This window comes from Carettochelys insculpta, chromosome 12, assembly GCF_033958435.1.
Source record: "Carettochelys insculpta isolate YL-2023 chromosome 12, ASM3395843v1, whole genome shotgun sequence".
NCBI classification, from domain to species: domain Eukaryota; kingdom Metazoa; phylum Chordata; order Testudines; family Carettochelyidae; genus Carettochelys; species Carettochelys insculpta.
This window is the reverse complement of record NC_134148.1, coordinates 26,430,244-26,501,411: the sequence shown is the minus strand read 5'-3', so window position 1 is coordinate 26,501,411 and position 71,168 is coordinate 26,430,244. Positions and strand designations below refer to the sequence as shown.

The 71,168-nt window shown below is 46.5% G+C and overlaps 2 protein-coding genes across 5 annotated transcripts; one reads left to right on the top strand and one right to left on the bottom strand.

Annotated features, from left to right (window-relative positions):
* The first annotated feature begins 16,669 nt into the window (after positions 1-16,669).
* On the top strand, positions 16,670-49,130 carry SLC27A2 (solute carrier family 27 member 2). 3 transcript variants are annotated; one of them, XM_075007078.1, is made up of 10 exons: positions 16,670-16,805; positions 27,542-27,751; positions 30,256-30,414; positions 32,821-32,945; positions 36,263-36,457; positions 37,426-37,516; positions 39,538-39,736; positions 41,262-41,359; positions 46,899-47,029; positions 48,329-49,127. In XM_075007078.1, the coding sequence occupies exons 1-10, from the start codon at positions 16,685-16,687 to the stop codon at positions 48,503-48,505; spliced, it is 1,506 nt and encodes a 501-aa protein (XP_074863179.1). In that variant the 5' UTR covers positions 16,670-16,684; the 3' UTR covers positions 48,506-49,127. The 3 variants fall into 3 exon arrangements, with proteins under 3 accessions (XP_074863179.1, XP_074863177.1, XP_074863180.1); XM_075007076.1 differs by lacking the exon at positions 16,670-16,805 and adding an exon at positions 21,401-22,010 and having other exon boundaries at positions 48,329-49,130; XM_075007079.1 differs by lacking the exon at positions 16,670-16,805 and adding an exon at positions 22,753-22,772 and having other exon boundaries at positions 48,329-49,125.
* Positions 49,131-50,985: 1,855 nt separating this feature from the next.
* Positions 50,986-66,412, bottom strand: HDC (histidine decarboxylase). 2 transcript variants are annotated; one of them, XM_075006417.1, is made up of 12 exons: positions 66,385-66,412; positions 62,181-62,353; positions 61,539-61,652; positions 59,886-60,008; positions 58,575-58,709; positions 57,596-57,739; positions 57,272-57,338; positions 56,392-56,554; positions 56,183-56,273; positions 53,723-53,821; positions 52,713-52,814; positions 50,986-52,462 (listed from the first exon to the last, which is right to left on the bottom strand). In XM_075006417.1, the coding sequence occupies exons 1-12, from the start codon at positions 66,410-66,412 to the stop codon at positions 51,713-51,715; spliced, it is 1,989 nt and encodes a 662-aa protein (XP_074862518.1). In that variant the 3' UTR covers positions 50,986-51,712. The 2 variants fall into 2 exon arrangements, with proteins under 2 accessions (XP_074862518.1, XP_074862519.1); XM_075006418.1 differs by lacking the exon at positions 53,723-53,821.
* Between the last annotated feature and the right edge of the window lie 4,756 nt (positions 66,413-71,168).

Sequence of the window (71,168 nt, the reverse complement as noted above, 5' to 3'; positions counted from 1 at the left end):
AAATCTAGCCTACCTTGTAACATTTTCTAATCTAAATCAGCTCAGGGCTCATGCTGTTTCAGTAGAACTATAACTTTGAGTAAGGTCTTTCATTTTCCAACCTGGAATAGGAGGACCTCAGCCTTACCTACACTTAGTGGCACCATCAACTTACTTCAGCCATGCCAATAACGTGGAAGTCGACATATTTGCTGTAGCATCTTGCATGCAGTAAGGTCAATGGGGACTACTCTCCTGTCAACACAGGCTACTTTTCTTGTCTTAATGGAGTACCAGCATCAACAAAAGCATGCTCAGAGATTGATTTATCATGCCTACAGCAGACAAAAAAAATCAATGACTGGTAGATTGATTGTTTCAGCATCAATCCACCACGTAGAGTAGAAAAGACCCTCCTGTCTGAATTACTGATATCTACCACACAGAGACCCAGATACATGTAGCTTTTCTCTGACTGAGCTCTCTGGAATTTTATGTAAAGTTCCATTCGCCTATTATGAATGGCATGCACAATTTGTTTATGGATAGAACCAAGTGTCTTCAGTAACTGAGCAACGGCCCTGAAGTTCTAGGAGAGTAAATGAGGACATAGTATGGCCCCATGGCATGCATATAAAAATATGTTTAAATGTGTCCATCAAACTTATGTATTAATGTCAATATTAATAGGTGTGTGCACACATAAACATTAGTTCTAAAACATATAAAGGTTTGTTTAGCTTTGGTGGCCTTGCTTCTACAACAAGGTGATGGAGAAGGAGTGGAGTGATTAGAATACGACATTTTACACTCTATGGTGCTCACTGCTAAAACATTCAGGCAGGTCAGACAGCATAAGGCAAGTCACTCAGGGGATATATTTCATCCATACCAACATTCTCATACTCCCTGTAACATGAACTGCTTACACTTTCCAGGAGCTAGTGCGGTATTAGCCATATTTTCTGTTAGGATTGCCAAGAGAACCTTGTAGCTGCAGGGACATTGGAAATCCCATAAAATCTCATCTATGTCCTCTTTCTGACATACTCTGAAGCATGTTTGGGTTTAAAAGTCACAAACTGCTCTTTTTTTCCCCCCTCTCTCTGCTGAGCATTCATGGAAATCATTAGCATTTCCACAATGTGCCCATTAAAGTGGACTCCCAAACTGTGCCATGTGTATTCCTGGTGGTAAAGGAGCTTGATATTCGATCCAGTCCCTGCACAAGTTTTTCAGAATGTCAGACGTAAACCAGTAAGGTTGTGGGGCTGCTCAGTAAAAAATATATGGCAGTAGGCTAAATTCTGTTCTGGCTCATACTTAAGTAAATACAGAACATCAGTGCGGCTAGTCCAGAATTACAGCAGCATCTCTGAGAGCGACCGTTCTTTAACCAGGGAGCTGGAAGCAGCTCACCATCCTTGCTATTGGAAGAGTTTTTGTCAGAGTTTGCAGCTCTGGGAACACGACCTCTGTAGGAAACAGAGCAATGAGTGCCACTGTTCCCCACGCAGCCTGAGACCTGCTGCTGGGAGGAGACAGCACAGAGCACCAGAAGTATTTCCACTGTGTAGTGTGCTTTAAAGAGCAGCTTCGTCTCTTCCTCCGCCCATCCTGATGCCCCTCCCTTATACTGAGCCTCAGAATATGTCTACACAACAATGTAAACCCAGAATTAGCGGACCCCCAGATGTACTTAAGTCACACCAGTGTCCCTTTGGAAAAATACTTCAGTAAAAGTAGGTACACGCATACACACCTTTATTGTACTCAAGTACCCAGAAGTTTTTGGGTATTCTTCCACCTCTGGGCTCCAGTATCTATACTGTACTGCATGGGCCCAGGTCCAACAATTATATCTCAGACTTCCTAGTGCCCGCACAAGATGTGGCCTTTCCAGCCCTTTGTACACAATGCAGTGTGGGTAAACTCAACTGTCCACCAAACTTGACTCTGTTGAGAACAAAAAGGGACAGGAGCTGCTTCTAGCTGCAGGAGGATGGGGAGGGAGAAGGAATGACTTTGCCTGTGTCTCTGCAAAACTCCCCAGCTACAGTGCGGGCAGGAAGGGGCTAAATCATGAGATGGTAGAATACTTTTGGCAGATTCCTGGAGCACGAGTCCAGTGGAGTTGTGTCTACACTATAAACTAATAGGACTTGAAATTTGGGTCCCAAATGGACTGAGGCTCAGACCTTTCACTCCCATGGAGACTTGGGAACCTGGGTGCAAGCCCTGGATCAACATGAGTTGTGTGTAGCAGATGGGGGAGTTGGGCTTGAGCCTGAGTGTGCCCCCTGTGCTTACACTGCAGGTAGGCATACCCTTGGAGTACTGAGCACACCAACCAGCCTTAAAGGGACCACTGCAGGCTTCTGGGCTGGCAGAGCTAGCTGCAGAGCCACCACCATTCTTTCCACTACTCCTCCTCTCTTCATCTCGTCTCTCGTCTGCACTCCATGGTGGATGGGAACATAGGGCCCCAAGAAGGAGCTGAGCCAGCAACACACGCTAATTGAAGTAATCCTTCCTTTCATAGGCTAGGGGATTGTACTTTGCATGGGAGCCTATGCACTATTCTAGGGTGATGCACAGGAACTATATGCATATTAGCCCCCATAGAGCCACCACAGAACATGCATCTTGTGTGACCAAATCAGGATTGTAACAAGCCATCTCCATAGGGTTTGGCACAGCTGAGTAAATCTGGGTGTGAGATTTAAGCCTCCTCTCTCCCTCCCCTTTTCTTTTTCTTAGCAAATCTTGAACTTTGGTAAGTCAGTTCCATCATTTGACCATCTGCTGGCAGCATCTGGGAGTAGGGTTAACACAGGTTGAACTGCTGTAATCGGGAACTCTCATCTGGCAACATCCGTAGTCCAGTATAATGTTAGTTAGCGAGATGACCACTTCCCATGGGTGTGGCCAAGTCTCCCGTGGTCCCATAAAGTTTGTTTACAGCCACCAGTCCTGGCTGTCAGTGTTCTGTGCTGTTATTCAGTGGTAATTGACCCCTAAATGTCTTCTAAGAGCCCAGTAATCAGTTGAAGTGTTGGTAATGCTACTAGACAATATTGACCTCCTGTGGTCCAGCAAATTCTCTTGTTTGGCACCAAGGGTGCCCAATAAGAAAGGTTCAACTTGTATTACTATTCCTTGCAAAAGTTACCCATGGTAAAACACAAGCCTGCTAATAACAAATTATATACATGGTTTGACCTGATACTTAGTTGGTCACAAGTCTCATTAGCTTCATAGAATCACAGAATTCTCGGGCTGGAAGGGGTCTCAGGAGGTCATCAAGTCCAGCCCCCTGCCTAAAGCAGGATCAAACCCAACTAAATCATCCCAGCCATGACTATGTCAAAATGGGACTTAAAAATCTCTAGTGATGGAGATTCTACCACCTCTCTCAGTAACGCATTCCAGTGCTTCATCACCCTCTTGTTGAAATAGTTTTCCCTAATATCATGAGATGGTAGAATACTTTTGGCAGACTCCTGGAGCACGAGTCCAGTGGAGTTGTGTCTACACTATAAACTAATAGGACTTGAAATCTGGGTCCCAAATGGACTGAGGCTCAGACCTTTCACTCCCATGGAGACTTGGGAACCTGGGTGCAAGCCCTGGATCAACATGAGTTGTGTGTAGCAGATGGGGGAGTTGGGCTTGAGCCTGAGTGTGCCCCCTGGAGCTTGCAAACAGGGTGGTTGCAAACAGGAGGGAGTTTTGAGAGGAGCTCTCCTGGTGAAGGAGGGACTATTTCCAGCACCTTGAGGTAAGTAGCTGTCTGGAGTGTGTGGGTTTTTGTGCTTGGGGGTTCTGGGCTTGTTTGTCTGTTTGTTTGGAGGTTTTTGAGTGCTAAGCTGTGTCTGTCTGTCTGTCTGTCTATCTGTCTGTCTGGAGGTTTTTGAGCGTTGAGCTGTGTCTGTCTGTGTTTGTTTGTAAGGCCGTGTGCTCAGAGTGGCAGTTGGAAGCTGAGTCATAGTTGGGATTGAGATCTAAAACTGTGCGCTCATTGGTCGAGCTGTAGCCAGAGGGTGGGGCTATCAGGAAGGCCAGAGCTTTATAAACCCTGCTAGATAGCAATCAGAGAGCTTGCGAACAGGGCAGTTGCAAACAGGAGGGAGTTTTAAGAGGGGAGGTTAGAGGGCATCATTTCCTTCTGACATATAACATATATCCCAAGCCTTTAAATAAAAACCCCATTTATATTCAGATTATTCTATAGAGAAAATGCAGGCAGAAGCCCAACAACAGAGTGGGGGCTATCCTGTTTATTGCATAGAGTGTAACATGTACGACCACCTACCCTGTGGGCAGGTGGCGTATGTGTGCGCTCGTTGCAAGAAGCTCCTGACCCTCAGAGACCAAGTTTGGGCTTTGGAGGCCAGGGTGGCTGAAATAGAGGAGCTCAGGGAGGCAGAGAGGTATGTAGACGAGGCTTTCTGAGACACTGTAGTACTGTCCCACCTCCAATCTGAGAGCCCCAGTGTTCTTAAGGACGAGGAAAGACTCAAGGGGAAGACAGCAGCCATTGGAAGCTCAGGGAAACCATCCCATAGTTGGGACCCTCCATCCAAAGGATGTTATGGTATCCTCTCTTACTGAGGATACCTCTCTGTGGGAGGGAACACCAGTTGTTAGGAAAAGGCAGGTGTTAGTCGTGCGTGAGTAGACTGTTGGAAATATAGATAGCTGGGTTTGGGATGACCGGGAGAACCATATGGTGACTTGCCTGCCTGGTGCGAAGGTTGCAGATCTCTCGAGGCATCTAGATAGACTAATGTGTAGTCCTGGGGAGCAGCCGGTGGTCGTGGTACATATTGGTACCAACGACATAGGAAAGGGTAAGAGAGACGTCCGGGAGGCCAAATTTAGGTTGCTAGGAAAGAGACTGAAATCCAGAACCTCTAAGGACCTGCACCATTTTTTTTGGGAAATGAAACTAAGGAACTGTCCCGGATTGAAGTGTCATTAGACAGGTTTTGGAACAAATAGATAAACTTAATGTTAACAAATCACCGGGACTGGATGGCATTCATCCAAGGGTTCTGAAAGAACTCAAATGGGAAATTGCAGAACTATTAACACTAGTTTATAACCTGTCCTTTGGATCAGCTTCCATACCTAATGACTGGAAGATAGCTAATGTGACATCAATATTTAAAAAGGACCCTAGAGCTGACTCTGGCAATTACAGACCGGTAAATTTAACTTCATTTCTGGGCAAATTAGTTGAAACAATAGTAAATAATTAAATTGTCAGGCACATAAAATAACATAATTTGATGGGCAAAAGTCAACATGGTTTCTGCAGAGGGAAATCATGTCTTACTAATCTGTTAAGAGTTCTTTGAAGGGGTTAACAAACATGCAGACAGGGGAGATCCAGGGGATATAGTATACTTAGATTTCCAGAAAGCCTTTGACAAGGTACCTCATCAAAGGCTCTTATGTAAATTAAGTTGTCATGGGATAAGAGGGAAGGTCCTTTCATGGACTGAGAACTGGTTAAAAGACAGGAAACAAAGGGTAGACATAAAGGGTAAATTTTCCAAATGGAGAGGGGTAACTATTGGTGTCCCCCCAAGGGTCAGTCCTAGGACCAGTCCTGTTCAATTTATTCATAAATGATCTGGAAAAGGGAGTGAGCAGTGAGGTGGCAAAGTTTGCACATGACACTAAACTGTTCAAGATAGTCAAAACAAAGGCAGACTGTGAAGAACTTCAAAAAAATCTCATCAAACTGAGTGACTGGGCAATAAAATGGCAAATGAAATTTAATGTGGGTAAGTGTAAGGTAATGCACATTGGAAAAAATAACCTCAGCTACACTTACAGTATGATGGGGGCTAATTTAGCTATAACTAATCAGGAAAGAGATCTTGGAGTTATTATGGATAGTTCCTTGAAAACATCCACGCAGTGTGCAGAGGCTGTCCAAAAGGCAAATAGGATGTTAGGTATTATAAAATAAAGGATAGAAAATAAGACAAGGAGTATCTTACTGCCCTATATAAATCTATGGTACACCCACATCTTGAATACTGTGTACAGATGTGGTCTCCTCACCTACGAAAACATATCCTGGCACTAGAAAAGGTTCAGAAAAGGGCAACTAAAATGATTAGGGCTTGGAACAGGTCCCATATGAGGAGAGGCTAAAAAGATTGGGACTTTTGAGTTTAGAAAAGAGGAGACTGAAGGGGGACACGATAGAGGTATATAAATTTATGACAGGGGTGGAGAGGGTGAATAAGGAGAAGTTATTTACTCGCGCCCATACTACAAGAACTAGAAGACACCAAATGAAATTAATGGGTAGCAGGTTTAAAACTAATAAAATAAAGTTCTTCACTCAGCACATAGTTAACCTGTGGAACTCCTTGCCAGAGGAGACTGTGAAGGCTAGGACTACAACAGAATTTAAGAAAGAGCTAGATAAATTCATGGAGGTTAAGTCCATAAAAGGCTGTTAGCCAAGGGTAGGAATGGTGTCCCTGGCCTCTGATTTTCAGAGGCTGGAGATGGATGGCAGGAGACAAATTGCTTGATCATTGTCTTTGGTCCACCCCCCCCGGGGCACCTGGCACTGGCCACTGTTGGCAGGCAGGTTACTGGGCTGGATGGACCTTTGGTCTGACCCAGTATGGCCGTTCTTATGTTAATAGCCAACCTACACCTCACCCTCTGTAACTTCAGACCATTGCTCCTTCAGGGGAGTTGTACCTGAGTAAGGAACTTAGACTTGTCTCAGTTCAAAAATAACATTGTACTGGACACAACGATGGAAAAAGTCTCGAGGATGACTTTTGCTGGAGAAGGGCAGCTTTAATTTCTGCAGCATGGAGGGCCCCAATGTATGCATCGTCAGCTGCCCTGGACTTCCCCAATCTATTACACATGGGCTCTCCAGCCACGTCAGGGATCCTGAGAAGTTTGCAGGTGTCTTGTATTACTACACTCTCTGCTGGGATTTTTTAACACTGGGGTTCCTGCATTAGCATCTACCCTAGCTCCTGGTGGCACAGTCCTGGGGTAACTCTGCCTCTATAATAAAATTCTAGTTTCAAAACCTAATTTCAGAATGGAAACATTTTTATAAGAAAAATACTGCTAGGCCTGCCTACCTAGATTTTTTTAACACAGTCAGAAGGGTTACTATAGTTGAACTTTCAAAAAAGAGGACACCCTTGATAGGGAGTGTATCTATATCAGTGTCTACCAACTTACATTGTATTAATGTACTAGAGAAGGGGTCAGCAACCCCCAGCACAGGTGCCAAGACTGGCACATGAGCTGACTTCCATCTGCCGCACCTCCCCCATGCAACTGGGAGGTTGCTCAAAGCCATGATGCCTGTGGATTAACAAAAGACCAGATAATGCGAGCAACCACCACCTAAATGATAGAGCTCTGCATCTTAATTTATTTATTAAGGAAGCTGTTGTAAGTAGGACTATTAGGCTATGTCTACCTGGCACCCTAAACTTGAAATAAGATACACAGATATAAGAAATAAAATACAGAGCCAAATGTTGAAAGAATGTGCTATTTCCAAGCATCCCTTACTCCTCCTGCAATTAAGAGCACAGGGATGCTGAAACAGCGCGCGCATTATTTCAAAAAATATTTTGAGTTAACAGGCATGTCGCAAAGGCACAAAGTAGTGTTTCAGGATACCAAGGGGTTCTGAACTAGCTCTGCCATGTAGACATAACCTTAGGCTGTGGCCACACTTGGCCAAAACTTTGAAATGGCCATTTTGAGGATTATTAATGAGGCTCTGAATATTCAATTCAGTGCTTCATTAGCATTAGGACACTTCTGGTTGCGGCGCTTCGAAAGAGCCACTTTTGAATGCTTGCAGCTCGGCACGGCTACATGGAGGTCCTTTTCGAAAGGACCCCGCACCTTTCAAAATCCTCTTATTCCTCTCAGCGGAGGGGAATAAGGGGATTTTGAAAGGCGAGGGGTCCTTTTGAAAAGGACCCCTGTGTAGCCACACCAACCCCGAGTGTTCAAAAGTGGCGCTTTCGAAGCGCTGTGGCCAGAAGAGTCCTAATGTGAATGAGGCGCTGAATATTCAATTCTGCGCCTCATGAGTAATCTTCGAAATGGCTATTTGCATGGTCATTTCGAAGTTTTGGCCAAGTACGGCCACAGCCTTAGTGACTTTAAAAAGTATCACCAGCAGTCGGACCATACAGAGAGATGAAGAGGTCAAATTTCAGCACTCTACCTCAGAAAGGTTGCTGACCCCTGTACTACAGCACAGTATAATGTCATATATAGTAAATTAATACATTGTGAGTTGGTAGATACTGATTCAGATACACTCTGTCTCAGTGGTGTCCTCTGTTTTGAAAGCTCAAATATGGTAATGTCAACAGTCAAGCAAGAATTGCTACTAAGATTCTGGGTAATACATATTCACTAAAGCAATGAAAAGCAAACTATCTTAATGATATATTTTATACACCACACGTCATGAGGCCTCATTTTGTGTGCTCACAACTGGGGACAGCTGGGCAGAAGTGTTCAACATGCAGTGCCTCGGATTGTGACATTTGCGGACAGATTTTCAAACAACTCAGTAACTGGCACACTGAGCTCTCTTGAATATAGACCCTTGTTTTGGTACCTAAACAAGCTGAGCTGATTTTAAAAGTCTGGCCCCCATCAATTTAAATAGCTATTTCAAATGGTCATACTACAGTGAATCAGACATGGACCAAAGCAAGACCATCATTTTGAAACAATAAAGGGAGTTCTGCTGTAACAGTCACAAGCAGAGCTGCACCAAATTTGCAGTTACTTATACCACAAAGAGAAATCCGCCACAAAGAGAAATCCAATACCAGTATTATACTTTCTCCCTGACTGTCCTGTGGCTCCAAACAAGGTTTTCACAGTTTATCACCTTGTATTGTGACCATACCCTTTTGGGGAAGGAAATTCCTCTCCTCTTTCAAGAGGTGCCCACTATTAGGGCTGAAAGCTAGTACAGTATCTCCCACATGGCAGTGCGGACATCACTAGGCTGCTACGGTTTCGTATCAGTTACCTCTAGGGTTTCTGTGATCAGCTTCCCTATGGCTAACACAGTTTCTTCTATGAAAAGCTACACACAGTCAAATTATCTGTAACTCGATTCCAAACTGGACATTAAAAATAACTTGAAATTTATTTGACCTTGGCTTCACCTACAGGCAAATGTAATACTGTAAGGACCGCAATCAGGCCCATTAAGGGCAGGACAGAGAGGAGGCTGACAGCAGAGCTTATTTCTACTTAGAGGCTTCCACAGAGAAAGTTCCAGCCAAGAGCTTCATGTGGTAGGCAGGCATAGGGAATTTATAGCCTCCCTGGGCTCCCTGCCATCCCCTTAATTGTACGTGTCCCGAATTCTACTTGACCAGAAATTGTCCAGCATGAGTTGCCCTCTAACGCCCCCCGTGGACCATTATTACATTAAATAACAATACTCGTGCCAAGGCAAGTGGTGGGCAACTTGTGGCCCGAGGGCTCCATGCGGCCCAGCAGGGGTCTGTGAGAGGCCACAGACGTTTTGTTTACCGGGGGTAGCCAGAGTCTGTGGGTTTTTGTCTGCATAGGTTTTTTTTTCCTACCAGCATTACAAAAGTGACACGCACTTAAAGCCACAGCACGTGAAGTGAGGGGCATACAGGTACCATATGCCATTCTGAGAGTTTTGCATGCTCTCTGCATCCAATGGAAGCGTTGCTACAGTCCAGTTGGCACACCCACAAATTCTCGGTATGCAAGTGCAGTTAGCAAAACCACCTTCACACGAGGGACCGTCTTGGTTTAAGACAATCTTGCAGCTCACTGAGATGGAGGGCCACTCAATAGCCTAGGTTGCTCCTCACTGGTCTAGGCTATCTGAGCTGCTCAGCTGGCAGCATTTCCACTTCTGGGCCAGTAGGATTTGGGTTTCATTCCCACCAAGGCTCTAACACAGGAGAGCAATAGGAAGGGGCAGCTTCACTGCTAGAAGCAGAGCCCTTCAAATGCAATATTAAAGCTCTACTTGCTCCACTCTGAAGTTAAATATTACATGAACCTTTCTGCAAAGAACAGTGGTTTTGTTGGTGATAAAACAGTGAGCAGGTCACCAGGACATAAATCTAACAAACTTTGGGGCATGATGCAAGTGGTAAACCATTGGCTTAGCTTTTCATTTTTCCTGCCCCCATCTCAATTATATGTGGAGGTGCTACAGCATTCAGAACTCCACAGGTCACTGAAATTATCAAGAAAAAAGGGCAGTGAATGAACTACCTAGACAATGTCAACAAAGCACGTTCTAAAGTCCATGGCTGAGCATTAACAAGGTAAGCGTTCTTGCCACCTAATCCCCCTCCCACTGAAGTCAGTGAGACTCTGCCGTATAATCAACAGATTTGGATCAGGTGGGCCGGCCCATAAACACTGTCACATACCCCTAATACTGTACTTAGCACTCTGCCTCTTCCAAGTTTGTGCAAATATTATTAAATAATCCTTGCCCTACCCTGCGGTTTTAAATTAGTCTAACTAAGCTCATATGCAGATGAGGAAACTGAAAGCTCAGTCCTGCTTCCATTAAAATCAATAGCTAAACTCAAGGGCAGCAGGACTGGGCTTAAGGATATACCTACACTGCAGTAAAAGTCCTACAGCCTGACTGCCCCTGGGGCTCTAGCTGCGAGGCTATAAAACTGCAGTGCAGTTCTTCAAGCTCAGGCTGGATGGAGACCCTGCACTGTGAGATGGAGTCACAGCCTCATGGGGCTGATGCTCCGGAACATCGTGGAAAGGCCAGTCAGGACTCTGTGGGAGTGTGTTTCCTCTCTCTCACCAGGACAAGAAGTTCAGGCAGCTTTCGCCTTCCTGGACCTGACCGCCAAGCACTCAGTGTTCCCTTCCACACCACGTGCTGCCCACAGTGAGTTTGCCCGGACTGATCTCCTGGCCAGGCTGCAGCAGTGGCTCTTCACGAGCACATAGAACAGACAGGTTTTTACAGGGATGCAGCATAAAACAGATCTTGTCAGCATAGAAAACAGGAATATTCAACAAAATCTATCTTGGGAGGAAGGGGGCGTAGAGCCAGAGCTCTGACCCTCTCCCGGCGCCCTAAGCCAGCCGAGACCAGCGCCATCCCTTTACACACACAAAGTACACAGCTGTGTAGGACCCCACTACATTGGAAACAGCAGGCAGCTGTTGAAGGGAGAGCAGGTAGGTGAGTGCGGGGCAGAGACAAATGTGCCCAACCATGCATGCTGGTGGGGAAGGGGCTCAAATTCAGTTGGTTCCCCTAAACCAGGGGCTGTGGGCTCCCAGCACTGGGCTCAGCAGCCTGCTACACAGTGGCTGGCCAGCACACAGTGGGGGAAAGAGGGTTTGCAGGTGCTCTGCTCAGAGCTGGCTCATTGAATTCCCCACCAGCCAGCCCGAACCACCTCTGCTCCGCTCCAAGAGCGCACACACAGAGCTGGGGTGGGGGGTCAGGAGGGAGGGCAGAGCCACCACTCCTCCCCACCCCAGGTCCAGGCAACAGGAAGTCCCCCCTACCCCCGGGCAGGGGGCAGCTTTGCTGAGCTCGTGCTGGTCCTGCAGGTGAGGTGCTGGTGGCTCAGCTGGGACACAGGAGCCTGGCTGCGGCTGGCTGCCTGCGGAGCTGGGGAAATGAGTAACTCGCGCTTCCTGGGCAGCCAGCCCCAGCCATGCGTTCCAAGTGCTGAGTAGGTCAATGTCCACTGCTGCCCACCCAGTGCTGTGTCTCCCTGCCCGCTCCACTGCTCCTCCCCTGGGCCCCCTCATTCCCCTGTTCCCTTGTCTGTCCCTCACTCACTGCCTTCCCTGCACCTACAATTCCCCCTGTTCCCTCACTGCCTCCCTTCCCCTATGGTCCCTCTACCCCCCACCCTTCAAAGTATCCTCCTGTTTCCCTGGCACCCCTCACTGCCTCCCCACTGCGCCCGATCCTCACTGACTGCGTGGGCAGGAGGAGTGGCCACGGCCCCCATGTTCCCATCCTGCAGATGTCACTGTGGTGCTGGCGGCAGTGCCTGGTGGTGTGACCTGACCTGAGGTTTTCTGCAGCCCAAGAGGTGAATTTTGGGGTTCCACACATCTGCTCTACCGCAGACGAGTCACCAGGCCAGGAGTGAGCCAGGCATGAAAGCAGTTCACAATGTTGCCATTGAGCAGAGTTTAGCATTAATATGTTGTTAGCAATAAAACACTATTATCAGATTAGGGCTATTAGTGCAGCAACATTTCCAATATTGAACATAAGAACATAAGAATGGCCATACTGGGTCAGACCAAAGGTCCATCCAGCCCAGTATCCCGTCTGCCGACAGTGGCCAATGCCAGGTGCCCCAGAGAAGGAGAACAGAAGACAATGATCAAGTGATTTATCTCCTGCCATCCATCTCCTGCCCTTGTACTGAAGGCTAGGGCACCATACTTAACCCCTGGCTAATAGCCATTTATGGACCTAACCTGCAAAAATTTATCGAGCTCTTTTTTAAACCCTAATAGAGTCCTGGCCTTCACAGCCTCCTCCGGCAAGGAGTTCCACAGGTTGACTGTGCGCTGTGTGAAGAAAAATTTCCTTTTATTAGTTTTGAACCTACTACCCATCAATTTCATTTGGTGTCCCCTAGTTCTTGTATTATGGAAAAAGGTAAATAATTTTTCTATATTCACTTTCTCCACACCATTCATGATTTTATATACCTCTATCATATCACCCCTCAATCGCCTCTTTTCCAGACTGAAAAGTCCCAGTCTCTCTAGACTCTTCCCATATGGGACCCGTTCCAAACCCCTAATCATCTTAGTCGCCCTTTTCTGAACCTTTTCTAATGCCAATATATCTTTTTTGAGGTGAGGAGACCACATCTGCACACAGTACTCAAGATGTGGGCGTACCATAGTTTTATATAGGGGAAGTATGATATCTTTTGTCTTATCTATCCCTTTTTTTAATAATTCCTAACATCCTATTTGCTTTACTAACTGCCGTTGCACACTGCGTGGTGTCTTCAGAGAACTATCCACTATAACTCCAAGATCCCTTTCCTGATCTGTCGCAGCTAAATTTGACCCCATCATGTTGTACATGTAATTTGGGTTATTTTTTCCAATGTGCATTACCTTACACTTACCCACATTAAATTTCATTTGCCATTTCGCTGCCCAATCACTCAGTATGCTGAGATCTTTTTGTAGTTCTTCACAATCCCTTTTGGTTTTGACTGTCCTGAACAACTTGGTGTCATCTGCAAACTTTGCCACCTCACTGCTTACCTCATTTTCTAGATCATTGATGAACAAGTTGAACAGGATCGGTCCCAGGACTGACCCCTGGGGAACACCACTAGTTACCCGCCTCCATTGTGAAAATTTACCATTTATTCCAACCCTTTGTTTTCTGTCTTTTAACCAATTCCCGATCCATGAAAGGATCTTTCCTCCTATCCCATGACCGCCTAATTTACATAAAAGCCTTTGGTGTGGGACTGTGTCAAAGGCTTTCTGGAAATCTAGGTATATTATGTCCACTGGGTGCCCCTTGTCCGCATGTTTATTAACCCCTTCAAAGAATTCTAATAGATTAGTTAGACACGACTTCCCTCTGCAGAAACCATGCTGACTTTTGCCCAACAATTCGTGCTCTTCTACGTGCCTTGCAATTTTATTCTTTACTAGTGTTTCTACTAATTTGCCTGGTACTGATGTTAGACTTATTGGTCTATAATTGCCAGGGTCTCCTCTAGAGCCTTTTTTAAATTTTGGCGTTATATTGGCCGTCTTCCAGTCATTGCGTACCGAAGCGGATTTAAAGGATAGGTTACAAACCACTGCTAATAACTCCGCAATTTCACATTTGAGTTCTTTCAGAACCCTTGGGTGAATACCGTCTGGTCCTGGAGACTTGTTACTATTCAGCTTATCAATTAACTCCAAAACCTCCTCTAATGTCACTTCAATCTGGGAGAGTTCCTCAGATTTGTCACCTAAAAAGGCTGGCTCAGATTTAGGAACCTCTGTAACATCCTCAGCTGTGAAGACTGAAGCAAAGAAATCATTTAATCGCTCCGCAATGGCACTGTCTTCCTTGATTACTCCTTTTATATCTTTATCGTCCAAGAGCCCCACTGCTTTTTTAGCGGGCTTCCTGCTTCTAATGTATTTAAAAAACATTTTACTATAATTTTTTGAATTTTTGGCTAGCTGTTCCTCAAAATCTTTTTTGGCTTTTTTTACTACATTATGACACTTAATTTGGGAGTGTTTATGTTCCTTTCTATTTTCCTCACTAGGATTTGACTTCCACTTTTTAAAAGCTGCCCTTTTCTCTCTCACTGCCTTTTTAACATGGCTGTTAAGCCATGGTGGTTCTTTGTTAGGTCTCTTACTGTGTTTTTTTATTTGGGGTATACATTTAAGTTGGGCCTCTAGTATGGTGTCTTTAAACAGTTTCCATGCAGCTTCCAGGGAATTTAGTTATTTACTCTACCTTTTAGTTTCTGTTTAACTAGCTTCCTCATTTTAGTGTAATTCCCCTTTTTGAAATTAAATGCCGGAGTGTTTGACCGCTGCGGTGTTCTTCCCAACACAGGAATATTAAAAGTTATTATATTGTGGTCACTATTTCCAAGCGGTCCAGTAAAGTTACCTCTTGGACCAGATCCTGCGTTCCAGTCAGGACTAGATCAAGAATTGACTCTCCCCTTGTGGGTTCCTGTACTAGCTGCTCCAAGAAGCAGTCATTTAAGGCATCAAGAAATTTAATCTCTGAATCCCGTCCTGAGGTGACATGTACCCAATCAATATGGGGATGTGTGTGTGTTGCTAAGAGCACATTGGGCATAGGGGCACCAGCTTAACAATACCACATAGGGCACCATAAATCCTAAGGACGGTCCTGCCTGAGACCGGTCTCAGCCCTGGCCAATGCTTCTCCTGAAGCCCTTGTCCTGCTTCCTGGGCAAAAGGCATCCCCTAGTCACATCCCCCAACTGGGACCCACAAAAGGCATCAGCCAATGAGCTAGGCAACCTCACCTGCTCTGAGGGCCTCAGCAAATGTCACATACCCAATTCCCATCACCACCTAGGCACTGGAGCAGTCCCCAGGGAAATGGAGGCACTCAGTAGTAGTACAGGACAGGCAGTAAAACTCACATGCCCCTCAGCCCAAGCCCCAGTTAGCTGACCCAGGCCCTGAGACTTGGTGCTGGAGGGTTTTATCACAATGGACATGGTTCCCTCAAAGACCAATAGGCCAGGGATCATATTTTCAAAAATGCCCACTAATTTTGCAGATATCCATTTCTGGGGTGCCCATCTTGAGACACCTATGTGTTCTTGCAAGACAAATGAGACAAAAATCTCTTTTTTACTGTCTTTCTGGAAGGAAAAAAATACATAAGATACATAGGCATGTGATTTTCATTACAGGTTGAACCTCTCTAATCTGGCACTCTCTCGTCTGGCAACATCTGTAATTTGTCAAGATCTTAATTAGCCGGGTGACCACTTATCATGGGTGTGACCAAGTGTCCCGTGGTCCCATAAAGTTTGTTTACAGCCACCAGTCCTGGCTCTGAGTGTTCTGTGCTGCTATTTAGCTGTAATTTACCACAAAATGTCATCTAAGAGCCCAGTAAGCAATGGACGTCTTGGTAACGCTGCTAGACAATACTGACCTCCCACGGTCTGACAAATTCTCTTGCTTGGCACGGGTCAAGTCACAAGGGTGTCAGACTAAAGAGTTCTGACCTGTACGTTCTTCTGCAGACACGAGAGCTTGGGATGAACTTGAGAACGCACTGTCTTTACCCTCCGGAGTCCTTACATAGAATTCTATTTTAGCATACTTAGTGTTAATATTTCCTCTGCATTATGTTGTCACTTCTTTGCCCAGAGCAGTAAGCCAAGTTGTTTCCTTCAAAAGGAAAAAGAGATGACTTGGATCAAGTATTTCCTTAGTGTGATACTCATTATTTACAGAGAACGTACACGGTTGTGTTTCCCTGAACACAGTAGTAACAGCATCACACTCACAGTTCCGTACCTGCCTCCTTGGTGAGTCCTGAGCCTGAGGAAGTTCTGCCTCTTCGCACGCTCTCAGATCCACACTCACAACTGCTTGTCTCGCACTCTGATGGCTTTCTGCTTCGAATATGCACACCTTTGCCAAACAATTCCCTGCGCCCTGCTTTGCAATCAGTCCTCAAACCACGACCTACCTCTGCTCATGCTTTGCCCTGTGCCCGATTATCTGGAACCGGTGTTCCCCTAAGCTGTGCACTTGTGCAGCAATTCAGGAGAGATGGAAATGCTGAGCAGAGCACTCCATGGTAGGTTTTTTTTGTTTCCACAGGGGGTGCACATTCACACCTGCTTTGGTGCACATCAAAAGTATTCCACACATGGGTGGAAGAAAAGCTGCACATCGATAGAAAAGATTAGAGGGAACCCCACTGGAATGGAACCCTTCTCCCCTGACTCCGGCTGCCTTTCCCAAAATCACGCGTGGACTAGATACTGCCTCATTTCCCATTTTCCAGTGAAAAACAACTGGCGACCGAATTCAGTTTTTGCAACAGAAAGTAAGTTTTAAAAGAACAGAGAAGGCCTCAAAACTGCTTCCCACGCACCACCTGGGCTCCATGACGAAGGTGTCAGTTTTCATAGTATTAGCTCAATCTTATGCTTTAACCACCACTGATTTCATATCTACAGAGCCTCTAGGATTTACTGGGAATCAGACAGTCAACTCAACGGCCTCAGGTACAGGTTATTATTTACCAGTACAGTAAGGTCTCAAAGTATGCAAATTCAGAGTACAGGACCCCGCTCTTAGCAACTGACCCCGATTCCCATTGTAAGCTCTGTTGCGTGATTTCCAGTTGCGCTTAACTCCCTCCCCCCAACCGGCTCTGCACAGCCCAGGCTCAGCACCACCCACACCCCCCCACCAGCTCCACTCACCACCCACACATAGCTCCTGCTCACTCCCCACCCCTGCCTCTGGCTCTAGCTCACCACCACTCAGGCGCGACTCCGACAATTTCCCTGGTCCCTGTTCAACACCCCCTGCCAGCTCACCGCCCACACGTGGCTCTGGCTCACCTGCCACCCACACCTCTGCCTCTGGGCCACCCCCCTGCCCCAGTTTAAATCCCCCACGCGTGGATCCAATTCAAACCCCTCGCATGCGGCCCTCTTTCCATACTCCTGCCCTGGTTTAAATCCCCCGCGCACGGCTCTGGTTCAACCCCTCCCAGCCCCAGTTCCACCCCTGCCGGCTCACCCCCCACGTGGCTCTAGCTCACCTGCCACGTCCACCTCTGGCTCTGGCTCCCCACCTGTCACGTGTGGCTCCGGTTCACCCTCCAATCCCCGCCCCGGCTTAAACCCCCCATGTGCAGCTCCAATTCAAACCTCTCGCACGTGGCCCCGTTTCCATCCTCCCACCCCAGTTTAAACTCCCACACGCAGCTCCAATACAAACACCCACCCCACCCCCAGTTCACCCCCCCTGCCCTCTCACCACCCACACCTGGCTCTGGCTCCGGTTCGACCTCCGACCGCGACCTGGCTCACCACCTGAGAAGGGTTCTGACTCACCACCCCGCACAGAGCTCCAGTTTAACTCCACACCCTCCCTCCTGCAGCCCTCACCCACCCCAGCCTTATCCCCCCACCTCCCACAGCCCCAACCCACTGCCAGGCTTAACCCTCCCCAACTGCCCCCCAACCCCAGAATTCTACCTTTCCGCTGTTTCCCCAGCTGCAGAACGTGTGCTCTGCCGGGCAAAAAGCCAGACCCCAACTGGTGCAAAATCCGCATTACACGAGGCTGCATGAGACGGAACCCTCCCATACCCCGAGACCCTACTGTATTCCTCACCAAAATCTGACCTGAAGTAAGCGCTGGAATTTCCTTCACACACACGCAGCTCCAGAAATTGTAGCCTGTGCCAGTATGGTCATGCACTCCTGTAACTATTCATTAGGGTGACCATATCCCCCTGTCCCAAATACGCGACAGGGAGATACGGGGAGAGGTGCAGCTGCTCCCAGCTCTGTCAAGCCCCAGGGAGCCAGGAAGGAGGCGACAGCTGCTGACACTCCCTGGGAGCCCCAGGAAAGTGGCAGAAGCTGGCCCTGCCCCTGAGGGAGCTGCCACTACCAGCGCTCTCCCAAGGCTGGGGGAAGCGCAGCTGCTGGCGGGAAAGGTGGAGGGCCAGGGGGCAGGGCCCAAATACGGGACAATTTGTCTCTTAAAAAATAAATCAAGACGCCTTTTTGGTGTTCCAAATATGGGACCGTCCCACCTAATATGGGACTGGATGGTCACCTCACTATTCATACAGTTATCTGGGAGCTTCTTGGTGGATATACCAATGAATTAGCTGGAAGACACATTCTGCTTTCCACCAGCTGGTTACTACTCTCTGTAAAGAACAGAGCTAACTTCAGGTTGCCTGTGCATGGGAGTGGCCCTTCCTATATACCTGTGCACAGCTGACAGGCTGAATGAATTGACTTAGCACTTTTCCTTTGGGGTTGTGGGAGCTCCTGCATTGTACACACTTTAGACAGTGCTCCAAAAGCAAGAGCTTAATTATGGAGTTGGAGCAATTCAGAATATCCATTCACATCCCAGAATCCTGTACTCTGTAAGTACACCGAAAAACACAATGCCTTCTCCAGTCCTTCACTTTGCCCCCTCCTGCGGCCTCACACTATCATGCTTATCAATGTTCTGATAACCATTGTGAACCGGATCTCGTCACGCTAAACAAATCAGCAGCAAGGCCTGAAATGAATCAAGTAACATGGCTGGAGCTCTAGCCCTGATTCTGACATGAGCGCAAATCAGGAGTAACGCTAATGAAGGCTGTGGGGTGGCACAATTATCTCAGACTCTGTGGGCATATCTATACTGCCAGGAAGATCGACCTGGTCAGGGTTGATTTTCCGGAGCTTGACTTTCTGAACCTGGTAAAGATACACAAAATCGATCTTTCTGGGGTCAGCAGTTGACCCCTCTACTCCACCGTATTGTGTGGAGTAAGGGAGGTCAGCAGAAGAAATGTGCCCATTGACCCTTCCTTAGTTAGAACTGTCAGGTAAGTTGATCTCCCATACCTTGATTCTAGCTACGCAATTGCCACAGCTAGAATTGCATAACTGAAATGGACTTACTTCCCTAGCATAGACTAGCCTTCTGTCTCTACTACATATATTGCATAGCAAGAAAAATTCCAGAATGCACACAGTTCAGCACTCAAACAAGGAACCAGGGGACAGTCACCCAGAAAGGCATGTACACCAATCCCCCATCACATCTACACAATAATGTGAACTGAGAGAGGGCACAGCTGTCTTGTGCGTACACTATTGCTGCGGCTGATGTCCTGTAGTCTAGCTAGTGGGCTTCCACTCAGTGCCTAGTGAATTCCCCTTATCGACAAGTCATCATTGTCTTTATAGACTTTCCCACAGGCCTTATCTCATTGTCTTTTGTGTGATGGTCAGTACTCAAGCTTTGCCTTCACAATGAAATACGAAGAACCCTAGGTGGGTTATTCCAGTGTTTAAACACTCTGACAGCTAAGACGTTTTTCCTAAGGTCAAACTTAAACCTCCCACGCTGTAATTTAAGCCCCTTGCTTCTTGTCGTATCCCCACAGGCCAAGCAGAACAATTTTTGTTCCTTCTCCTTGTAGGTATTTGTAAACTGCTGTCATGTCCCCTCTCAGTCTTCTCTTTTCTAAAATAACAAGCCCAGTTCTTGCAGTCTTCCCTCACAGCTTGTCTTCTCTAGACCTTTAATCGTTCTTGTTGCTCTTCTCCGGACCTTCTCCCGTTTCTCCACATCTTTCTTGAAATGCGGTGCCCACGATTGGACACAATACTCCATTTGAGGCCTAATCAGCACAGAGTAGAGCAGAAGAACGACCTCTCGTGTCTTGCTTACAACACTCCTGTTAATGCACCCCAGAATCATGTTTGCTTTTTTTTGCCACAGCATCACACTATTGACTCATACTTATGCTGTGCCATTGCTGCTATTGAAATCAGACAGATACGGAAATCCTTCACACAAATCACTGTTTCCATCAGCTGTAACAAGCTTTACCATCCTGTCTGCATTGGAGCCAGAGAACCTGTGGGTGAGACATAAATGCTGGAACCAGGGCTGGAGGGGTGTCTGTGCAACAGAATCGCCTGAACTGAAGTGGTTTCCATTATACACAGCAGGGCTGGGGAACCTTTGGGGGCCATGGACCCACAAAAAAATCAGTCTGGGGCCACACACGTGAGAAGCAAACCCCCCCCTCCCCAAGCAAACAAAAAAACTCATGGACATGGCCCCCGACTGAAAAACACACAAAATGAGAGAGAGACACTTACTTCAGCCCTCTCACATGCCAACCCCAGAGCCTGGCAGGGGCAGAGCTAGTACATTCTGTGGGCCCCTCTATGATCTGGGGTGGGGCCAAATATGTTCAATGTGGGGGAGGCTGCCAGGAAGTGGGCTTGGGGTGTGGGGCCTGGGCAAGAAGGAGAGGGCAGAAGCAGGCTGGGGACTGGAGGGGTCTAGGTGGGATGGGGTTCAGGAGCAGGCTGCAGGTGGGCAATCTGGGCAGGAGTGGGGTGTAAGTGTGAGTGGAAGGTGAGTGGTCTGGGCAGGAGGGGGTGCAGGAGTAGGCTGGGTTGGGCTTGTGAGCAGCAGGAGGTGGAGGAGCAGGCGGGGGTGCGGGGTTTGGGTGGGAAGAAGGGTGCAGGAGGCAAAATCACCATCTGGGGGTGCAGGGGGCAGATACCCTCAGGCCTGGCATTCCAAAGGGGCCCAGAACTCCAGCTGCCACCGTTGCTGCTTTGGATGATGGGGACCATGAGCCTGAATCCAGGCAAGCCACGTTCCAGACCCAGACCCTGGGCCGGGGGTTCCCCTCCCTGACACAGGCTCTGCAGTGCAGTGCAATGGCCCCCAGCACCCCACCATCCAAACTGTTCCAGCGGCCCTGGTGGGAAACGCCCCTGCCCCGGGAGGGGAACCCCAAAGACACGGGGCGAGATCCGCCGGGCTTCCCACACCCCTCACCTGCCCTTGGGCTGCCGGGCCGCGGCTGGGGCCTCGAGGCGCCTGGGCAGGAGGCCACCCGGGGCCCGGCGCACTGGGGTTAAGGGAGGAGGGAGACGGCGCTTGTCCAGCTGATCCCGAGCGCTCCCAGCCCAGCCCAGCCCAGCCCCGCCCCGTCTCCACAGCCACCCGGCCGCAGGGGGCTGGTACCTGGCCCTGACTCCTCCCGGAGGCGATTCCTGCCCCCGCCCCTGCTGCCTCTAGGCCCATCCCCGCTCGGGCGCCGCGGGCCAAGGCGGAGGCAGCGGCAGAGCCCGCCGGTGCAGTGCCAGCAGCCGAGCCGCAGCGCCGCGTCCCGCCACCCAGCGCGCTCCGTGCGCCCCCGCGGCCCCTGCGCTAGGCCCTGCCCGGCCCGCTCATGCTCTCCAGCTTGTACACCGCGCTCGGTGCGCTGCTGCTCCTGCCGCTGCTGCTCCGCGTCGCCTGCCCCTACTTCCTGCGCGACCTGCGCTTCTTCCTCCGCCTGGCGCGGGCGGCGCGGCAGACGCGGTGGTACGCGACGCGGACGCCCCCGCACACCATCCTGGAGGTGTTTCTGCAGCGGGCGCGCCGGGCGCCGCGCAAGCCCCTGCTGCTCTTCGGGGAGGAGGTGCACACCTACGAGCAGGTGGACAAGCGGAGCAGCCAGGTGGCCCGGGCGCTGCGTGAACACCTCGGGCTGCAGCCAGGGACCTGCGTAGCCCTCTTCATGGGCAACCAGCCGGCCTACATCTGGGTCTGGCTGGGCTTGGCCAAGCTGGGCTGTGCCATGGCCTGCCTCAACTGTAACATCAGGGCCAAGTCCCTGCTGCACTGCTTCCGCTGCAGCAGGGCCAAGGTGCTGCTGGCAGCCCCAGGTGAGACCCTCCGGTGGTCAGGCTGCTCCGCCCCGAGCTGCCCGGGATGGGGGACAGGGAAGGTGGCCTGGAATGGGGACAGTCCCCTGGGTTGAGGGCACCCAGGAATGTGGGACAGTCTCCGGGGAGCAGGTTGAGGAGGAGGGTTAACACCTCCAGTCATCTCCGTTACAACTTCTTCCTCAAGACTTGGTCTCCCCAGGGTCAGTTACTTGGAACCAGAAACAGGGACGAAAGAGGAGGTTGATGCTGGACAAAGGTCACCAACTCAAAAAACAGTGCACATAGTCAGCTGAGTCTTGTGCAAGGTTTTTTGTATGCCTTGTGTGAACGCTGCTCCCACAGCTTTGGGGAGGCATGGCCAGGGAGATGCCTTGGCCAGAAGTTTCTGAGAAATGGGCTATGCCAATAGTCAGCAAGTGCAGATGTACAAGATGCAGTCAGTAAGGTCTTAGTCCTACCCATGCACACAGTTAACTTTACACTTTGTGAGTAGCCCCATTAACAGCAAACTTAGGGCCTTAAACCTTCTTCCTGAACTTGACTGTCTAGGTGGTCCCCCACTGTCATTAGTTGGAGTTCAGGTGGGCAGAGGCAGAGGTCTGCCTACAGGTTGTAGGATCTGTGCCATACAGCTGAAGGTTTTTGTCAAAGAGCCAGGCGTGGGATATAAACATACAGTTGATTTAATTTGCAGACAAAGATGGAACACACCAGGTAAGGGCTGGAAGTTGAAGCTACAGGAATGCAGACTGAAAATGAGTAAGTTTTTGATGGTGAGGGTAGTTAATCAGTGGAACTGTTTATCAAAGGTCACGGGGCAGTCTCTGCGTAGACCAATTTTAAATTAAGACTGGATGTTTTTCTGAAAGACCTGCTCTAGGAATTATTCTGGGATCATTCCATGGTCTGTGTGACCAGTGCTTTGGGGAAAGGGATCCTAGAGTGGCCAGGACAGGGTAGTCTTCCGTGTTAGCCGCAGGGTCCAGTGCAGCCTGGGAGATTACATAATGGGGAAACCTAGCCTGGGGTGGCAGCAGGAGTTGTCTCCCCGACCCCTGTGCTCACCATGGCAATGGGAGCCGGATCAACCTCCTTGCCGGCTCTGCTCCACTCCACCACCTATGTCTGAACCCTCTGTGCTTAGCTTCGTTGAAATAGAGCATACAGAAATAGGACTTACAGGGGAAAATCAGAAATAAATCAACGTTAGGGATACCTGGATAGTTTAGATAATGAGAAGATAGTGTGGTTTTATTGCAGATGGACTGAAACTAGTCTGAGATTTTTTTTGAGCTGCATTACAAGGTCCTGATCCTGTCAAGACTTCAGTGCATGTTTACATGTAAAAATAAAGAAAAAACAAAATGGAAAAACTGAGACAAGGTAATTAGCGAATGGGCATTTTGCTAACTGGTGCCTGTTAACTACCAATAATACTGAACACTTACGGAGAACGTTGTGTCAGTAGATCTTGGTGCAATTTACCTTGGAAGTAATAGTCATCCATTGTTTTAACCAATGGGGAAACTGAGGCACAGAGCAGTGAAATGGCTTCCCATGGTTACCTAACAGGACAGAAGCAGCACCAGGAATAGATACCAGGTCTGAGTCACAAGACCAGTGCTTCGTCCATGAGGTCAAACTGCAGCTCCTTATTCTAGCCCCAGTTTTGCCAACTTTTGCATACATGATTAATTTTATAAATGGGATTTCAATGAGACTACTCACATGTATGAAGATACAGCATGTGCATTAATATTTGCAAGGAGACGCCTTTTCTGTGCAGATGTTTAAATGCTCCTAACTTTTATGAACTCAAACCCAAATCTTTCTCAGAACAGCATAAGAACTACACCTCAGGGGGAACACATTCCATGCTGTGTTTGAACTTGCATAACTAATCAATTTTAACTTATCGGGGGTAGGGGTGAGGAAGCTAGTGTTTAGGATAGGAAAAAGTACTTTTCCAAAAAACTATTCAGCTCTGGGGAAAAACCAAACACAGGAAATTTCAACCCAAAATGAGAAAAAATTGTGAAGTTGAATGGTTGAAAATAGTGTGTCAGTAACGAAATAATTTCCAACCTTATCTATACTAGTCACTAATCATTAAATTAAACAAGGAAAGGACAAAAAAGGACAGCTTTCCCCGCTACTAAACATTATTTTTTCTTCCCTGGTTTGAGTTTTGATCTTCACTCTACATTTTTGTGCTACCCTAAGTCAAAAGTAAATCTCAGAAGATCGCATACGGTTTCATGTGATCGTTGTTATTTACTTGTATGGCTAGTGTTAACAGGTTTCTGCTGATTCAGTTATAAACACGAATAGAGTGCATTGTATTTAAATGCACCAGACTATGGCTCCTTAAATCTACATGGGGGCGTGGGTTCTTATATTAGACCCTCCATGGAGAAAGGGGGTTCAGATAGCTCTGCAGAACATTCCCCTCCCCATCACCAAACTCAGTTCCCCAGGCAGTCCAGGGTCAGTGGATAAGGAGGGGATAGAGTGAGGGTAGGCAGGAACAGAAGTCACAGGCCACCTGAATACACATGGTTCTCACATCCAGTCTTGCAGAAAACATCCAATAAAGTTAATACAGCCTGAAGCCACACTAATCATTTTCAGTTTAAATGGGACAGGGAGGCCTAGGGTCATTCTTGGGGGTGTGTCCACATAGCAAAGTCATTTCGTAATAATGGCCGCTGTTCTGAAATAACTTTGCAAGTGTCTACACAACACACGTGGTATTTTGAAATAATTTCCAAACAGTGATTGGCTTATTTCACCTTTGGTAAACTTTATTCCACGAGGAATAGTGCCTATTCTGAATTGGATATTTGAGAATAGGGACTATTTGAAATAAGAGGTTGTGCATCCGAGGGCTCTAATCTGAAATAGGCTCTATTGTGTCTGGATGCTCTATTCTGAAATATGTATTTTGTGTGTGGATGCACTATTTTGAAATAATGCTGATGTGTAGAGATAGCCTGACAGTCTAGCTCCAGTGGAGTCTTGCTGGCAGAGAACCATACTTGCAACAGAGGTATTGGGGCACCACACAGATGGCCCTGCAACTTTCTGTATTTGGGAGTAGCTTTTCTGCTAGTGGGGCGAACTTAACCAGAGGAGACAGTCTATTTATAAATACCATTCACAAGAATATCAACAAGCAACCACACAAGAACTATTGGTTTCAGTAATAGCAATTTTTCATCCCAAATTCTAAATTCAAAATGAGCGGTAGATCTGTTTGTTTTGGGCTGCAGCAGGTCGGGTTGCTGAATCCAACAGTAGGTTGCATATTGGGAACAGTTCCAACTCTTTTGAGGACATTTCTACACAAGAAAAATGCACCCAGCCAGCTTATGCAACACGTGGCTTAAACTGCAGCAAGGGAGGTGTAAGCTGGACACTAGGAAAAACTTCTTAACCATCAGGGTGGTTAAACATTGGAAGAAATTGCCTACAGAGGTTGTCAGGAGGTTATCGGGAATGGTCTAGAGACTATAAACGGTGCTTGGACTTGATGACCTCTCGAGGTCCCTTCCAGTTATAGTGTTCCATGATTCTACAATAGCATGAAGAGGGGAAGGACTCTTGCAAATAACATGAACCTCTGGGAAATGGCTTGTGTCTAAATTAGGTCCTTTAAGTGGAGAGTGCAGTCCCTGGGATATTGAGTCAGCCTCCTACAGAGAATATTGACTCATTTATATTGACACACTCTCATAGAAGTAATCTCTCATGTTTTTGTTCTAGTAATACAAAAGTTGAAGCATTACATCAGTTACCTTTAAACATTGAACTGGATAGCGTGTCAGGGTGTTGTTCAGACATTTAAAAATATATTTTGTGCTGTAAAACATGCTAGCTGGTGTAAGTTAATGTAGTTTCATCAAAATTATTTGTTTCAGCCCCCCTCATCCTGGAGCTGGCTTGACCCTCCAGTGCAGCCCTCAAGATATCCATTGAAGTCAATGGAGCTAAGACAGTTTACAACAGCTGAGAATCTGGTTCATGTCTCTCTGCACATCAGCCAGTTTGATAGCATGTACCTAGACCCAACCTTCCTCCCCCTTACTCACACGAAACTCCCATTGAATAGACTTCAGTGGGAGTGGTTATGCAAGTAAATCAAGCCCAAGTTGTCTATGGCTGTGAGTTTCACCTGCTGTGATTTGTATGTGAGCTTTACAGTTTGATATCCATCAATTATTCTTTCTACAATGTGGATCTGGGCTTCCTGCTCCTCTCCCCACTGCTTCAAGCTGATTGAGAATGGAAACCTGAAGCAGTAGCTGTGTGAGTAAAATTGGTGATGAGGGTCCAATGTAAAGTTATCTGAATTTGCTAAATGACGGGGGAATTACCACACCCCTCATTTGAAAGGTCTTTTTGTTGGCTTTGCAGTGCGCTTATCAGATTCCACAAAACGTTATGGAAAAGTAGGCGCTCTTTTCTGGTTTTCCTTCACTGTTTCAAGGAGGACTTTCAGTTTCAAGAAGCCAACCAAGCCACTGGTGACTTTACCAGCAAAAGCAGATACTCTTATTTTTCTAATAGAGCAAGTGAGAAATTGCAAATGCCCTGCTGTACACAGAGAGCTCATGTTCTGTCATTTCTTGTACAGGATCTCTTTTATTATAAACTTCCCCTTTTTCTTTTTTTGCATTCATACTCACCATGCATGAAATTCAACCTTGTACACAGGATGGGTAGCATGTAAGTGGAACAATAGGCCTGGCGCAGGAACTCTGCCCTGGTGAAATGTTTCCCTTAGAGAAGGAAATTCACCATCCTGCAGTGGCCATTTTGTTCATCCTTTATCTTGCACAAAGCTGTCACAGAGAGGCTGCAAAGTTCCCTCTGGAACACTTTCAGCAGACACAGAGCTGCCTAGACTGGCTGCAAGTTCCTCCGCTACCTTGGGGATCGTGTTCCTGAAGGCAACGGACAGGAGGAAGCATGTCTGGGTGTGTTTTTACTCCCTGGTTCTTGCAAGGCCTGTGCCTCTCAGTGGTGAGCTAACTTCTGCTGCTGGTTGAGTCACACCCAGGAGGAGGGAAGTAAAAAGTGATTTTTCTCAAACTTAGTCTGTGCCTAAATTTGCAGGCAGTCCAAGCTATATTGGTCAGGGCTGTGAAAAGTGGTGTGCCTTGCACAATGTCATTAGGTTGATTTAACGACATTGCGCAGGGAACGGGACGGATCTCGTATGATCTAAGCATCACTGTAGTAGCAGCTAGGCCTCTCGAACAGCTGGAGTTTTTATCTCAAGGGAAAACCACTTTGTTGGTGTAGAAAGCATCTGTGTTATGGCATCACTGCAGCACAACTGCAGCCTTGCAGCTGTGTTGCTGTAGCCACTGCAGTATAGCCACGGCCTCAGTACTGAACTGACGCAGGCATGAATCAGTCCTGGGGGCAATTAAATACAAAATCTCCCAAGGCAAAACTTAGGATGCAAATTTGGCAGTGCAAAACTTTATTTGAATTATTTTATATTTTCTTTGCTCCATAAGAACTGAAAGCAGCTGTTGAAGAAATATTGCCAGCCCTGAAAGAAGAAAATGTGAGAGTCTTCTACCTCAGTAAGACATCTGATACAGAAGGAGTTGACAGCTTCATTGACAACTTGGAAGCGGTTTCAGATGAGCCTGTTCCACAGTCGTGGAGATCAAATGTCACTTGTAAAATTCCTGCTATGTATATTTATACATCTGGGACTACAGGTGAAGTAAATGGGGTTATGTGACAAACATTGCATCTCTGGGTTGGGAAGAAGTGGTTAGAATGAGATTTTAATTTTCTTTCTTTCCTGCTAAGTAATTCTTACAAATCATCTTCAACTTTGTCTTTTTTTTAACCTGTATGGGTACAAGGAAACATAAGATTTCTGGAAATGAAAGAGCTTATAGAAAAATATGTTTTCTCAAGTTCTTTTACCCTTTGAGTATTTGAAAGCACTCTTTTGCAGTTAGTTTCCCTTTGTTGTGAGGATCAATTGAGACATCAATGTGGTGCAGAAGAACTTCTAGAAAAAATTTGCAGAGGTGACTGCAAAATCTCCAAAATTCGCATAGGGATTCAAAGAAAAAAGTAACATGTAGGACTATATCGGACTACTTTTTAGCTGATTCAAGGTTATGGTGCCCATCAACAATTGTGAGCACTTTTAGATGTAAATGTTTTGCAAGTTTCATGTGAATCAAACTGTATCTTAAATAAGCCTAACTATGCTATATTTTACTCTCAAAACAAAAAAGCAGTCAAGTAGCACTTTAAAGACTAACAAAATAAGTGCAAAAGTACTACTTGATTCCTTTTGTTTTGATAGAATACAGACTAACATGGCTATCTCTCTGTCACTATATTTTACTCTGTTTGACTTTAAGCTTTCTTTCACGCAGGCCACGTCTAAATGGACTCTGAGCACAGCACAGCTGCCAGCAGTGCTATTCTAATGAGGTTTCTAGAAAATGTAAATAGTTGCCCACTTGCAAACTCACGTGGCTAATTACCATAGCCGTGTTAGATTTCACTGTCAGCGGGGGGGAGGTGCTGGAGTGAACCACACGCAAGTGTGGGGATTACACCAACAGTATAGGGCACGTCATACGAATGGAGGAGTTTAAGAATCCCTAAGCAACTCCTCTACGGTAAACTCTACCAGGGCAAAAGGAACCAAGGTAGGCCTCGCAAGAGGTATAAAGACTGCGTGAAGGCCAACATGGCTCATGCTGGTTTAAAACCAAATCAGCTAGAGCAGCATGCAAAAGACCGAACAGGCTGGCGTACTCTCGTACGACACAGGTATGACAACTTTGAAGAGCAGCAACGTGTACACTTCATTGATGCTCGTGAGAGGAAGAAAGCAACAGCAGCAGCCACACTAAAGCCGCATCTACACGAGCCGGCTACTTCAAAGTAGCCGTGCCAACTTCGAAATAGCGTCCGCCATGTCTACACGTGGCGAGAGCTATTTCGAAGTTGAAATTGACGTAAGGCGGCGAGACATCGAAGTCGCTATCCCCAACAGGAGATGGCAATAGTGCCCTCCTTAGACATTCAACATCGAAGTAGGGCACGTGTAGACGATCCGCCTCCTGCAACATCGAAATAGCGGGGTCCATCGTGGTGGCCATCAGCTGAGGGGTTGAGAGACGCTCTCTCCAGCCCCTGCGGGGCTCTATGGTCACCATGTGCAGCAGCCCTTAGCCCAGGGCTTCTGGCTGCTGCTGCTGCAGCTGGGGATCCATGCTGCATGCACAGGGTCTGCAACCAGTTGTCGGCTCTGTGTATCTTGTGCTGTTTAGTGCAAGTGTGTCTGGGAGGGGCCCTTTAAGGGAGCGGCTTGCTGTTGCCCCGGAAGTGCTAGTCCACCCTGTGACCTTGTCTGCAGCTGTTCCTGGCACCCTTATTTCGATGTGGGCTGCTTTGGTGTGTAGACGCTCCCCTGCAGCGCCTACTTCGATGTAGTGCTGCCCAACGTCGATGTTGAACGTCGACGGCACCAGCCCTGGAGGACGTGTAAATGCTATTCATCGAAATAGCTTATTTCGATTTCGCTACATCGAAATAAGCTATTTTGATGTAGCATCCCCGTGTAGACGTAGCTTAACAGAGCCAGAACAATTTCCTTGCCCCCTCTGTGAACACCCATGCCGTTCAAAGCTTCGACTCCTCAGCCACATGCGAGTCCACAACCGATGAGCTTGTGCAAGCTCAAGACGTCATCATCGGACACAACAGACTACCTACCGCTCCCCCCCTCACAGGCCATGTGGACATGCCTCTGCTGGCTAAAGCCCCCTGTTGCCAGTCCGTTATGCCTGAACTGTGTATTGCTGGCACCCCTCTCTGCCCACAGCAAAATTGCCATGTGAGTTTGCAAATGGGCAACTATTTGCAGTTTCTAGAAACCTCATTAGCATAGTACTGCCGACAGCAGCGCTGGGCGAAGCGCCTGTTTAGACATGCCATACAGTGCAACTCTACCTAGTGCAATGCCAGCCTACTGTGGCATTTCACATCCTGGTATTACCATGTCCCACTGATGGTTGTTTCAAGTTTCTGTGATATCTTTTAGAGTAATATCTTCATTTCATAATAGACATTCAAGTTCAGGCATTTTAGTATTTGGACTTAGAGCAATTGTAAACAAACTCTTACGAAACTTGCTCCCTAGGTGTACAATCATACGGGACAGAACGTCTTTTCTCCTGTCTTTACATAGGTCTTCCAAAGGCTGCAGTGATTAACCATGAACGCATACTGTTAGCTTGTGGTTTGTTCCTTGCCAGTGGCGTGACCTCTGAGGACATTGTGTATAATGCCCTGCCACTGTATCACAGTGCTGCCCTCCTGGTGGGATTTCATGGATGCATCATACAAGGTACAATGCACCTTACAAGGTAAATGAGTTACTCTGTTCATGGAACGAAACAGCAGAATTTATCCCTGGAGCCGTCTCTATAGCCTCCATGGCGGTGTCACAGTTTCAGGGTTAACTGCACCTTTAACTCCACTCCTGTTCTCCCCTGAAGGCTTCTTAGCCATCGCCTCTCTTGGACAGAGACCTGCATCATTCTTCCTTCAAACTGAAGGGTTCACACTTGCATTACAGCTCTCTGTCAACAGAAGTCACTGTTGGAAGGGTTTTCCCAACAAAACTTCTGTTGACAGAGTGCAGCCACACATAAAAGCCAATTGGGAGACCGCTCTGCTCTGTCGACAGCAGCCGGACTGGCTGGCTGCTCTCGCAACAAAACAGGGACCCAGCAGCAGAGCAGAAAGGGCTGCCTGTTGTTGCAGATACCCTGACACTTGAGAGGGGCCCCCTGGGGGCGTTTACACATCTTTTTTGTCAAGAGAATCTGTCGACAGCAGCATTCTGACTCAAAGCTTTGAGGCAGAACGCTGCCGGCGAACGTGCTGTGTTTTCTTGAGACACTGGTGACAAAATGCATTTTGTGTGTGCACACTCCACAAGTTTTGTAGACAAAACCGGGGTTTTGCTGGCAAAACTTGCAAGTATAACCGTAGCCTTGCAGTCTCTGTGTTCCAGTGTTGCCTGTACGCTGGGTGCTCGTGCAGCCACTCAGGAAAGATTCCAGTGCCACCCAGCTGATTAGCAGAGCCCCCCCACAGCTAGGTTTGTTGTTTCTACTGAGGGTGCACATTTGTATGTGCCTCAGTATACAAAAAGATTATTCCACACGCAGAGGGAAAAATATGCAAATGGATAGAAAAGATTCAAGGGAACATTGCTCTGCACTTCAATGAGATTTTCCCAAAACAACCAGGATCCAGCCTTTGTGTTAACTTTTTTCCAGGGGTTACAAGTGTGCGTAGCCATTACTGACCAGCCCTCACAAAGCAACATGCATTTATTCTACGGGCAAAAGCATTACAGAGAGAGCATAAAAAATAATAAAAGCTCCTCTATACAGGCCTAAAGCTTGTCTAATGAGGCCCTTGTAAGCCAAAGTGCACAAGGATCACGGCTTCTGTTGGGCAGAGGTGATAGGTTTGTATAGTTTTTGATGGTGCCCAGAGCAGATCCAAATCCTGCCTTTTAAGGTTGGGGGGCATGAGGACTCTGTCTCTGGGGTGTGACAGTGGATGAGGGGTTTGAGGTGTGGGAGGGGCTCAAGGGCAGAGGGTTGGGGTGTAAGCTCTCGGGGTAGATGAGAGGTTTGAGGTATGGCAAGAGATGGGGCTAAGCCCCCCCAGTCTCACCTCTCTCCTCCTTTTTCTCTTTTCCCCACTCCTGGAACCACACACACTCACGCAAGTCCTAGGCAGGAAGGACTCCATTCAAGGTGGGTGGGGGAATGCTGTGTGCCTTCTCCACTCCTCCCTCAGCAAACGCAGCCAACAACCTGCTGCTGTCGCTGCTTGCTAAAGCCACGCTGCAGTACAGGGGCCAGCAAGGGAGAGCACTCCAAACAGAGCTGCCTGCTGCAGGAAGGGTAGGGTGTGAGTCAGGTCTCCGAGGAGAGGCAGCCAGCAGGGATGCTTGAGGGGTGGCACCAGCAGGCGAGGCCGGGAGAGAGACCCAGCCCTGACATCAGTGGAGCTCAGCTCCCAGGACCCTCACGTTGGTGGAGCTTGGGCACCACAACCCGATACAACTCACCACCTCGGAGCTGGAGATAAGGTCTGGTCTGTTTGCTTTATCAAAAAGCAAGTCCTTCAGACTCAGCCTTTCTATACCAAAATCCCAGTCTTTTTCCTCTGGTCTTTGGAACACCCTGATGGAAACAGTCGAGGCAAACCTCCCTAGGATAGTACCTCTAAGGAGGTGTTTACGGTGAGAACAAGTTGCCATCATCATCCTGCACACCTAGAGGCCTTGTTTAGTTTCTGGTACATCAGGAAGAGCTCAGGTAACCCTCTCCCTCAAGTTACATACAGTCCCTGGCCCACAGTGAGGCAGAAAACATTGATGAACAATAGTGAAACCCCAATGACCAACGATACTGCATGCACCTGTACTATCTACCACTTGCCGTTCCTCCTGTGCAGAACTACTACAGAGGTGAAATGGTACAGAATGTCACAGAGTTCATCCACTATAAAACTATAAAATATTTTCCGGTGGACAGAATTAGTGGATAATGTTACTTCCTGACCACAGCTTGCACCTGCATTTATTTTAGGAAAGGGTTGCACACTTTTAAAATGAACTTACGTAACCTGTCATCCTCCCATGTTTCCTGCATTCATCGAAACAACGGAGGAAATTGTACCCTGGTTACAGCCCAATTCTATTATTCCCTTTTGCTTTTTTATTTAGGTGCAACCTTTGTTCTACGCTCCAAATTTTCAGCCAGCCAATTTTGGGATGACTGCAGGAAATACAAAGTGACAGTCATCCAGTATATCGGGGAGGTGCTTCGGTACCTCTGCAATGTGCCACAGGTAATGGCGGCTTCTGTGCACCAGAAATTTTTGCAAACGGATTATAAATATTGTCTGGATTTCCTATGTAATGCTCCTAATATTTTAGCAGACTCCAATGAGCCTCAAATGTTCTGCAGGTTAACCCAGGGACCAGATTCTCTGTCCCCACATTCATTTTTCACTATCTAATGGCACATCAGCACTGGAAGGTAAATTAGAACCCTGTGGCAGCGAATCAGAGGCCACGTGCACTTTGGTCAGTATAACTGATGTTGCTCAAAGGTATGAAAATACACCCCTCTGAATGACATAGATGGCACTGTCAGATGTGCCTGTGTGGGCAGTGCTGACAGAGGGAGGTGTTCTAGTACCACTCAAAGGTGGTTTAATAATGTGCATCGGTGAGCTCTCACCCATTGGCACAGAGCGGCTACACAAGTGATTGGACAGTGGGGCAGCTGCATTGGTACAGCTGTGCCAACAGCCTTGCTAGGCTTCTGGGAAAGGCAGGAGAGGGACCTGCTCCATGCTTGTCGAAGGGGCGGGGCTGGGCAGCCAACCTACAGCACCATGCAGACTGCAGCGTGCTGGCCGCCATCCATCAACACTTCCTGTTGTGCAGCACTCTGGCAGCTGTTGAAGAGGAATGGAGCTCTAGACGCTACTGCAGTAGCAGCAGTGGCAGCTGGGAGCTCCAGGCCCTTTTATATCACTGGGCCACGGGGCAACTGCCCCCATTGCCCTCCCCTGTTGGTGGGCCTGGCTGCACCCTAAGGGTAGATACAGCCTTTGAGTCCAAGTCAGCTGAGTTGGGCTTATGCTATAGGGTTAAAAATAAGTAATATAAACATTTGGGATCAAGCGGTAACCCAGGCTCTGAAACCTGGCGGTGGGATATCAAAAACTGAACTCCAGCCATTCAAATGGGAACGTCCACACTGCTGGTTTGAGTCCTGTAGCATGAGCTCTGTGAGCCTGCAGTAGTTGACCCAGGTGTTTTTCAGGGTTTTTTAAAATGGTTCATTACTTTGTTGCTGAAGATTATAAAATCACATCTCTAAAAATCCTCTCAGATTTTTAGATGCATAACCTAGGTATTCATCTTTTGCCTAATTGCTTGGATCTTCAGACATGGTTTCTTCAAATAAATTCTTCAGAAGACCAACTGTATCTAAAATACACCATTTAATTTTATTGTACAAAATACTTGCTTCCAAAGTCATCCTGTCCTTTCTGTCTATCCTTGCTGCTGTAATCTTTCTGTCTTCATTCTGCAGTTGGAGAGACCTTAAAGGGACAGCACCCGCTTTTTCCAGATAACTAGACAAATGAGTTTTCCTTTCTTCACATCTGTTTCATGAACTAGTTATAAGAGAACGCTTCACCAAAATTAAGTACCTTAGTAAGATATAAAAACCTTTGTTATATCTAAAATATTTGGAAATATATATTTTAACAAGCACGTGAAATTTCACAAACATGCCCATTGTTATGGAGATCACACAAAATAAATTAATGTTCCCTTTTACTAAAAGCAATGAACTTTATCGTGAACACACTGAACCACACTGACTGATTAATTTAAAATAGTGTTTTTGCTTCAGTGCGTTAAATATGTAGTAATCTGGAACGATTACTTTATGAAGGCTTAAGCGTACAATTCAAATATAAAATCAGCTTAGAAATACTAATTAAGAACATGTAAAATAGAGAAGGGCTGCATCATTTACTCTATAATATTTAATATTGTATTCAGCAGGACAGCTGACTTGCCCTTACTACATTTTTGCAGATAAATCACTGACAAATTTCAGGGTACATTGAAAAACCTGTGACTGACATTTATTTATTACAAAATGTAATGCTTTTAATTAAATATGTTCTACATGCCCAGTCTTCACAGTCTGGCAGGCAGTGGACAACATGCTCCATTTGCGTTAGAAATAAAATGTTAAAAAGTAAGGCTGGTTTGTTTGTTTTTCCAAATATCATCTGCTGTATTTGGGGTCAGAGATTTGTCTGGAAAGGAATGGTGGAAAGGAAGAGAGGAAGGAGACAGCCAGGAGGGGGCGTGGCCTCGGCTGAGGTAGATTTTGGACAGTGCCACAGGCTGGAAGTTTGCCTCCCAAAGCAGCAGCTTCCCGTGTGGCCCATCTGTGAAGGCAGTTCAGGTTAATAAGGCAACATGTATCATTTTTAAAAAGCTCTCTCATAGGGCCCTGAAATGCTGTTGAATATTAAGGTACATAACTATGAGGAGCAAATTCTCCTCAGACATTCGGGAGATCTGGAAGAGCAAATCCCCAGAGTACTGTTGCTCCCATTCACTGTTTCCTCAAGCCCATTCGAATTGATGGCATATTGCAGACAATACGTACAGTCAGATTCGGTTCTCTTCTTTCAATGGATGGAAGTAAATAAATAAGAACAACTCCTCATCTAAGCAACCAGCTGCACTTACTGTCACCTTCAACCTTGTCATCTCTGTATTTATTTGCTTTGTGAAGAGCATATTTATGGCAGCATATTAAAAATTGAAATGATAATACTCGAATTTTAATGGGCTTGGTCCTGCACTCCTCGCACAAGCTTGCATATTGCCTAAGTAAAGACTTCAGTATCAAGGCAGCTTCCCCTCCTGTCTTTTTAAATATAGTGCATTTGAAGATCTGTCCATTTTTACCTCTGAGGCTAAGTCTACACCAGCCCAGAAGATCAACCTGCTTAGGGTCTTCCAGGGTTCAATTTCGTGCATCTGGTAGGGATGCACGAAATCAACCTCTCAGGGATTGCAGTCAACCCCTGTACTCCTCGCAAGACATGAGGAGTCAGCTTTCTTCAGTTAGGGGTGGCCAAGTAAGCTGTGTGAAGGTACATTGATTCTAGCTTTGCAATTGCCGTAGCTAGAATTGAGTATCTGCAGTCAACTTACTTTGCCTAGTACAGAGGTAACCTAAATCGCAGACTTCACTAAGGTTGAAATTCAACCCAAGCAGATGGTCATTTCAAGTCTTGTATGCAAAACAGGCTGAAGTGGAACATGGTGACCCTCTGCAGGTTGTGAATTTCATTCTCCTGGTTCAGCCCCCATTTTTGCGAGTGATTTCAGCTGAAGACAGATATTCAGCCTAAGGCTGGCTGTAACATTCCTTCTCCTGTCTCCAGTATTACACAGGGTAAGTATCAGACCATTTCTGTGTAACATAACTGCACATGTAGGTGGAACAATGTCTGCACATATTCTGTTGCAATAAGTGTTTTATGTTTGCAGACAAATGTTTTCTTTAAGCTTATTTGTCTATTCAAGCTGTGTTTGTTGGGTTTTTCGTTTCCAGAAAGACAACGATCGTGATCACACAGTAAGGATGGCCATAGGCAACGGGTTAAGGGCTGATGTTTGGAGGGAATTGATCAGAAGATTTGGAGACATCCATATATTTGAATTCTATGCTGCAACTGAAGGAAACATTGGCTTTCTTAACTACACTGAAAAAATTGGTGCAGTGGGGAGAATGAACTACTTCCATAAGGTAAAGTGAAATAACATCAGTGCTGGCCTTCTGTCCTTCAAGCGGGAGCAATCAACTCATTGCCAATGGCTCACATGGGCCCCCAGTGGCAAATGCATAGCCCTATGCTCAGCTGAAGCTTGCGCTGCTGTACCCAGGGTAGAGATCCTTGCCCACCCCATCTTTATTTTACATCTCTCCCACACTAGACACCACCATAACTGCCACCATCTCAGTAGGTGTGCCTACATTGCAATAAAACACCTGCAGCTGGACCACGTCAGCTGATGTGGGTGTGAAGGGCTCAGGCTGCCAGTCTATAAGACAATGTCTACACTAGACTAAGAAAGTTGACCACAGATAAGCAGGTGCATAACTAAAATCAGCACATCTGCACTTGGCTAACTTGTCTGTCTATACAGGAGAAGGTCAACGGGAGTTTCTCCCTTCGACCTCCCTTACCCCTCGCATCTTACAAGGAGTACATGCATCACCTCTGACCCCTGAGAGGTCGATTTTTGCATGTCGATGCTAGACATGTGAAATCAAACCCCGAAAGATCAACTCTGAGGGTATCTTCCAGGCTAGAGTAGATGTAGCCTTAAATTACAGTGTAAACGCTTTGGTTTGGGTTGGACTCTGGGCTCTCAGCCCCCCCCAAAGGTGTGTGGATCTTAGAGGCTGGGCTCTAGCCTACATCTGAACCCTGACACTTTTCACTGTAGTTTTACAGCCCCATAGATGGAGCCCTGCATACCCAATCAGCTCACCTGATCCAGCCACCGATATTTTATTGCAATGTAAACGTGCCCTGGGAGCCCTGTACTGTTGCCAGCGCTTCGGACAAAAGAGCATTTGGACATGGAGCATATGTCTGAAATATTTTGAAGTTAGCCTAGCAGCTGTTAAAGCAATACTTTAATATGTAGACTACATTGAACATTCAATTCAGATATTCATGTGTATGTATATTTTGTAAATTTCACTAGAAAATTATGCGCTATGAGCTGATTAAATACGACGTAGAGAAAGATGAGCCAGTCCGAGATGAAAATGGACATTGCATAAGAGTTCCCAAAGGTACCAATGTTTACTCCTTTAAAAAAATCACAAGGAAATTTAATTCATTAAAGTTACTAGGCCTGTCTTCTGGGAAAGATCATTTAGGATAGCTTTTGGATGATCTCTAACTTTTAAACTCAAGTTAGAAAAATTTTTGCTGTGGGGATGGGATCTGGTTTGCAGCTTCAAGGAATGACAAGGGATAATGCCAGATCAAATAAATGTGTATGTTCCGGGTTGTTTTAATAATTCCATCTGCCTTCAATGTGTTTGCAATCTTTTTTCGGTGTGGGTGCTATAACATTTTTATCTTCAAGTTAGCAATCTTTAGAGAGCACAAAGCTTGACTTTCAACCTGAGCCATCTTGTTTTTGTCTGATAAATTTACTTAACCTTCCTCCAAAGAAGCATTTGCAAAATTACTTGTCAATAAAATCTATGCCCCTGTGGATTAAACACTTCATCGTTACTAAAGAAAAATGCAGCTATAAAAGTGAGGCAACTGCTTGGATACTTGACATGTATTAAGCATGTTCATGTGGAGGCTGATCTTAGAACTGGAATGCAATGCTGAGTTCAAACTGAACACTCCATACACCCATTGATTTTATGTATGGGATTCATGTAGTTGTATTTTTTTTCCTAGTTTCGTCTCCCTGTCTGTGCTTTTCAGCCTCACACATGGAGCTGCTCAAAACCTCAACGCTGAGGCCCCTTGCATTTACATGAATGCGACACCACTGAAGTCAGCGGAATTGCATTAGTGTATCTGAGAGCAGGATTTGGCCTCTGGACTGCAAAAAGCCAGATCCATATTTGTGTGAGGGAGGGATGTGAAGGGGCTGGGAGGTGGAGCAGAAGTGAATACTCCCACTATACATATGGGGTGGATCCTTTACCAGCGTAAAATGACACATGCTACTAAAATCAGTGGCGCAGTGACAATTTACACGAGCTGAGGATCTGCCTGATGGTGCATCTCCCGCTTCAACACCAACCCCACGTCATGGGCTGGCAAGAAGGAGAGAGCACACATTGTGTGTCAATGTCGGTATCAGAGGAGGTTTCAGTTTTAGCCATTGGGTCAGGGGCAGTTTCTAGTATTTGGTTATGAACGATCATCAGGCACCAGAGAAACAAACTCTGTAACCTACAGGTGCTGAAGCCATAAAATGGATAAACTGGAAATCTACCCTGAATCCCAAGACAGAGAGCAGGCTGGAGAAGCCTGTGTGCAGCTGAAATTGATTTTGTTCACAGTATGGATAAAATACACCCCTGAGCATGGCACCCACACAGGGCCCTACCTTCCTGCTGAAAGTAGAGGGCATACCGACCCCTTCCAAATGTCACACTGCCACCACCTGGCACAAGTCACCCATAACTGCAGCTACTCCTGGTCTAGAGAGCAATGCTCTGAAGCTCTCAATGTGCTAAGCAGGGTTTGGTGCATTCTGCATTTGAAGCCAGTAGGCTGAGTCCTTACATCCACTCTCCCCTCACAGGCCTTTGTGCTGATTTTGGGGTGGCTGAGTGAGCAAGCCCGGAGTGCACCCAGAATAGTCTGTGAGTAGCCTGGCGTGTCAGGAAGTGTAATACAAGTGCTCTGCTTCACGGAGTCACCCTGCTTATCCCCAGGTAGGATCAAGCCCTATATAGGCTGAGATATTTCAAAGCAGGGAATCTCTACACTCAATTTCAATTAATTTTAATGGAAATTGGGCATCCAAATACTTAAGAGGCTTTGCAAATCTCAGCCTAAATCAAGGACTTTGTGTTCCTACCCAATAGCATTCAGCTTGGTAGTGGTATGTAACTTGTAATATCCGCTGTATTCCTGAAAGCCCTTGGTATTGAAAGCGCAGAGTTACACCACTAATTTTAAGGGCAGGTGATTATGAAAGAAGACTAAAATGATTCTGTAACACCTACAATCACCACCACTACTATCATATCATTTAAAATCACTTATATAGTGTCATCAGTTGAGGTGGTGGCTTGCAACTATATGACAGACCTTTTCTTCCCCTCTTACACAGGTGAAGCGGGGCTGTTGATCTGCAAAATCACACAATTTTCTCCATTTAGTGGCTACGCAGGAGCAAAGAGCCAGACAGAGAAGAAAAAACTAACAGATGTCTTTGAGAAAGGGGATTTATATTATAATAGTGGTGACCTTTTAATGGTTGACCAGGAGAATTTCATCTACTTTCATGACAGAGTTGGAGACACATTCCGGTGAGTTTATTAAGTTGCTTAAGACAGAAGAAGGTGTTAATTCTGTCTCAGTTCTTTCCTGCAGGGGGTCTCAATGATTGAGGAAGAGCAGTCACTTGTCTCACTTCAAAGGTGAGAAAAATTAGGACCCTACAAGACTTAATTCCTTTTCCTGGGGCTCAAGTGACTGAGGATTTGGAAGGCTGCAGACACTCCCAGAGTTTGTCTCAAAAACCTACCTCCAGGAAGGGAGAGTTAGATGCAATCTTCTGATTTGCCAAAAGGTTTTCTGAGCTATAGAACAGCTTCAGTATGGAAAACTGGTACCTTGCCTTCTCAGAGGTCAGTGTCGGGAGTCTCCAGTGACAGTAAGCCTAGTGGGTTGTAAGTGCCTTCACTATGTGGAAAGGACTAGGGTCCGGCTCTGAAATTGTGGCCAGACCTCTCCCCACCTTGTTCAGCAACCCCGTCAATGATTCAAGAGGTTTTATCCTCGAAGGAACATTGCAAAATTTGACAGTGACACTCATCCATGCTGTCAGGTGGAGGAAGCACAGCTTCACCATGCTGTCTACCCCCAGCAGCAGGTGTGGTTTTACAGCATGATGTTACCCAGCAACATTCCCGGTAATCCGGGTGTTTGTCCAGCCACTCAGGAAAGATTGAATGCTGCCCAGTTGATTAACAGCATGCCCACAGCTGCATTTTCTTTCTGCTGGTGGTGCACATTCACACATGCCTTGGTGCATATTAAAAATTATTCCACACATGTCGGAACAGAAAAGAGGGACCATCGCTGCCCAGGTGCTCTGGAGGAGGTAAAATCCCTTTCCTTCACCACCTGCGTAACCAGAGAACAAGACTTCAAAATACGTTTCTCTCAAGCTGTTGGTGTCAGCCTGGGACTCCCCTCTCTTGTTGTAAGCCACTAAGACCCAAAATAAAAGAGCTGGGCAGAGGGTGTTTAGGGATCCCAGTAATGTGTTGATGGTCAGCAGGACCAACAGCCGCCTCAGGCCCTGGGGCATGTGGGAGGGAGCTCAGCTCCACCAAGGCTAAAAGGGGTGAGGCCTAGAGCTGTCAGCCTTTCGCACCGCCTAGAGTGTGGCACTGTGCGCCATCCCCCCTCCAGCCATGAGGAACAGCACTGCTGTGGCACTTCAAAGGGACCTGGAGCTCCAGACACCACTGCTGGCAAAGCAGCGGTGGCAGCAGATGGAGCTTCGTGCCTGTTTGAAACACCAGCCCTAGGGCAGTTGCCCATTTTGCTTCCCCCCTGCCCTCCTTGGCAGGCCTGTTGGTGGTTGGCAAAATAAAATCAGAGGGCAATACATTGGGTTACTGATAGAACAAGAACCCTTCCTTGAACTCTCTGGCACTCTCCACAGGTTCCATGTACCTCAACAGGTGGGTCATCAAACCAAGTCCCACATGCCAAAGGGAACGTGCACTTTGACCCCAAAGTGAAAGAGCAATGGCAAAGCCCATGACAAAGCTATTGTTGATCCGCAAGGATGATACTTGTTTGCTACTGTATGTTTTCCAGATGGAAAGGGGAAAACGTGGCTACGACTGAAGTTGCAGATATTTTAGGATTGATCAGCTTTGTCCAAGAAGTGATGGTGTATGGAGTGCCAGTTCCAGGTATAAAAGAAACATTTGGAAATCGGGTAACCCAAGACTTATCTAACACAAATCACCATAATTTCATCATATACTAAGTGAACATTACACAGAGGCTCACTCTTTTGGCTTCTTTATTCTTTATGAGCTGCCTCTGGTAAATTCAAGTCATATTTGCATATGCAATGTCTATTAGCTGCACAGCCTTAGCAAAAACATCCTGTTTTGATCTAATGTTTGACAAGGGATGTTTACAAGAAAGAAGAAGAGGGTTTGAGATTTGGACACCATGTTAAAAGATAACAAGCCATGATGTTTCAGAGCTACCAGATATGCACTTACTATAGAGTGAGAGAGGAAAGATTCTGGGAAAAGGAAGAAGGTAATTGGGGAAATTGAGTTTTCTCCCACCTGTCTTCAATGACCCGAACCCCCAAAAGCAGTTCTAACCACATACATGGTCTCTTTTGTGCCACATGTACAGGTTTCTACTCCCCAGATAATCATGTGGTCTTTAGAACATGAAATAAAGTCCCTCGCCCCCATTTCATATGTATCATGGCAATTATCATTATGTAACCAAAAGAGCATTGACACCGGGTTAGATATTCAAGTGTGTCAGATTAACTCTTGTTGACCCAAAGAGTCAGAGTATGTACCTTTATACCGCCTTTCTATTTCCTTTATCATGGAGGCTGCCTGGAGTCGAAATATCCCCCGATCAAGTTAGAGCAGCCCCAAGGCTGCTCTAGTTTATTTCTGTCGATGACAGATCCTAAGCAGCCACTCCATGGGCCAGGATCACTGGCGAACACAGCATTCGATCTCTGCGTACCCTCTCACCCTGACAAAGCCCAGCCTACCGTCAAATGCCCCCATGCCTCAGCAGGTGAGGTGTGGCTGTCTTGAAATGATCTGTGCTGAAGATCTGGCCCAGTTTGCTTGGTGCTATACACGGCAGAGCTGAAGATGCTGTCCCTACACCTGTAAGCTTGTGGATTTCTAGTCTAATAATTGACTAAAATAGAAGCTTTTCAGATACCCTTGTATGTGGAGCAACGTCACTTACCTGATTTGCACACCTCTCCCTGTATGCTGCATCTTGCTGCAGAGGACATGGGAGGGTGAATCCCAGCATGATCCATGTTGGGGAGATCCCAGTGAACCTTTGTGGAACCCTAAGGCAAACAAACAGAAGGTCAGTTTAGAATAAGTCATGTGGAAAACGTTCTCTGATTTGTCTTCTATTGGCTGTTTGGAGTTTTTGTGGCTCCTGTAGAAGTGGGTGGGAAGGAGAGGATAGTCGTGCCCTTTGGTGGAGATTGCTTTTGGTGATATATAAAGAAAGCACAAAAAGTTTTTTCAGAGAGAACGTTTTTCCCCTTGTTTTGAAATTCATGCCCTGTCTAGCCGAGCATACACTTCAATGGCTATCTAACATTTTGGAATGAGGAAGTGTTTGTTAAGGATTTCACTCCTCCATCCATTTCTTTAAAGCGTGAGAACCTCCAACACACAGTTTCTGACACATCCAGCTTTTCCTCTGGCCAGAGCAGGGTTCATTATACTAGACAATCCTGATGTTTCCAAGGTTTTGTTTTGTTTTTGTTTTAAACAATGCATGTAAAACCCCTTAGTCCATCACTCCTGTTTCAGGCCACTGGTAGTTATCCAGCAAAAAAACAGAAAGGACAAAGAACCAATATTTCTTTGCATATCACCCTCAACAACAAAAGCAAAATTAGGGTTTGTCTCTTTAAATCATCATCTTTGTTTGCACCTGCCTTTGAGATAGAGCTAAACACACAATTACCATGGGAGACTTTTCACAAGCCTGGTAACCATGTGAATGGTCCAGAGTTCCTTAGCCTCTTCTCAGATTACATTGTAGGAGATGAGGTAAGAATAGCCTGATTCTCGCAGGACTTGTAGAACCAGCCAGAAGAGTGTTAGTATCCAATTTCTGACTGGCCTTTCAGGAAAACAATAGTATTTGTTCAAAACAATTATCTTCTTACCACAGCTTTCCACTGTTCTGGTTTTTTTGCACATAATCTTATTTCTATATGGTGCAAGTCATAATTGTATTGCAGTCTCTTAATACACCTGTGAGTTAATCACACCTAGTAAAATACACAGTCTCAGGGAAGACCTAACCCAGTGTGTTCAGATGCAAAAATAGACAGTGCCAAACCAGACCTTTTAACAACAACTGTAAACAAATCTCAGTGCCACGTGGGTTCTTGGAGTAGATGATATGGAAAGAGAAAGAGAAGTATGCTTACAATGGTGGCTGAAGAGGAACTTTATGCCCATTGCTGTCATCAAACTCCCATCTTTTTCTTTTGCACTGCTCCACCTTTAGTTATAGAATCACAGAATACTAGAACTGGCAGGGACCTCACGAGGACATCAAATCCAGTTCTCTGCACTCATGGCAGGACCAAGCCCCATCTATATCAGCCCTGTTAGATATTTATCCAGCCTGTTCTAAAATATCTCCAATGATGGAGATTCTACCATCTTAGGCAATTTATTCCAGTACTTAACCACCCGGACAGTTAGAAAATGTTTCCTAATGTCAGATCTAAACCTTCCTTGCTGCTAACTAAATCCATTGCTTCTTGTCCTATTTTCAGAGGCTAAGGAGAAAAATTTTCTCCCTCTTCCTTGTTACACCATTTTAGGTACTTGAAAGCTGATATCATGTCTCCTCTCACTTTCTCTTTTCCAGACTAACAAACCCATTTCTCTTAATCTTCTCTCATGGTCATATTAATAATTTTAATAGTAACAGAGAGGAAGCTGTGCTAGTCTATACACTATCAAAACAAAAAGCAGTCAAGTAGCACTTTAAAGACGAGCAAAATAGTTTATTAGGTGAGCTTTCATGGGACAGACCCACTTCTTCAGACCACTTCTTCAGACTTTATTAATCATTTTAGTTGCTCTTCTGTGGACCGTCTCCAATTTCTCCACATCTTTTCTAAAATATGGGGCCCAGAACTGGACACAGTATTCCAGTTGAGGTCTAATCAGCGCAAAGTAGAGTAGAAGAACTACCACTAACGTCTTGCTCCCAACACTCCTGTTAATGCATCCCAGAATCATGTTTGCTTTTTTTGGCAACAGCATCACCCTGTTGACTCATACTCAGCTTGTGGTCCACTATGACCCGTAGTTGCTGCTTTCCCCCTTTTGTCTAGATAGTGGACTTCTGTGCAGCCCTTTGTTGCACATTAACATGACTTCCAGCTGCAAAGCTTTTTGTGGGGGTACTAGCTCTGTTTACACATGGCTGCATTTGTTTGTGGAAATGTCTTTGTCCTTTTTACAGAGCTGCAAAGCCAATATGGAAAACTGTATGATAGCTTGTGGGAGGTGGGTATTTATGAGACTAGTATTACTAGGTCTGGTGGCCCCATGGCATTTGTGCTCCTGGATGATAGAAATGCTCTTAAAAGATGAGCTCCTCCTGTGGTTTTCTCCACCCAGATCAGTATCTCAAGCAAGAAAACACCAAGAATATAATAAATATAACAGTGTAGAACTCCAGTCCACAGCCTGTTGGCTGGTGATGAATGATGAGAGAGCGGATTTTATTCCTTTCCATCCTCACCCCCAGTAGATGAGTTTGAGCAAAAAAATCCAGACAAAGTCCAGAATTACATGTTTCTTGTTGCCAGCTGCTGGACACCCAATAATCCCATGATACTTTGGTTTTTTACTCTGGAGATTTGTGGATTAGCCTATTTGTCAGCAGCCGGCACAACTGAATAATAATTGTCAGGTTTAAAAAGTTAAGCCATACTTAAATTTTATCCTGCAGAATAATTCACAAATTATGGGCCATGTTCACCTCTTCATTACCTTGGCATAAATGAAGACAGTGATTTACACTGGCATAGCCACTAGCAGATCGGGGTTCTTAATATCTTTTTAAGCAATAAGGGCCAGATCTGAGCATGTTCAGCACTCAAAGTTAACATCAAACTTTCAGAAGGGCCCAGCTTTCACTTAGGGATTTCATAAAAGGCAAATATTTCAAAAATACTCATCACCCAGCAGTTTTGCAAAACTTTCGTCAGACTGTTGGAGAAACTCAGTGTGTGACATGCTGAACTGTTCCAAAAATCTGACTACTTAACTTGGAATTGTATTCTTATGAAAAAAATCTGACTCTAGATATGTATTAACAAGAAAATAGGATTAGCAGGAAAGAGTCAGCTATGGGAAAAAAGGTTAGTATGAAATCCAAAAAGAACTGCACGTGAAACCAGCGATTTGGCAAGAGCTGCACTCCAGTAAAATGCAGACATTGACTTTTGTGATAGTTGCAGGTGTCAGAACCTGGGAGAGTTTTGGCTCAGTACAAACAGTGCATGAGAAAGTCAGGTCTAGCAGGTTCTCATTCTTTTGTGGATTAAAATTAATCCCAAAATTGCCCTGTTTGAAAATCTATTAAGTTACAAATTGACTGGATGAATTTATTTAATCTCAGGTCTGATGTTCTCCCATTGAAACCATTCTGTCTCCTCCTTCCCTCCTGGTCTTCATTGTTAAAATATTTGCTGTATATTAAGTATCCTGCGTGATTTTTGAAGGGTTAAGGAGAGGGCCATTGAAGAGAAGGAAGGAGAGGAAGTCCCTGCTTCTGACTGTATCTGAACAGAGGCATGGGGGATAGCGGACAGAAAAGCACTGGAAATTTGTGGACCTGTAACAATTCCACATTAGCTTCTATTTTTTTTTAAAAATTCTTGAACAATTTATACCAGAAATACCAGAACCAGTGTACATACGAATGGCCTTATTGGCTTGCACCAGTGTGCCATCTCGCCCAGTATTCTGTCCTCTGATAGTGATAATACCAGGTGCTTCAGAGGGACTGAACAGAATGGGTAATCATCCAGTGATCCATTCTCATTACCCATTCCCAACTTTTGGCAAACAGAGGATGGATGGATTTACATGAGACCTGCTCTGTGCACAGTTGCCTGCTCCTTTTCACCACCAGCAATTTACAGGAGAATTCGTATTTTTGCTACTTGGAGATCAAATTCAGCCCTGTGAATAAAACCCACGTGAAGCTATCTTTGCACCTTAACCACGGTGTTCAAAGTCAGACTCTGGGATTTCACCCAACTGCATGCAATTTCTGCATGAGGCAGTGGCGTACCTAGAATCCACCTCTCTGTGCTCGGCTTGCTTGACTGTCCTAACTGAGCAAGCTTGATGGGAGAGTTTCTCCTGTCAACCTCCCTTACTCCTCCCATCTCATGAGGAATACAGGGGTTGACTGCAACCCCCGAGAGGTTGATTTCATGTGTCCCTACTAGATGCGTGAAATCAAAACCCCAGAAGACCAACCCAGCCTGGTGTAGACATAGCCTACAAGTTAAAGTGGTATGAGGGACCCTGCGCAGGACTGACTTTTACCTTTGCTCCAGACATGTATTGGTCCCATTATTAGAGATGTTTAAATAATGAAATCAATGAGAAACACGAGGGTTGGCATTTAGATATCAACCCTTGTTTTTCCCTGTAACTGTTCCTCTAGGTCATGAAGGCAAAATCGGAATGGCATCCATTCGACTAAAGAAGGGCTGTGAGTTCAATCGGGAGCAGGCATACAGACATGTTGTAGACTACCTACCGAATTATGCACGACCTCACTTCATAAGGATTCAGGTAAGGCAGGCTCTTCTCTCTGTGTCACTTATAATTATTCTGGCAACACTCTTGGGTCGTCTTCCTCTTCTTGCGCACATGTTTTACACCACTGTGAGAGGAGAATCAGGCCCACGATGTTTCTATTCTGCCTGGAGTCAGAAAGCTATGTGAGCACATGAGAATGCAGGAAGCTTGTCATGTCTTGTTTGTGTTTGAATGTATCACTTGGTTCTCCATGAACCAGAAGCTCCCTCAGTGGAAACATCCAGACTTCCTGTGATATCCCCCTACCCCAGCAGAGGGATTCAGAGAGGCAGCCATGTTAGTCTCTAGCTGCACAGATAACAAGCAGTTCTATAGCATCTTAGAGACTAAGAAATGTATTAGGTCATGAGCTTTCATGGATAAGACCCACTTCTTCAGATGACTGGAGCAGGAAGAAAATAGAATCCAGACTTTATATTGTGGAGGAGAGGGGGAGGAACTAAAAAAAAGACGATTATCTGTCAGTACTAGGACCAGCTGATGAAGCAAATTAAGAAGCATGTCCCCCATTCCTGCAAATACCAAAAGTGGAGAAATTGCCTTTGTAATGTGTAAGATAGCTGAGATCTCCTCTCTGAGGAGGTTATATATTAACTTTACCATCAGGGCTAGGGGTTGCAGTGCCATGAAGTTTGAGAACCCCTCCTATAGCCCATATCACACTTTCTTTAACAGATACTAGTCAGGCCCTGGTTCAATAAAGCATTTAAGCACATGCTTAAATTTAAGGCTTAATTTTAAGTGCTTTGCTAGATCAGGGCCTGCAGAAATTGTTTGTCATTAAGTTACAGATAAAACATGCACGAGTAAATTCCTGAGAGACTCCTGGCCTCATTGCTGAAGGCCACAAAAAATCTGTTCAGGGAGGAGGGTGGAGGGGAAGTCCAGAAGGCCTTATGTTGTATTTGTCTGCTGCGGCCCCAAGTATTTCCAAGGTCCAGAACCAGGAGTATGTCCCACATGCTGAAACCTGCAGAAATAATTCTTGGGTAAATTTAGGTGCTCGTACATTTGTGTTAGCTTGTCTCTGACATCTGAGTGGATGATCTGAATGCCACAGAGCTGCATCAGATCTGAGTTCCACATCTCAAAGATGTGAAATGCATATGTGGCTGAAAACAGGGGATTTACATTTTTTTCCTTTATGTAACTATTTCTGTTGGAGAAAAATGCAAGACTGTTTACTTCTGAATGGTTTGACTTTCCCTGCTTTAACGATCATACCCACTATTGACTTCCTGTCAATGTCAGTGTCCTTTTTGTGTTTTCTAGGATACTTTGGAGATCACTGGAACTTTTAAATACCGTAAAGTGCAGTTAGCGGAAGAGGGTTTCAACCCAACTGTTATCAAGGACGCACTATATTTCCTGGATGATAAAGAAAAGACGTATGTGCTGATGACACAGGACATTTATAATGCTATAAATAACAACAGGCTAAAACTATGAGTGTTTCCCCAAAAATCACACTTCTAGAATGTTCAGTTCTCAAAGCATATGGTCAATTTAAAAGTTCTAAAAGCCTTTTGGGTAGGTTGATAAATGCTCCCAAGTGCCTGTGTCTGAAATTGTGTGACTGAGATGTATTAATAGTAGGATCTACATAAAACTTCTTTTCTTTCTCCTTGTGGTCTGTATGTTAAACTTCCCCCGGGACACACAACTTTACATCCACTGACTGCTCCTTCCTCTTCCCCTCTTCAACGCAACACTGTCCCTCTCATCACCCTATTGCTCCCTTTCACCACCTGTTCTGTGCCTCTCTCACACCACCCCATGAGCCTGGAACAGCCCTCGTGACCCAGTGTACCATCATTCCTGTTTTGCAATTCATCTTCTGCTCCCATACTTTCCTGAGTCACAGCTGTAAAATGGAGAAGGAGGAGAGGAATTTCAGTATTAGTAAGGCACATACACAGCCTATTAGGCCAATCACAATCAGCTTTGTGGCCTGACTTGTGTTACTATGGAGATTATTAACTCTTGTGGAGCAGGGACCTGTTTTTTTGTTGTCAGATAGCATCATGACTGACTCTGTGGTGCTGTATAAGTAGTAACTGATAAATTTCTGATGTTTGCGTGCAAATGCCAACCAGTCTCTTCAGATGCACCCTAGGAGAACCAGGTCTCTTGTAAGGCTTTTTTGCCAATACACTGAAGTCATTATACATCATTATATGACTCCAGGTAATTCACATACACAATTTTAGTTCTGAAGCAGTTAGTTATGTGTTGCCCATGATCTACACCACATTTTCAGCAGGAGTGAAGAGCAGCCCATATATAACCTGTGTACACATAAAATTTATATTGGTTTAACTGTACTGCTAACTAAAGCAGTATGAGCCTTTCTCCCCTCTCTCCTTGTGGCAGCAGTTATACCAGAATAACTGTACCTATAACGACATCTACATTACAGCATGGGATGGTTCCACCGGTGGTTGATTTAGCAACTCTAGTAAAGACTCACCAAATTTATCACAGATGCATCTCCAGTCAACCCTATTACTCTACCCAGGTGAGATAAATAAGGGACATGGACAAGAGCGATTCTCCCATCGATTGCTCCCCTGTGATGCAGACACCGAAGTAACGCGACCTAATATACATCCACTCCAGCTATGGCATTCATATAGCTAGAGTTGTGTACTCTAAGTCAGCTTGTCCCATAATGTAGACATTGGCTAAGACAATTTTAGTTTATTCCAGTATAGGAAGAGAACCAAGCTATACCAGCATAAGACACCTTTTTACCAGTATAACTGTGTCTGTACTAAGATGTTTACTGGTCTGACTGTATCAGTAGTAAAATCACACCCCCAACTAACGTTATTATACAGGTATACAACATGTGTGTGCATCAAACCTAAGATTACTCTCGTTGGCTCTCAGAACCTTGGCTTAGAGACAGTTAGTAGCTGTTCTCCACAGCAGAAGAGGCGTTCTCTCAGAGCATTTTTAATGCACCAAATAAGTGTGCACAAAGGACTGATTATTATTTTAATTCACACAAATTTCCCTTGCCAGTGTTAGAGTGGGACAGGTCAGAGTCTCCATAAAGAAACACGTTCTTGGGTTGGGTTTAGATTTTGCTAGGATAAAAAAAACCCACACAAACTAATGAGAGCAACACGGTAAAAGTAAACAAGTACTGACTGAACAGGATTAATAATCTAAACTCTGCCTTGGTTTAGATCTGTGCAGCCCAATTTGCACCCACTGGGAGTTTGCCTCCACCGGTGCTGCATAAGTATAACCGAGGCAAAATTTGGTCCTACTCGCCTTAGCAGGAATATATGTCTTCCCTCCACCACCAACCCTGACTGCAGCTCATACACCTTGAGCTGTTTGGGGTCCTAAGCAATTGCTTAGTCTGCTTATGCCTAGAGACGTGCGCAGATACAAAATTTGTGTCTGCAGCTAAGCTGCACTCAGAAAGGATCCGTGGCTGTCCACATCCAGCTGTAGATTTAAGCCAGGTAGCCACATTTTTGCAGGGCTCTATGTATGCCTGGCATCAGCTCTGTTACTGAGCCAGAGTCTCTGCTTAGGTTGTGCTGGCACATGTCCATGTGCCCAACAGTGATAAATCTGCCTGGAGTAAGGTGTCCAAAGATGTGGGCTGCCCACTGTCCCACTGCAGTGAGGGCTTTGAGTTGATTGACTAGATAAGCAAGCAGGGCTCCTGCAAAGCCCTCCCTGACTTTTGAAGCTGTCTTTGGGCACCTCTACACTAGTGGGAAGATCAAGGCTCTGCAGGTTGATCTTCCAGGGTTTGGTTTAGTGCAGCTAGTAGGGACAAGCTAAACTGAACATTCAGGGTGCCCATCAACCCTGGTACACCTTGCAGTCCTGAGGAGTAGGGGAAGTTGACAGCAGAGATTCTCCCGTAAACTTCCCGCTGTGGGGAAGGCAGAGAAAGTCAACCTAGGGTACATCAACTTCAGTTAACTCTATTCTTGTAGCTGGAGTTGCATATCTTAGGTCAACTTTCTCACCTACTGTAGACCTGCCTGCAATCTGGCAGCCCCTCCTGGAAAGGGCATCTTCACACCAGTATAACTGTGTCTGCACTGAGATATTTACTGGTATGACTGTATCAGTTTAAAAAAAATTGCTTCCCAACCAACATTATTATACAGGGATACAAAATGCTCTCCTTCTCCTGGGAAGGGCAGCCTTAGCAATCAGCTCCCTCTGGCATAGTGTGTAGGAGCTGTGATGATCCCCTGCTCCCCCATGTAGGGCTCAGTCCCAATAACTATCTAATCAAAATCAAGTCACTAGAATAAATGATCCATATTCAGAGCTGAGCTGCACCTTGTGTTTTCCCATTGAAGCCAGTGGAATCACTCCTCATTTAAATCAGCAATGGCTCCAACAGTCTACTAGTTACAAACTGGCTTCTGGAATTCACACTCCAAAGCCTAATTCAAACCCCACTGCCGTCAGGAAGGCGACACTTCGCACAAGTTTAAGAGGTTTATTTTTTATTTTAATCAATAAATACATGTGTTTCGCTTCAGTACAAGCACAGAACTCTTGTTAACAATCATTCACACTTTCTATATGGAGCACAGTAATAACAGATAATATTGCATATGAATAAACGAACTTTGGTTCTCTTCCCCTGGGGAGGCCAGTCAGTTTCAACTGTTAAACAAGTGCTTGCAGAGGACAGCAAGGCAGCTGAATGCCGCACTGAATGCCGCATTCGGGAAAGCTCGGGACACTGGAGAACTTGATCAGTTTTCTGAAGGCACTTTTATTGAGCACCATGACCTCTTCGGGCAGCTTGGAAAAGATCTCACTGGTGGGAGAACCATTTTTCTCAGAGACTGCTGCCTTCAGACCAGTGGGGCCAAGAGTTGGCACGCTGTTGCAGCTGAGGGAGCGGGCTGTCTTTTTTTTGTCTTGTACAGATAAGTAGCTGAACAGGAAAGAAGATAACTTATTTTTGGTGTCATCTGGGACCTCTTCTGGAAAGCAGTCATCCAGAGGGTCCATTTGGGCTTCCAGATGTTGACTGACCACGCATGCAGTGGGACTGACTGCTACCTTTTTTGGCTGCACTATTACCTTTCTGGCAGGTGCTTTGTGTTGTCCTACCTCTGTGTGAGATGGAGAAGTACTGTTATCAGCAACAGGACTGGGATTACTTATTATGTTGGGGATTTGGGAGTCATCAACAGAGTCAATGGGATGCAGCACGTCATGCTGGTTAACAATTTGGGCTGCAGTTTGTTGGATGATGTTCCAGTCTTGCAGAATGTCCTCTCTAGTTGTGAACTGTGATGTTACAGTAAAGCGAATGATGAACTTGTCATGAATGGTAGCTGGAATAAGAAAGAGTCTGCCAGATTTATTCAGTTCTTTCAAGACCTTTTCTGTCAACCAGTTGGGACCCTGTTTTAAAAGCATATAAGAAGAAATGCACATTAAAGTGGATTTTGCATGTGAGAGATGTACAATAGCCTGTGATCTACATATGAAAGATTTACAACAATCTGTGATCTACATATGAGAGATCTACAAGTCCCAGAGATTTTGTTACATTTCTTCATGTAATTCTTATCCATAGCAATCAAGCTGGTTGTCATGACACTGGCTACTTCTGATGCATTCAAAAATCAGTACAAACCATCATAATATTTACCTTTAAACGAAACACAACCAGTCCGAGGTGTCTCTTGGCAGGAACTTCAAAGAGGGGATCACTTCTGACCAAAGATTCAAAATATTTGGCCATCTCAGTGCCCTGGAATGTAAAATGGTTTTTTTGAAGTGGATATTTCTGGTGACTGACCAACAATGCATCATGTGCAAAATTAAGTAGACAGAGACAAGTCCCCTCCCAATCCATGCCTCATGCGCCTACTATCAAAACAGTGAGGTTCTTGGCTTTGCAATGTAATAATGATTTCATCCAGTTGACAAAGATATCCGACCTGATCATTGAAACCTTGATCCATATCCCACTGAAGTCATGGGAAAGACTGAAATGTTGATGTGTTGTGGGTCAGACCCTTACAGGTGAACTCTTGATCTCTGTACAAAACAAGAACTGGGCTTTGGGCTGGAGGTTGCCAGAGACACACCGGAGAGAGGAATCTGTTCCCCTTCCCCTACTCCACCACCAACGTGGTTGCTTCCCGTCCTTATACTTAGGAGCTTAGGCCTGAGGATTTACACAGTTGCAGATGTGCTGACTACACAGCCCCTCCCTTTGCCTACTTCCAGAACTGTTCCTCATGGATCTGAAGAAACCCTCTACAGAGGACTGCGTTGTGGGGTGCAGAGGGGTACTGGAGCTGCTTGCATGGTTTCTCCAATCATAGCTCCAGCCCATCCACTGGAGAGCTCTTTGTGGAGGACTGAAGAAGTGTGTGTCTGTACGCCCAACCCTGTGAGCCTATTCATGTAAAACTGCTAGAAAATCCAATGAGAATTTTGCCTCCCTAGGAACTACAGGATTAAGACCTCTGATGGGCTTACAAACCAGTACATCAGAGTAAAAGTAGCATATGCATTTCAATAGCATTTAGATGTTACACAAGCTTCATATGCCAGAGGATCAGTACTACCCAACCTCACTGCTGTTTAACGGAGTCAGAGGCTGAAAAAGCGATATCAAGGAGTTAACCCTTATCATGTGAATTCACGTACATGTCTGACGTGGGCTTGTAGTTTTTTCACCCCAAACGACCGAATCACAAACCACAGCTTCAAAGAGCGAAACCGACGACTCAGTGGAAGTTGCCAGTGCTGTGAACAAAACAACAGCAAGTCAACAAGCTGAAAAAACAATATTAAAAAGTCCCACTTCTGCATAGAAGAGTGTGGTCCTTCACCCTGCTCCTCAGGTGAGTAACCCTGACTCAGACAAGGAGTTTGGCCTGGGTAAAAAGAGCATGGAAATTGGCATAACAGTCATTAAAGGAAGTTTCTGTGCCATTATTTTTTCAGGAGTTCTGTAAAACTATTTTATTTTGGCTACTCCACTCAGTCAGTACAGTGGCTGGTGCCCCGTATGTGCCCAACTTTTTTAACAGGTTGTAATTTTGTACAGTTCACAGGCAATATAAACGGGTTAAAGTCCTGATTCAGGAAAACACCTAAATATGATTAGTCTGTGGCAATTAAGGACTGCAGTGCTTAAAGTAAGCCCCATTGACTTGTCCACGTGCCTAAGAGCTGTCCTGAAGTAGGATCTTTTCCCAGTCGGGACCTAAGAGATGAATGAGACAATTGAGACTAGAAAATTAGAAAAAGCGATGCAAGTGATCTAGTGGGAGGACCTGATTACAATTTTTTTTAAAAAAAGAATAAGAAACTAAAGGAATCCACAAAAGAACATGGATCCAAATTAGCCACTAAAGGGAGCAATGTCTGCTAAATTAAAGAAATAAGCTGTATAGACACTAGGGCTGTCTCTACATGAGCACAAATCTTCAAAATAGCCATATTTCGAAGATTACTAATGAGGCGCTGAATTGAACATTGAGCGCCTCATTAGCACTAGGACACTTCCGGCTGCGGTGCTTCGAAGGCCCCGCTTTCGAAAGCGCGCGGCTCAGAGCAGCTACATGGGGGTCCTTTTCGAAAGGACCCAGCACCTTTTGAAATCCCCTTATCCCGATCACTGATCGGAATAAGGCAATTTCAAAAAGGGCAGATCCTTTCAAAAAGGACCCCTGCATAGCCGCGCGCTTTCAAGAGCGGGGCCTTCGAAGCACCATGGCCAGAAGTGTCCTAATGCTAATGAGGTGCTGAATATTCACTTCAGTGCCTCATTAGTAATCTTCAAAATGGCCATTAGCATGGCTATTTCGAAGATTTGTGCCCGTGTAGACACAGCCTAAGAAAGGAAACAATTGCCTTTCTCAGGACCTTGATGAGCACATCGCTGACAAACAGGTTGTATGGAACACTACTCTCTTCACAGTACTCAGATTTAGTGAGATCGGAAAAGATTTGCTTCTTAGTTCTCACAACCATCCACAGCTGCATTTAAAGCCCTATGGAGATTTATTTATTGTATTATTTTACTGCTGTTTCCAGTGAAGGAATTTCCCTTATATACATATTTTCTCATAACTGTGTAACATATCAGAATAATTGCTGTACGTTAGAATAGGAGCAAGACAAACAAAATAAGACTCACAAACACGTAAAAGCCTCATCCACTGGCACTGGTCTGACAATACATAACAGGGAAGTGACTTTTCCCTGACTGAGGCAGTGGGCTAGACTGGGGAACCCTGGGCAACTTCCAGCCTACCACACCCTTCTGTCTGGCCTCGGCGCTCCTGCCTGGAGAGGCTGGTCCCCTCCACTGCAACCTTAGCTTGCTGTGCCACCAGCCTCTCAGGGTAGCGCTGTCAGGGGCTGGGGAGAGGAGAGGTTGGATAGGAGTTGGAGGCAGGTTGGACTGGAGGTGTGCAATCCAGGGGGCAGGAGCAGGGGAGGTTGTATATGAGGTATTGGTTCTGGGGGGTGGTCGGGAAGAAGGAAGCAGAGGGGTTGAACAGGGATGGAGGAGTTCCCAGAGGAAGTAAAGGGGCAGGAGTAGGGGGTTGGATAGTGGATAGCCAATGGGGGGAGGGTCAGATAGGGGTGAGCCCCTACCTAGCCCCACAAAATATTTCTGAACCCCAATGTGGCCAAAAAGTCTTTTTGCCCTGGGGCTAGATCCTCAGCTAGTATCAATGAATGTAGCTCCAATTAAGTTAATGGAGCTTTACTGATTTACATCCTCTGGAGGGTCTGACTCAGTATCTCAGTAAACACAGACCAAAAAAACCACACCTCCATGGCAACAGAAGATTGTAATATTCAAGTGTTATTTGATTAACCTAACTAGCATCAACATTTATCGCTTCCAGCTTCTATATAATGTCTATATTTGATCTAGAAGAGTTACAATGCAATTTTACTATCAGTGCAGGCTCATGTTAAACTCCTCTATTTAAACTGTATTTAACATGGCTAGGACTGTTTTTCTGCTCTGCCCAATAAACATTCTTATCACCACATGAAACTAGCTCCAGGAGCATTAGGAATCTGGTCATTTCTGTTCAAACATTTTGAGGGAAATGTAAAGTCTTGGTTCAGACGGCTACTTACCATGAAATCAACAGCAGCACCTGAATTGGCATGTCTGAGGTAGATGGGATTAACACTGAAGGTTTGCTGTAATTTGTATTTGTCTTTCACCCTGGCAAGAGTAAAATGAATTGTGCTTAGTTAAAAAAGAAAACCCTCAGCAGCAGAATCTGTCATTTGTATGTTGGACTTGGAGCATTTATTCCCTTTGCTTGTTTCATTCTACTTACCAGAAAGCAGTGCAATCAAAGTGAACCATCATCCACTTGGAAGGGTTGAAAGTAAAAGAATCTGCAAACTCAATGCCATTCAAAAATAATCGAAATTCAGGGCAGAGAAATGCGGTTCCTGCATAGGCAGCATCAATATGAAGCCAGAGTCCCTCAGCAGCACCTGAAAAACAGAGAATGTTGTATGGGGTGGTCATGGTGGCTCCATGGGTTTACACTAACTTTTCTATTCTGAAGAAGTAGGTTTCAATGTTGTTTAGGACACAAGAGTTTGGAAGCAAGACAGACCAGTCCATCTCAACCAAATTTCTGCATCAAACACCTGGATCCACTGGAAAAGATTGGATCTAGATGGGCCATCTCTATTGCACAAAACCTTGGCTTATCCTCTACACTCCGAACAGGATCCGCCATCACTCCCCACACCTTTGAAACATAGATCTAGTGGCCAAAGTGATGTCCTGCCAGCCCTATTTTCCAAACCTCTTCCAGGCTTGGGTAAATGGAGCAAGGAGAAAACCCAATTCCACCCCATGCCAAGGCTGTGGGGTACACCTATACACCCATTCTGTAACTGTTCCTCATAGGCCCACACTTCTGTGGTTCTTTGGTATTGGGGCAGCCATGGAACCTCTGTCAGTTGGTGAATTTCAGCCATTTTGAAGTGGACATGTTGCAATGGCCTAATTCAAACATCACAGACATTAATAGGGAGACTCTCATTCACTTCAAAGGTCTTTGGATCAGGCCCCACCCCCCCACCCCAAATGGCTCAGCTGAATCATGGTTTACCATTTGGTCTCGGCTCCACAAAAAAAAAAACCCATGCCTGCCTCCCCTTACTGCCCATATATGACCTTATGGTTAAAGAGATGCTTACAGATAGGACCCAGCTCTGACAGACTGTCAAAAGCACAGACACCCGTTGTACCCAATGTCGCACAAACCTGGAAGAAAACAAAGACTTGTCAAGACTGAATATATAAATAATCTTTTTGACCCACACATTTAAAAACAAATGAGGCTAAGAATTCAGTAAGAACAGAAATTGAACTTTATTATTTGAATAGACCAAAGTGTAAATTCTTCACGCGTTTCTACCTTTAATTCTTTATTGTTACCATAGTAGCAAAGAGATTCAGACTCATCTTTACACGGACGTTAATAATACACCAATAGGTCAGTATCCAAAAACAGAACTTACAAAGACAGGCACAAGGCCTTGACGTCTGTCTTCTTCAATGGCCTTCTTCAGGGCTTCTCCTCGCAGGGCAAAGTTCTCATCCACAGGCAGAAATTTCATCTTCACAAGAGCAATCAAGCCAGCCTTTTCTACCGAGGAATGAGCCTTAAAAGAACAGTAAATGAGGAAAGTTTGAACCAACACAAGTCCAGCAAGTTGTGGGCATTAGAAAGGAGAGTGACTAGAGATGTGATAATGGTGAAAATTCAAGTTAATAAAATCTAACTGATTATGTTTTACTATTCAGTCTTGTCAGTTCCGCTCACCCCATTGAGTTATTAACAGTTATTTCATGGAAGTTGCAGGCTCCAGTTATTCATTCATATTTTCAAAATGAAGCCCTAGGGACTCATATTGTAAAGCATACCCCTCTTACTTCGCTTCAGATTGCCAAAGCGCTGCCTAGAAATACAGCCCAGTCCCCTCACCCTACTCCCTCCTCTGGAAGCTTTGGGAGGAGAGAACTTTGCAAGGTGTCAGAAAGGACAGAAAATCCAGGCAGTGGTGAAGAGAAATCGCCAAACACAAGAGGTCCTTATCAAGAACATCTCTCTAACTTATAGTGAGAGAGATCTAGCTGGAATATCTCTGCTATGGCAATATTTATGTCCTGGGGACACAGATGACCTCTCTGGTGTTTTGCTCTGGGTAGAGCACCTGGGAGGTTTGGCCAATAGTGAGAAGAAAGAAGGGCCAAGTACAGGAGTGAAAGTTAGATGAAGGGGGAATCTCGTAGTGCCACTGTGACCTGGAAAAAGGCACTTTATCGTGCTGGGACTCAGTTTCCCCATCTGTAAAATGAGACTTCCACTGCCTAATTCAGCAGGGTTAATTCACAGCAACACAGTGCTTTAAATACTGATCTAAAATTGCAAAGCATTATTAGCCAGTCTGAGAACACAGGAGCTAAATTTATGAATTTGTAACAGTGGAAACCTACCTGATCAGATGCATAAGCAACAAGGCGAGAGTTCAGTATGGACTCATCAGCATCTGGCTCCAAAGCCTTCATTTCCAGAATTTTGTTTTTTCTCGCTGCTAGCAGAGCAATCAAGGTTGATTCACTCACAGTGCTCTGTAAAGAAACAGCAGTGTATTAATTGTAGAATATCCAGAAATCTTTTCCTTCTTCCTTGCTAGTCCATCAGGGAGTTGCTAAAGACACTAAAGCAATTACCTTATCTATCCCCAGTTTTATTTCCACCACAAGTTATTGCGTGTGCCGTAGAACCTGGTTGATAGTCTCTGTTTTGCTTTTAGTCTCTGTGGGCCAGCAGCAGAAAGTGTTGCAATTTGAATACTGTGTGCTTTGCATGAGCTGAAGAACATTAGCAAGGAGAAAGTGCTGTACATTTTCTTTTACCTATAAAGCAGTGTAATCCATAAAAGTTATAAACCCATTCAAGGCCCACTGAAGTCAATGGGAGTTTTTCCATTGGCTTCAGTGGGCACTGCAAGACGGCTTATGCAAGCAGTTAAAAATGCAGGGCCTGATCCTTCAATCCTTACAGAGGCATAGTACACAGGACTTGAAATGAAGGGGACTACTTTTGTGGGGCAGGGTTACTGGCAGGAAGAAAGGTTGCTTGCTAGAGAAGCATCCTCTATCCTTAGGTGGTTTCACTTAATTTCACAGCATACAAGGATGATGTGAAATGAAGTAATCAGAAGGAAAATTTATGATGGCCTCATCTTGCAATAACATGGGTCTCAACAGAAATAGTTCCTATATTGTAACTCGTGGACTCATCCTGCCATTGTTCGACATGAAAATTAAATTTTGAAATCACAGAACTGAACCACCTTTAGATCTAAAAAGTTTCTTCTAATATTCACCCTAAATCTCCTGTATTACAGATTAATCTGTTGTCTTGGACCCTACCTTGAGCAGACATAGAACACAACTGACCACTGTTCTGTTTAAAACAGCCCTTAACATATTTGAAAACTGTTCTCCCTCCATCTTCTTTTCTTAAGACTAAACATGTCTAGTGGGTTGTTTTTTATTAATTCTTCCTCATCGGTCAGATTTGCTAAATTTTGTATCACTTTTATTGCTTTCCTCAGACTCTCTCCAATTCATCCACATCTTTCCCAACATGTAGCATCCAGAACTGGACACAGAACTCCTGCGAACTTCACCTCATGGGAAAACTGCCACTGACTTCTGAAGGGAGTTTTTTCCCGGCAAAGGAATAACTGTTCTGGAGTGTGCAAACTAACTCTGCCAAAACCACCTGAGCTCTCCTACCTGCAGAACTCCTCCTCCATGGCTCTCTGGGTGATGGTGCAAAAACATATTCGGAAGGCCCAGCATTTTTGCCAGCCAATCCATTACATTCATTTCCAGTTCTGTACAGGCTGGACTGGAAGCCTAGAAATTGGAACAAACAGACTCAGTCATTTAATCTACACAAGTGACATGTGAAAGCATAAGCCTCTGAGAAGGAACACATGGGGTCTGAGGTTTACTCAGTGTCAATACTACTGTTTTTATAATATCCATTACAGTAGACTGGCTTGGATTTGGCAAGGCATAGATTGCTGTGGCAACGTTCATGTCCCGTATGCCCCAAAAGGAATTAATGGCACATCTGAGAGAAGCACTAGTCTGTGGTTACAGCACTAAGCTGGGACTCAGGATTCAATTCCGAGCTCACCCAAAGACCCTTTCTGTGACCCCAAGCAAGTTCCCTGTCTGTAAAATACATTTATTAACATTTCTTTGCTCCCACTCTTGGTCTGTCTTATCTGTTTAGATTGCAAACACTTTGGACAGCATCTAGTAACAACAGCACCCTGTCCTCATCACCAGTACAATACACCGTAACTTGTGACTGCTTCTGCTAAGAAAGGGTGAGCTCCAAACTCCACACTACCAAAGACAGCTGCACTCCCTGAATGACAGGTGCACTCCGACCACCAATAAGCACCTCAAAAACTTTACTCCATCACCCCACCTCAACCTCAGCTGAGTTTAGCAGCTGCCTCTCATCCAAGTAACACTGTCAGGTGGGCAGTCCAATAGCTGAGGGCCCATTGAAGAGACAAGAGAGTTGAATGAGTCACAGTGCATGAGTACTTTGATGAGCTTTCCCAAGTGGGTGGACAACTAAGGGTCCACCCAGAATGAACTGTGCACTGTCTCAGAGGCACCATCCACTCAAGCCTCTGTAATCAGACTGCAGCTTTGCCCACAAGAGAACCAAAGAGCGTAGATGGTTCTATTGCCCACTGACCTCCTAACAGCATAAGCCTAAGGGAATCAACAGGGACTGCTGGTACTAGAGGCTGCTGTGCTACTTCCAGGCAAAGAGAAACAGGAAGCCTGACCATGTGCCTTCCTGACGGTTGGTTTTTTTTCATTTCAACTCTTATGGCTCGTCTATACTTAGAGTTTAACACGCATTAAGGTAGTTTAGCTTAGCTCAGGGCAGGTTAGGCAAAACAAGCACAAGGCTGTCTTGTGTAGGGTTGCCAACTCTCCAGAACTGTCTGGGAGCCTCCAGGAATTAAAGATAAATCTTTAATTAAAGATTAGGTCTGTGATGAAACTCCAGGAATATGTCCAGCCAAAACTGGCAACCGTGCTCTTCTTCCAAATTAAGAGTATCCACATATGGAGTCATTTAGGAGTGGTTTCTCAGGAACAACTCAAATGTATACAAGAGCCTTACTGATGTACTGTTTTTGCTCTTGCTGCCATGCATTTAGATTACTGCATCTAAAAACTGGAGATTTTTAAAGCAATTTTATATTTTAATTGTACGAATAGTTTAATACGGTTTGAAAGAAACAATTAATTTATTCATAGATTTTAAAACCAAGAGGCACCATTATGACAATCTGGTCTGAACTTCAGCAGAACACAGTACAAGGAATAGTGTTTCAAAACTATATTTACCCATGTGAATCCCAAACAGTTAATAGCATCAGCCAGCATGTCCCCCAGCAGGGAAGGCCAGGAAGTAAGAGCTGGAAAGTAGGCATGCATATGTGGACTCTGCCAATGGACAACCTAGATCAAAAGATGCAGAGAAATTACATCCAGAACAATGTCAGAGAACTCTGAATGAGCCATACAAATTAACACAGTGCGATGGAAAAGGCTCCCAGCTCCCTGCTGGAGACCTAGGAACTGTGAATTTCTATCATTCCATCATGAGGAAAAAAATAATTGTCAAAAGAGAGCAAGATGCAGTAACTAGATTACTACTTCTGCGTTAGTTTGGAGTGTATCTAAATTAAACACATAGCCATACATTTTCAAATAGGAAATGATGACCCTCTGGCAACCGTTCATTGTAGTAACAGTATTTTTAGTACATCAGATGTAATTGGGTGATTCATGGAGGCTTAGAACTGTTGGAGTTTGCAGCAACAGTGACTTGTTGATTTCACCATTACTGAATTGTAATCCCACGGCTCTTCTCCCGTTAGAACGCTTGTGCTAGTTAATTAAGCAGACTTCACTATGAACACCTCATCCCCAAGGGGCAGATGTTCACATGCACTGGTAATAACCCTTTCCTATTCCAGTTCTTACCCCAGGCATAATAATCTTCTCAATGTCTCCAAAGATGTTGTCCCAGCTGTCTGGCTCTATGGGGGCGCTGTCTGGCAGCTGAGCTTTCATGTAACCAGGCTGTACATCTGGAGTCACCCGTCTCTCTCTCACATTGGTCAGGTATTGGCAAATGTAGTCCACCATTTCCTTCCCTGGAAGAGGCAAGGAGTGCCCTTTGAAGTCAAGCCAGAGAAGCAGGAGCACATCACATTTCACACACACACTCTCTCTCTCTCTCTCTCTCTCTCTCTCTCTTTGCATTTGCTAAGACTCCGCTACGTAACTGCCCAATGTACAGCTGCAGCACTGAACACAATCACCACTCCAGAGCCACCGAGGCTGGGAAACTTACCTAGCATTCAAAGAACCACATTGTCCCCTGTTCAGTCACTGGCTCCCTGTACTGCCCCTTTAAGCATGCAGAGTACATTCGGATGGTGTGGTGATCACCATCCACTAGGTGAGATCTATTGGTAGATGCTGGAGCCTCTGACAGGTGATCCTGACTGGTTTGGCCAGGAGGCTATCAAGTGCTGGCTCTTCAGCTGTTCCTCCCCCGACCCCTCTCCCTCCCAGGAGCCACTGTTGTGCCTCTCCCACCCCCTAGGAGCCTTCTGCTTCCTCTGCAGTGTTGAGCAGGGAGAGGAGGGGGACACTCATGTCAGAATGTCCCCTCCCCCACATCTTCCCCAATGGGGATACAACAGGGCTCGGGCTGGAGAGAGCTTGCTGGCAGCTGCTCCTATATCTGAATGTACTCTGCATGCTTAAAGGGGCAGTGCAAATCTCTATCATTCACACACTGTGTGTGTCTCTGTCATTCACACATACACACATGTGCGCAAACACACGCTGTCTTTCGCACTCACCTTCCAACCCCACACGCAGTTGTGGTGGTGGTGGTACTTCTTTCGAAGTGTATTGGTTTAGGTTTTTTGACTGGTCTGGGCATTCCATACTTTTTATTTCTCTTTTGCTTAAATTTAATTGGTTGAGTACTGAGTTCTAAAGTGCCTGATCTTTCATGGCTGGAGTAATTATTCCTATGGTATTTTTTTAAAACATACCTATTATGTCTAGATGTTTGGTTTCTACTGACAGTGCACATAATAAAATCCGTTCCCTTTAATTTGGAGTCTCCAGGAATCTGGCTTGATCTCCTGGAGGCTCCTGCAGCCAAACTGGGACACTGGCTATTAACAGTCTGGCAGCACAGCAGGGCCAAGGCAGATTCTGTGCCTAATGTGGCCTTGCACTGCCCCGAAAGTGGTCAGCATGTTCAGCCAAGACACCTGGGGGGAGCTCCACGTGCGGTCCCCATCCACAGGCAGGTCCCCCACACCTCCCATTAGTGGGGAATGGGGAGCCATGGCGAACAGGAGGTGGGGTGCTACTTTGGGTGGAGGTGGTGCCTGGAGACCATGCCCACCCCCAGGGGCCACTGTTGGACATGCGGACTGCTTTCAGGGGTGAGCCTGCTGTAGCCCTGCTGTGCCACTGCCCGGGGCCCCCAGAAGTAGTTGGTGCCCATCTGAAGTCCCTGCCACATTCCAAACCCCTCTGCCCCAGACCAGAACCTCAGGGGCGGCAGGTCTGCAAAAATTGTGGTGGTGCCCAGAAAGCCCAGATACTGCACCCCTCTCCCTCTCCCACTCTGTCCCTTCCTCTCCACCTGCCTGAAGCTCTGGGCAGGAGTTTGGGCACAAGCTCTGGGCTGGGTGGGGGATTGGCAATAGGAGGGGGAAGGCTCTGGGAAGAAGTTGGGATGCAGGAAGCATGAGAGGTGGAGCTCTGCGGGGCTTGGCTGCAGGAGGAGATCTGGGCTGCAAGCTCTGGGAAGGAGTTTAAGGATTGGGACAGGAGGAGGCAGGCTCTGGGAGGCTATGTGGGTGCAGGTGGGGGTCTGGGGCAGTATTCCCTCTAAGGTGTGTGCTTGTGTGGCCACTCAGGGGAGAGATAAATGCTGGCCAGAAGATTAGCAGAGGGCCCACAGCTGGGCTTTTTGTTTCTATGGGTGGTGCCCATTCCCACATGCCTTGGTGCACACCAAATATTTATTCTGCACGTGAGTGGAAAAGGTTAGAGGGAGCATTGGTCTGGGGGCAGGCTCTGGGAAGGAGTTGGGAGCTGGGAGGGGAGAGGGTGCAGGCTCTGGAAGAAGTGGAGTGCACTGGGGAGTATGGAGGCAGTGGATGAGGATGCCAGGCATACCTGGCACTCAATCTCTGGCAATGGTTCCTGGGGAGTAGGAGTCTCTGGGGGCTGCTGCCCCTGTGCACTCCACTGCCCACCCTCCACACTCCCCATGCTCCCTGGGCTGGGTGGGAAGTGGGGGACAGGCTGGTGCCACAAAGCAGCTTGCTCACCCCAGTTGCCAACGTGTAGGTCCCTGCGCCGGAGGGAGGAGGGTGGGGACAGGGTCTCTGTGCCATGCACTATTCCACATCCTACCCCAAAAGCCCTCCTGTGGGGTCAGCTCCCCCCATGCGCCCCCAGCCACGAATATTCATGGTGCTCGGGTGCCTGGGGCCCATATAACTCGCCACCTGTACAGAACCTGCCCTCCTGCCCCAGTCTGGTGAACCTGAGTGAGGATGGCGAAGGGAGGTGGGACGGCGTGAGCAGGGATGGGCATTGGAGAGGGGTAGGCTAAGATCTTGTGCTGAAAGGTTGGAGACCACCGGTGTACAGTACAGTGACCCACAGACGGCTAATCCTGAGTGAGGGGCTTTCGCTTTCAGGGGATCCAGGGACTTGTGTCCCTCCATGTACAGTGGCAAGAAAGTCCGAAGTGCTGTGGTGTCAACCCCCCAACTCGAGCTCGTCAGGAAAGCAAAGGGAATCCACTAACATCTGTACAGATGCTTAACTGTACATTGCCAGCTGTGTTGAAATTGACACTAAGGATCCCTGGGCTTGGCAGTCACTTCTCTTCAGTGACCATTTTAAAGGGCTTCCTGTGCAGATAGTTAGACTTTAGGAAAAGGTATCTCTCTCCTCAGAAGCTGACTTTGGCTCGTGCCTTGAGAGTTTGCTTAAGCCTCTCTCTGTCTCCCAAAAGAACATCCCTTGCTAGCTCTTGCTTAGCTTGCCCATATAATAAAAGATCATTCGACTCCACAGTAACGGTTTCAATTACTACACTTTATAACAGCCTTATGGACCTTCACCCTTCTGTCTTCCGAACTACACATGCAATGCACACCACAGCCGAGACGCACTTGTGAAACAGCCTCCCAAAGGCTGAGGGCTTCTGAATGATCCTCATGAAGGAACACAGCCTTTTACCTCTGAACATACAGACAGCCCAGAGCCAGACCACCTGGGTTCTGGTCCCAGCTCAGAATTGGTTCTCTGTCTCAGTGGGTCAGACATTTAACTTCTTTGTGCTGCCTAGCTGTAAAGTGGTCTATAGCCCTTCTAGCACGAGAGATCGGAAATGGAGAGCTATGTGGCATAAGTATCAGAAAGTATTTATCAAGTGCCTTGTAACTTGAGGAAGTGTCTGTCACTGATGGCTGTTCACATAGTCTCAGCAGAAATTGGCTGAAATGATGTGTTCAGAGAAATAAAAAGTTAACCTTCGGTCCTTTCACAGTCCTCTTTCTCTCTCTCTCCCTCTCCCTGCCTCCATCTTGGCTGGTAAGGGACAATCCTCTGGGCTTCTTCTCCGCTTGTTAGGCACTCTCCTTGTGCTACCTCAGGCATGGATTGTGCCTGACTTTTAAACTGTACAGCACACAGGAAAGGATCTGAGCTCTGCCCTGATTTATACCTCTGTAACCACACTGAACTCAGCAGGATTTCATGGGGTGTCCACCGGGCTGCAGGTTGGCCCAGGGTACATACCACAACCCTTTCCCAGGAGGCTATTCTAGACTGCAGGGCTGTGGATTGTTGCCAAAGGCTGCTGTAGTATTTACAAGGGAAAATAAATGAACTGACACCGGTGCCATCCTCTGCAACTTCCACCCAACCTCTCTCCTGCCACTTTGGATGCCACCCGTAACCTCCCATTAACCTGAGTGCCTGGTGTCTGTCTCTATGAGTGTAAGTTCATTTCAGTGTGCAGAACCTACCTGAACTGTAACACCCCACTCACAGAATGGTCCTTCTCCAAGAAAGCAAATACCACCCACTTTGATAGCTTGGAGCAGCCCTCAGGAAGGTGTGCCTCACTCACCTCTCTGTCTGTACTCCCCTGGTTCCATGATAGCTCCTTCCAAAAGCACCTCGTCCAACCTGGGCTGTGAATCTTCAACTGGCAGCAGAGAGCACAGTCCTCCTTTGCTGCTGGTTGCTCATCCTTCAGCCTTTATACCTCTCTTTATCTGCCAGATGCAAGCATTTCAGAGAAGGGTTAGCGTAGGCAGGTTACCGTAGTGGGAACTGTCTCTCTAACCCCTCCCCACTGTGATTCTCAGAGTGCGTGTGTGTTTTCCCTGCAAGCTTTTGATGTCTCAGATAATTTCCTCTTCATGATTTGTTTCTGCATTAACCCTTTCTCCTACTGGAAGCGCAGCTTGGTGTTTGATCTCTGTCAACAGCCACAAAGCAAGTAATTCCTCATGGAATAAACCAGACACGCGATTTGGGTGAAGATGGGGGTGTCAAGAACGTTCCAAAAGCCGACCAACATAGCATGGAGCTATATCAAAGCTGACGGAATCCTTTCCACATTGTCTGTGTCCATTGGGAACAGTCACAGTGGCACTTTGTTACACAGCCTCATATTGTTAAAGCTTAACATGGTCCATCATGGGTAGGCTGCTCTTTGGCAGGCTGCAGCAAACAATTGCCTAGTAGCCCAATAGCCAGAATACTGCCAACTCTTGTCAACCTTGAACTACTGGGTATTTGTCTTAAAGTTCCTGCAGGTATGTGGTGATGTGAGAATCTCCTTTTTTTCTTTCTTTTTTTTTGCGGGGGGAGATGCGGGGTGGGGGTTACTAATATTCACAGTTGGAAAGAAAAGCTTAAACGTCTGACTCAAGGGCTCCCTAAAGCCCACTGAAACAATGAGAAAGGACCGAAAAGACCCCAACCTGCCTTCCTTCCTCCCCAACTCCTCTCTTGCTTTTGGGTGGCCTGCCTCATGGTTTGTGAATGGTTGGCGTTGGTAACACCGATGGAAATGGAAATGGGAGAAGGGACTGGATCTCTCAAGGCTGTGGCAGTGTGACAGTGGATTATAGAGGCTGAACTGGGCTGAGGCCAGCAGGGACCAAAATCATTACAGACAGCTGTCTAGTGATCTCAGGGGCCATATATTGGTGTAGTGCATGAAATTATGTGAAATTTTAAAAAATGTCTGGACCCATGAAGTATAGGTGCCGGCTACTTATTGGCAACTAACAGAGTTACTCTTTTAATTTAAATTGTGCAGCTTGAGTAGTCATTACTCAAGGGGCAGGATTATACCCCATAGTGTGATCCTATATGAACCCTTTGTTCATTATGTACATGCTAAGGGAAAGGGTCGCAATTGAGTTCTAAGCAGCAAGCAACTACATTAACACAAAAACCACCAATGCAGCTGGCCTAGCAGTGAAATCTCTCCAGAATAGGGCTGAGGCAGATCGCCAGGGCAGAAGGGAGGGAGGTCATGCAGCTGCTGACTGAGCTGTCAACTTCTCACCCACCCTGCAGATCACTCAGAAAAGATACCAGATGATAAATGCATGGGTGGGGAAATAATTCGCATAGGATTGCCATGAGAATGGTTAAAGGGTATGAAGTCCTGCCTTTGTAATTACAAGATGCAAGGAGCTCAATCTATTTAGCTAAACAAAGAGAAGGTTAAGGGGGGACTTTATTTCATTCTGTTATGCTGCTTCAACACAGGCACAATCTTCTGGAGGATGACCCTCTGGAAGCTGTCTTCTGGAGGATTGTGTCTACACATTCAACGCGGTCCAAAAGAACCGCCCCTTCTGAAAGAGCACGTCTACACATGCATGGATGCTCTTCTGGAAGAACAAGGCAGGAAATTATGCGGATGGGGTTGCATGACCAGAGAGCTGTTCTGGGGCCACCAGCCACATGACTGGTGGCCTCACCCAAACAGCCCCTCCCTGCACAAGCTGCCAAGGCCTGCCATGCTGCTTGCAGCAAGCCAGCCCCAGGTTCCTGTCCTGACTGCCTCAACAAGCAGGCATGGACCCCCTGAGGCCGCGGGCCAGCATGTTTGCCCTGACCCGCAGGCTGGCCATCCTCCTGGCCACCCTCCTTGGCCTCCTGTGGTGACAGAGACCCAGTCCCGTGGGTCCTGACCCCACATTGCCCCTGCCAGGCCCCCCCCCCCGACTGTCCAGGGCATCTGGACCCATGCCACCAGCACCGAATGGCGGGACAGGGTTGTCATGGGGGAGTGGGACAATGACTGCTGGCTGCAGAGTCTCTGGATGAAGAAGGAGATCTTTCTGGAGATCTGCAGCTGGCTCACCTCCATGCTCCGACGCCAGGGCGCCTGGATGAGGCTGGCTCTCTCCACGAAGAAGTGCATGACTATCGCCATATGGAAACTGTCCACCCTGGACAGCTACTGGTCCATCAGGCAGCAGTTCAGGGTGGGCATGTCCACCACTGGGGCCATCATACTAGAGGTAATCCCTGCCCCAGGCCCCACCCCAGCTGTGGGGGGGCTGGCAGGCACAGGGGACCCCTGGGAGACAAGGGGACAGACCAGAGGATGGGTAAGTATAGCCCAGGGGGACCAACACACACCTGCTGCCAGAGGGGTGTCCCATAAGGGGGGGGCAGGGCCCCATAGCTGGGGGGGCCAGGAAAGCGGGCAGGAGCACCCTGTGCATGCCCATATGGGCGCCTGCTCTTGTTCCCGTGCAGCTATCAACAACGTACTGGTGCGGCAGCTGGTGCACGGGGGGGACCTGGATGGACTCATCAAGGGCTTCTCAGAGCTCGGTTTCCCCCAGTGCTTTGGGGCAACTGACAGGATGCACACCCCCATCAGGGCCCTGGACCACAGCGGCGGCTGCTACGTGAACCGCAAGGGGTGCCACTCCATCATGCTCCAGGCAGTGGTGGACACGTGGGGTAGGTTCATGGACATTTACGTGGACTGGCCAGGCAGGGCACTCGACGCGCATATCCTGCGAAACTCTGTCCGGTTCCGGCAGATGGAGGCTGGAACATTCGTGCACCCATGGGAGCACACCACAGGGGACGTCACCATGCCCCTATGCTTTGTGGGTGACCCAGCCTACCCCCTGCAGCCCTGGCTGATGCACCCATATATGGGCCACTTCACACCCTCCCAGCAGCTGTTCAACTCCTGGCTCACACTGGCCCAGTACCTAGTTGCGTGCACTTTCAGCTGTCTGAAGGTGCGGTTCAGATATCTCTTCACACGCCTCAATGTAGGTGTGGAGAATGTCCCCCCGACCCCCCCCATGCCCCCTACATTTCCCCACAATAATCAGGGACATGGGGGGTGCAAACTGTAGAACTGTACATAAACCAAAACTTAGAACAATAGGAAACAATTGTAAATAGTAGTTAGGAACTAATAATAAATAGAGATGTCAAAACCAGAACTTGCATAGCTATGTACATGGGGGTCAGGGAATGAGGGCATACAAGCTTGGATGGGGCCTGGGACAGGGATGGTGGGAGCCCTACTCAAGGAACGGGGTGGAGGGCCATGAGCCCCGGCGCCCTGGGGTGCCCCTTCTGCCCTGAGTGCATGGTCCCCTGCAAGGCGCTGATGGGGCTGGGAGCACCAGGAGGTAAGGGCAGTCTGTTACAGGTCCAGGCTCAGCAGGATGGGTGGGGGAAACAGGTCGTGGCTCAGGACCCTCTGCGGGGCCTGCCGTGGCCCCAAGCCAGGCTGTGAGGCCCCTGAGGGCAGCCGTGGGCAGTAGGGCAGCCAGGGCCTTGAGCCATGGGCTAGGGGGGCGGGAGCAAAAGGGAGCAGGGGCCTCATGGGGAGCAGGAGCCTCAGGGGCGAAGGGGGGTGGCCGGGGGGGTGGGGGAAGCTGGGGACTGGTCGGCCAGGGCCCCGCATACCGTGCAGAGCTTCCCTACTGCCTCCCTACCAAGCGTCCCACTGCCATTTAGTCTGGCCTCATCGAGGGCAGCCGCCTTTCCTCCAAGGCATTCTGGTGGCAGCTGTGTAGGCTGCAGCCTCATCCTCACAGCCCCGGTGTTGAGCCCTCCAGGCCTGTGGCCACCATGCTGTGGTAGCTGGGGCTCATCCAGGACTGGCTGCTGGGTCCTCTGGCCTGGATGGGGCTGGAGGGTCCCAGGCTCCTTGTCTGGCTCTCCCGCCCCTCAGATGGCACTGCTGTAAGACAGGGAGGGGGGACAGGGGGCAGTGTTGCACCCAGACCCCAGGTATCATGTCCCTGGCTCCCCTGGGTGGCTACCCCCACCCCAGACCCACAGGATGGCCATGCCCAGGGGATGCCACCATGAGGGCTCCTGTGTGCCTAGCATGCTGGCCCCTGGGGCACCCTGCAGTGGCAGTGGTGCTGTCCGTGGTGACACGCCCCCCCCCCCCCCGGGAAAGGGCTGGCAGGCTGTAGGGGATCCCTGCCCAGCGAGCAGATGGGCTGGCTGCAGCCGTGCCGCCCGAGGGTCCCCCAGTGGGCTCATGGGGCTCTCCAAATGGGAGGGTGCCGGCTCTTGCTCGCAGACCTGGCCATAGCCCAGAGCCCCATTCTGGAATGGGCCATCTGGCGTCAGGGTGTAGGAGTAATTAGTAGGGGGGCAAAAAAAAGAAAACTAATATTGTATTTAGGAAAAATGAAACTGTAATGTAGTATTAAGTCTTTGTATGATGAGTAACAAGATTAACTCTGAACACAGGATGAGTCTAATGTTATCAATTTATATTTGTAATTTATATTTATAATTCAAGTTATGTTGTAATACGTACCAGTAAGGACAAAACCAGACTCCATATTGCAACCAAGGGTCCATTTTGATACCATATTCCATTTTGTA

Bases quoted from the DNA above. Each gene is read 5' to 3' on its own strand.
- SLC27A2 (XM_075007076.1), top strand. From the start codon at position 21,533: ATGCTCTCCAGCTTGTACACCGCGCTCGGTGCGCTGCTGCTCCTGCCG. The intron at 22,011-27,541 runs GTGAGACCCTCC...TTGCTCCATAAG, and splicing joins GGTGCTGCTGGCAGCCCCAG to AACTGAAAGCAGCTGTTGAA. The intron at 30,415-32,820 runs GTACAATGCACC...TTTTTTATTTAG, and splicing joins TCATGGATGCATCATACAAG to GTGCAACCTTTGTTCTACGC.
- HDC (XM_075006417.1), bottom strand. From the start codon at position 66,412: ATGGAACCAGGGGAGTACAGACAGAGAG. The intron at 62,354-66,384 runs GTGAGTGAGGCA...TGCCTCTTCCAG, and splicing joins AGGGGAGTACAGACAGAGAG to GGAAGGAAATGGTGGACTAC. The intron at 52,463-52,712 runs GTAAATATTATG...CTTTTAAAACAG, and splicing joins TGGTTGTGTTTCGTTTAAAG to GGTCCCAACTGGTTGACAGA.